The sequence below is a fragment of the Chanos chanos genome, chromosome 5 (assembly GCF_902362185.1).
Source record: "Chanos chanos chromosome 5, fChaCha1.1, whole genome shotgun sequence".
Classification (NCBI taxonomy): Eukaryota; Metazoa; Chordata; class Actinopteri; order Gonorynchiformes; family Chanidae; genus Chanos; species Chanos chanos.
In genome coordinates, this window is record NC_044499.1 from 14,637,888 (window position 1) to 14,692,500 (window position 54,613).

At 41.7% G+C, this 54,613-nt stretch overlaps 4 protein-coding genes across 5 annotated transcripts; 2 read left to right on the forward strand and 2 right to left on the reverse strand.

Moving 5' to 3' along the window:
• Positions 1-2,265: 2,265 nt before the first annotated feature.
• On the forward strand, positions 2,266-11,417 carry cbarpa (CACN subunit beta associated regulatory protein a). Its single transcript, XM_030775928.1, has 9 exons — positions 2,266-2,313; positions 5,132-5,277; positions 6,398-6,459; positions 6,794-6,959; positions 7,182-7,353; positions 7,534-7,686; positions 8,103-8,328; positions 9,372-9,585; positions 9,779-11,417. The coding sequence occupies exons 1-9, from the start codon at positions 2,266-2,268 to the stop codon at positions 11,415-11,417; spliced, it is 2,826 nt and encodes a 941-aa protein (XP_030631788.1).
• A 5,184-nt stretch (positions 11,418-16,601) lies between these two features.
• Positions 16,602-30,873, reverse strand: stk11 (serine/threonine kinase 11). The gene is made up of 10 exons (XM_030775522.1): positions 30,435-30,873; positions 25,707-25,790; positions 24,674-24,763; positions 24,124-24,256; positions 23,586-23,722; positions 23,075-23,202; positions 22,015-22,072; positions 19,691-19,887; positions 18,827-19,062; positions 16,602-16,722 (listed from the first exon to the last, which is right to left on the reverse strand). Exons 1-9 carry the CDS (start codon positions 30,716-30,718, stop codon positions 18,857-18,859), a joined length of 1,317 nt encoding a protein of 438 aa, XP_030631382.1. The 5' UTR covers positions 30,719-30,873; the 3' UTR covers positions 16,602-16,722; positions 18,827-18,856.
• A 3,973-nt stretch (positions 30,874-34,846) lies between these two features.
• Positions 34,847-43,293, reverse strand: sugp1 (SURP and G patch domain containing 1). The gene is made up of 14 exons (XM_030775567.1): positions 43,226-43,293; positions 42,379-42,544; positions 42,193-42,293; positions 41,794-42,036; positions 41,187-41,310; positions 40,846-40,949; positions 40,349-40,472; positions 38,811-39,160; positions 38,042-38,148; positions 37,455-37,632; positions 36,793-36,899; positions 36,430-36,575; positions 35,282-35,411; positions 34,847-34,970 (listed from the first exon to the last, which is right to left on the reverse strand). Exons 1-14 carry the CDS (start codon positions 43,242-43,244, stop codon positions 34,944-34,946), a joined length of 1,926 nt encoding a protein of 641 aa, XP_030631427.1. The 5' UTR covers positions 43,245-43,293; the 3' UTR covers positions 34,847-34,943.
• Positions 43,294-47,006: 3,713 nt separating this feature from the next.
• Positions 47,007-51,523, forward strand: rnf126 (ring finger protein 126). 2 transcript variants are annotated; one of them, XM_030775794.1, is made up of 9 exons: positions 47,007-47,081; positions 48,679-48,737; positions 49,166-49,226; positions 49,360-49,595; positions 50,025-50,093; positions 50,219-50,288; positions 50,471-50,564; positions 50,803-50,918; positions 51,229-51,523. In XM_030775794.1, exons 1-9 carry the CDS (start codon positions 47,007-47,009, stop codon positions 51,379-51,381), a joined length of 933 nt encoding a protein of 310 aa, XP_030631654.1. In that variant the 3' UTR covers positions 51,382-51,523. The 2 variants fall into 2 exon arrangements, with proteins under 2 accessions (XP_030631654.1, XP_030631655.1); XM_030775795.1 differs by having other exon boundaries at positions 49,360-49,514.
• The last annotated feature ends 3,090 nt before the right edge of the window (positions 51,524-54,613 follow it).

A 54,613-nucleotide genomic window follows, 5' to 3' on the forward strand; every position in this document is an offset into this window, starting at 1 on the left:
ACATTCAATTCCAGGTCAAAGCAGACAATGTGGAGCAGACTCCTCACTAAATTACGTAATTGTTTTTTTCTTTGGTAGGAAGGGGGTGGCTACAATCAACTTGATTAAAAAAAGATCTGTTAGAATCTGAAGGACTGTACTTTTAGATAGAAGTCTGATATTACAAAGGATCAAACATTACAATTTTAGCCATGGGGATTAATTCAGAATGCTTTTTTAGATTTCCGAGGAATTTTTTAAAGTAGCTTAGCCTTGTTTTGTGCTGTCATGTAGCAGGGGATTGAACACAGTTGAAGTGGAGAATGAAAGAGCTGTTGCTATAAGTGTACTTAATATGGACTATGGAATTATTTCCTAGTTGAATGTACATATGAATGTAATCATTCAATGATTATTGTGGCATGTATGTTGAATAACATAAATTTTGCAGTTGCGTTAGAAAATCTAAGATTCTTACAGCCTCTGCAAAAAATGAGTTTGTGAAAAAAAATAATAGTGTACCACTATCTATAGTCAGTTTCATTCACCATTAGTTTTGGTATTAATTACCTTTAGGATTTCTTACATCGGGTATTTTCCAATAATATCTGAATAACAGCTAATAGTGCTTTTTTTTAGGGAGGATTAACATTTTCACACTGACGCAGTTATACATATAAAACAATGATATGTGTGAGGTGAAGAGAAAAAGAGAGGGAGAAGTGAGTGTCAGTGCTGTGAAGTGTGTTGTTGTGCATGCAGTGAGTGTCAGTGCTGTGAAGTGTGTTGCTGTGTATGCAGTGAGTGTCAGTGCTGTGAAGTGTGTTGTTGTGCATGCAGTGAGTGAGTGTCAGTGCTGTGAAGTGTGTTGCTGTGCATGCAGTGAGTGTCAGTGTTGTGTAGTGTGTTGTTGTGCATGCAGTGAGTGTCAGTGCTGTGAAGTGTGTTGTTGTGCATGCAGTGAGCGTCAGTGCTGTGAAGTGTGTTGTTGTGCATGCAGTGAGTGTCAGTGCTGTGAAGTGTGTTGTTGTGTATGCAGTGAGCGTCAGTGCTGTGAAGTGTGTTGTTGTGTATGCAGTGAGCATCAGTGCTGTGAAGTGTGTTGTTGTGCATGCAGTGAGCGTCAGTGCTGTGAAGTGTGTTGTTGTGCATGCAGTGAGTGTCAGTGCTGTGAAGTGTGTTGTTGTGCATGCAGTGAGTGAGTGTCAGTGCTGTGAAGTGTGTTGTTGTGTATGCAGTGAGTGTCAGTGCTGTGAAGTGTGTTGTTGTGCATGCAGTGAGTGTCAGTGCTGTGAAGTGTGTTGCTGTGTATGCAGTGAGTGTCAGTGCTGTGAAGTGTGTTGCTGTGCATGCAGTGAGTGTCAGTGCTGTGAAGTGTGTTGCTGTGCATGCAGTGAGTGTCAGTGCTGTGAAGTGTGTTGTTGTGCATGCAGTGAGCGTCAGTGCTGTGAAGTGTGTTGTTGTGCATGCAGTGAGTGTCAGTGCTGTGAAGTGTGTTGCTGTGCATGCAGTGAGTGAGTGTCAGTGCTGTGAAGTGTGTTGCTGTGCATGCAGTGAGTGTCAGTGCTGTGAAGTGTGTTGTTGTGCATGCAGTGAGTGAGTGTCAGTGCTGTGAAGTGTGTTGTTGTGCATGCAGTGAGTGTCAGTGCTGTGGAGTGTGTTGTTGTGCATGCAGTGAGTGTCAGTGCTGTGAAGTGTGTTGCTGTGCATGCAGTGAGTGTCAGTGCTGTGAAGTGTGTTGCTGTGTATGCAGTGAGCGCCAGTGCTGTGAAGTGTGTTGCTGTGTATGCAGTGCTGAGTTAAAAGCCCTGTGGCGGCTCATGCTGTAGCTCACGGTGGAAAAGTCCAGAGCAAGTGCCATGAAAATCCTGAATAATCTCATGCGTTTCTCTCTCTCTCTCTTACACACATACACGCACACACACAGTCACACTCTCAAATTTAAGTGGATAAATGCATTCCATTTTGTTTATTTTATACCTTAGTGCTTACTGAGATGCCATTGCCAAAAAGCAACAAAAACAGTAAGACATTTTAACTGTGAATCTTTAGGCTGAATTATGACAAATGGTGTAGAATGAAGGCCTGAATAAGGCAAACTGAGTCTAAAGGAAAGCTTTAAGTTTGGGGGGGGCGGGGGGGGGGGGGGTAAGAAACCATCAAGGCTGAGTGATTCCATCACGGTTGGCCAGAGATGAGGTGAGTCAGCACGTCATTGGCCAACTGTTTCACTGCTTTGTTATAATGTACTCTCCTTTCCAGGAGTCCCACACGCTGAGCTGGACCATGAGCAATGAGCCGCCATTACTGAGAGGCATTACAGAGAACGCCACTGTGAGTAGAGATTTTTATCTCAATGCCTCCATGTGTCTGCACATACCAGCACTAGCATATCGGTTTCAGTTGTGTAAACTGATTTCTGTAATGAACATCCCAGTAATAAGGAGCTGATGAGGAGTTGGAGCATTGTGCTGTGGCTTCGGAGGCTCAAGTTGAGTTCTGAGTTCTGGCATTTCTTTATAACGAATTACTTTTATAATGCGAACAAAGCAATAAGCGTTTATACTGAAATAGAACGTGTAAAGCTCAGAGGGATTTTTGGCAGTATTTTGAATGAAACGTGTCAACCGTTTAGAGCCTCTTCTTTTTGGATGCCATGTACATCAATTCTTTCCGGACATTTTACATTGATGAAATTATATACTCATGAGAAATGAACGTTTTGCCATGGGCTCCTACAGGAAAAATATTAGTATAGCAGAAATGGTGGAAACAGCTTCACAGTCTCAGAGAAAAAAATCTCAGTAGGCATTTTTTTTGTCTACTCCAGATTTCAAAGCAATGGTGTTCCAGTACAGTGAAGCTAAAAATACTGGAGCGTCTGTCTGGGAAATTTACAATTAACTGAACTCTCTCACAAAGACAGAGAACGGCTTTGCAACACAAAGCACTATGTTCTACTTCAGTCTAAGTCCATTTTGCCGAAGACCATGAGGGTCGGGCTAAAACGATTTTACAACATAGTGATCGCGATACATAAAACATAATCGCAAATGACCTAAATACTTTGAGGAAAAAGACCATTGATATTTAATTGTCATAACACATGAATGTTTCCTGGAAAAAAAAAAACCTCTTCTAAAGAGTCATGAATACAGGCTCTGGGGGCTCCAGTGGCACCATACTCAATCTAAGAGCAAAGTATTTACAGAATTAAGTTTTTCACTCTTGCCAGAAGTGGCATGTGTGATAAAGGTAGATGTTGTAGGGGACACCTAAGGATGCTGATTGTTCAGAGATTTCTTTGCGATTCAGCGGATCCAGTAGAAAATGTGCGGATTGCATTACACTAACTGCCAGTGCTGATGACCCCAGCTGGCACTGCTTCATGTAATGATATTGAGAAGTCCAGAGGGAGCCACAGTTGCTTGGAGACCCTCACAGGGTGATTAATGTGAAGCATGAGTGAGGAACGCATGCTTCCCAATACTCCGCTGCTCCTCCTATCCTCACATGCTCGGTGCTGTCTCTTTAAGCACTGCGCAGGTTCTTCAACCAAGACTGATGTCAGTATGTGATGTTGTAGCACTGTCCGTCTGCTGTTGTGAAAATGTGATGGTGTACTGTTTGAACATGAATGGTTAATGGCAGAAGTCAATCGTTTGAATGCATGACTTTGGGTTATTGAATGAGATTTACTGCACAGACTCAGGTACACTCAGGTGACATTACATTGCCGTGAGCAAACTGGTCACTGAACAGTTTTGAGGGATATCAGGAGAGCAGTGTGTATTGAAATGCAGAAGACAAAGCCTGTTGGATTAAGTTACACATTTGATGTTATGAAGGATAATTATAAGTACTGAGCCAAACTAGAGTCTGTATTACTATTGCTCTGCATCCACTTGGATAGCAACAAGCTGTCAGATACTTGGATAAGCACATTAATACTCATGGCATTTGTACCTTTTTGACCTTTGCATCTTTTGATCTTGCTGAATATGAAGAGGCGGGTTTATTTATTCGAGACAACCACTATGTGTTACAGAAATAAATTTGTATTTGAAGCTGTGAATAGCGGCTTTCAGGGCCGTAGATACAGCTCTGCTAGTTGGCTCGGCTTAAGACAACTGCCTCTGAATGACATGTCTCATCCTGATTTCTAATTATAGACTAGTGTGGCCTCATTCTCCATTCAAATGAACTGGGAAATTGAATTAAGGATCTCATTGCCGTTTTGATCATGGACCAGAAGCTCAGTTTATAAGCCAACGCGAATTAATCAACCATCTCAGAGAAAGTTAATTGTATTATTCAGCAATGTCAAGATATGTTGGCTCTAAATTACTAAACTACGTCCATACAGTTTCTGATCCCGTGTGGAGAAAGAGTTCTATAAAATCATTCTGTATTTGTTTATAGACTGCCAGAGATGAAAGAAATGTCAGCAAACAAACATATTTATTTACAGCACATCACTGCACAGTGCACAGGCAATATTTCATTCCCTTAATGAGACTTCATTATCTGAGGAGATTTTTTTATCTTTGTTCTCTCCAGCAATATGCTGCAGTAAGCTCCCAGTTAAACAGGCTTAGTGTGTTTCATTCAGTGGCCTTTCTCTGACTGTATGCAGAGTGAACCAAACAGCACAGGCCCTGTGAGCTGCAGCTGGGTCTTCACTACATATTTGTGCCAGTAACTCTTGGTCAAACGCCCATTTCCTCCTGACCTTCAAACCATACTTTGACCAGGGTAACATGTGTTTCCCTCACTCTTACTGCACTCCTCCAAACCTGGCATATGTTGCATTGACAGGAGAGGCGGTTCAGACAGCTTAATAAGGAGAATGGTATTTTAAAAGTAAACATCACAGACGTTTTAGTCAAGAGCACTCAGTGCTGATGAAGATTCCAGTGGAACACTACTTAGTGCATAATGATAAAATGAATATTATTTTTTTTTAGTAATGTCTTATGTACATACATATAGGTAAGGTAGTGTACTCTACCATCAACTCCCAATGCATTCATGAAATTGACACTGTAATCAGAAACACAGGTGAACAGACCTGAAAACCGATAGATGTATACTGTGTAAATGCTCTTTGAGTAGCTGTGGATGATGTGTTTTTCTCCCTGCGGCATGGCAGGATGTGCCTGTAGCACCAGGGAAGCCGGATAACTATATCCTGCTGCTGGTTCTGCTGTGTCTGTTTGCTGGAGGGACAATCATCCTGCTGTCTGTCCTACTGATCTTCTGCCATCGTTGCTGCCAGAGGGGACGACGCCATTCCAGGTCACTTGAAGTTAATCTTAATCTTCGCCTTGATTTCACTTCTAATTTTATCTTTAACTTGAATCTTTTTCCTAATTGAGACACCAACACTAATCAGAAGGAAAAGAATACCCTTTAAACCATCCATAAACTTAAAATCCATCTTAATCCATAGCTCTTACTTTGACATTATTCCCAATACATGTTATAGGGAATGGGATATGGAAAAATCAATCATTACAAAGAGGGATTTCTCACAGTTCAAAAAGGATGCGAGGTGAATTCGCAAAAGTAGCGTTCAATCGATAGGAAAAAGTGATATAGCATAACTAATTATAAACTGCATTTCAAAACAAATATGCAGCCATTTTCAAAGTGTTAAAATAGACAGAGATCACGTATCTCTTCCTGTTTCAAACCACAACAGAGTTCACATCTCGTCATGTCTGTACCGCTAACTTTTGAGCTGCTGTGTAGGACGTTCTCAGGGCCAGTCTAGTCAGGTCTTCCACTTACATGGTAAAAATAGAGTGAAGTGTGGATCTATGTAGAGGAATCATAGGAGTATGTTTGAGAGAAGACTTGAGAGGGAAGAGTGCGGTCACCTGAAAGAAATCATCAGATCTATTTAATTACAGGTTGTACACAGAATGCCTGTGTGCTGCTGTTTTCTGAGAGTGTAAACTGCCTTTGTGGCTTGTCTTTTCTCTTTATGAACACAGCGTGATACTATGTTTACGAGGTTTACTAACCTAAGCAGAGCAAGGAGCAGGATGTCAGACATTTTAGATAGTGAGATTATGTGATGAGTGTGAATGTAATTAAGAGCATGTGGATTACTGTATTGGAGTCTAATAAGAGTGCGCATTAATCCCATTCCTGAAGATAACCACTATTTTTGAGCACATTTTTATATAAAACTGCTTCCGACTAATCTAATCTCGCAAATACACACAAACCTTTGTTTTAAGTATGTATTATCATTATAGTTCTGGATTAAAAAAAAAAAAATTCGCTTGCGCCCCATTTCGACAATTACGCAATGAATCTAGAGCCAGGCTGTGCAATGCTTTGTTTTGCTAGCAGAGCAAAATTATCTGACCTGCTGAGAAACCTCTTGTTGCTATGATCCCCTACACAGGGCCAGTGATGACCTGGAGAAAACCAACACTACATATGTGGAGGAGAGCCAGGCAGCTCAGGGTGAGTATGAGAGCAAAGGATTCAATCCAAAGCAGGATTCACGGTGGATAAATGAGTCATTTTAACTATTTAAATGACTGCTGGCTAAGTTAACCATTTCAGTGTGGATGTTGACAACTTCACTAGAACAACTACAATTAGTTGTTGAAATTGAACAGTGTCAGGTGATGTCGGGGCTTCACAAGACTTTCCACAGTTATTCTTATTAGAACAGTTTAAGTTCAAGTTCACATTCAAGGTCAAGTTCCAATACTTGACTGGAGCTTCTGTGTTGGAGATCTTGGCCCTATAGATTTTCGTGCATGTGAGTAAGATGGCAGTCCATCCTCCACAGAGATCACTATCAGACTGGAGGGGACAGACGTGCTCTCTGCAACCAGCTGCCATGGTGAAACAGAGGCAGAGCATTTTCCATCGACGGCTTACACAGGCCGAAGAGTCTCCTTCAACGAGACAGCCATCTATGAGCAGAGCAAGAAAGGCCAGGAGAAAGGTCGAAGGTTAGTGGCCTCAGAGAGGATGGAACGGATGTCCTGGGCCTGTGGGCTACCCGGTGTTTCTGAGAAATTTGTGCAAATCACATTGTTTATGCAGCTTTGCATGGGTTAGAGATCTTTTTCATGTATTTCTTTATTATATTGTTCTGTCAGATTTTAAATAAAAATTTAGCATTTTCCATTTAACTTATTTCAATTTCAATGCTACTTCCGTCTCATTCTCAGGTACACTCTGACAGAGGGCGACTTCCATCATCTTAAGAGAGCCCGACTCACACATCTTCATATTCCTCCTCCGGCACTGAAGATTCTCACCATCATGGAGTGTGAATCACCTGAGAGCAGTATCAATCTCACTGAGCAGCCTGCATCAAAACCCTCCCTCTCCATCTTCCAGGTGATGCCCAAGACACTGAACCTAAAACGAATTGGGAAACTTGGGTTTGCTTGCGTGGTTAATTTTAGGTGTTGGATAGGCAGATGTTATTGATCCAGATGTTATTGAACTGCGCCTTTTGACTCATCTCAACTCTGTTATTCTCTCTTGTGTAAAACTGTGCTCTGTGTCTGTGTGTAGCCCAGCGATGGTGCTCTTCCTGAGTCTCCAGTGTCCTGGGCCAGCCAAAGCCCCAGCTCTGCACTGCCTGGAGACACATTCAATTCTGTTCTAGACACAAGCTTCAACCAGAGCCAACCAGAATCCAGCACTGAACTGATCCGTTCACGAACAGTGAGTGACTGGGTAGTTGGCGCGGGGGTGGGGGCTGGTACAGGATAAATGCAGTGTGTCTGTCTCTGTATTAGCTCGCTGATTATTGGTTTGTTCTGAGATGAAGATGGCAGCATAGTCTTTCAAGCCACCCTGTATTTTGAGAAACTTAACTGGAGGGAAAAAAACCCCAAAAAAACAAAGCAGCTGATGTTGTCAGTGTAACAGCAGAAAGACCAGGAAAGTACCCAGTGCACAGGGAAAGGGTTGTGAAAGGACAAGTAATCTCATGTCTCCAGGCTCCAACTGCCATGGTTCCTTTATGACATCAGTCTGTCCTCCATGAAATGACAAGCTCTTACTGCACAGTGCCTGCAGCAGAGCTGTCACATCTAATAGGAAGGTTTAACACTGAAAACTCTTTATTCTCTGGTCAGTTGGAGGTGATGGGGGAGCGTGCCTGGAGTGGGGGTGGACTAAAGATGGATGGAGAACAGGGGACATGTCTGGGCGGAAGTCCTGGCCAGGGGCAACAAGGCTCTGTGCTACAGTTCCTCTCCAAACTGAGACGTCATACCAGTCTGGAGGGGGCCAGTCCTTACTTCAAGATCAAGAAATGGAAGTTTGACAGCAGCCAACGAGCTGCCAGCCTGGACCTCAGAGGTATGGAGAAAATCTGGAAAAACAAGCAATTCTTTTTCACTAACATCATGCTTTATTAACATATACTCATTAATGTCAGTGAATTGTGAACGCAGGATTCACAATCAGTTTTACTATTTGTTATGCTTTGAGTACTGGTTAGTATTTGCTGTGTTTTGTTCCACAATAGTGAACAACTGAGTTATAACTGAGTATTACCACTACAAACTGTTTCTGTCTTTTCATCAATGTGCAGCAATAAAAAGACCATTCTGAAAAACCTGATTTGGTCTCTTTCAGAAGGTTCATCTGAAGCTTACTACAGTGTCCTATGGACATTATTAGTGTACAGAGCTACACCATTCAAAAGTCATTTTGATGGATTGTGCAACAAGAATGGCATATAAAGACAGGAAGCCGAGGGTGAGATCAGGCAGCCATAAAAACGCATCTTTAGCACTGGCAAGGTCCTCATAAAAGACATTTGGAGACCGAGCCATAATGGATCAATAGCTGAGGAGTATAATTGTGTTGATAATATTCCATATGTGATGCCCAGCGATTGAAAAAGGGAAGTCATCATGCACTTGGTGTGCAGCAAACAAAGCGACTGAGACAAAAGAATCCTTCCTGTTAAAATAATCATGTAATAATTGCATTATCCTTCATCTCACCAGAAAGGTCAGTTTGTGCAGCATGGTTGTTTCCTCCCAATGAGCCATAGATCACATTACATCCTGTCATTATATCAGGAGACGGACACTGGGAAAGGCGTTGATGTGTGACGCCCTTCTTTTTTCTCTTTCTTTTTCCTCCACTTTTTCCCCCCATCCGATACATCTTCTTTACCATTGTTGTTCCTCTCACATATTCCCATTTGACATTCTCTCTTGTGCAAAGTATTGCCAAAACCTGATAAATTCAAACCTCAGTGGTTCTTAATGTGATTAAATGTTACAGTGCCCGTGCAAATAACAGCAAAGTGTTATCACTATCAGTCAAATACGCTAATCTCTTACAAGACGTGAAATACATTTTTTTAAACCCTTATCCTCTGTCTTTAGGCTCCCCCAGGAGACGGGCATTTCAGAGGCAGCGCGCAGCGAGTGAGACTCTTGATCAGGTGGAGGGAGAGGAGACCCAGCTGGTCGGCGACTTCTTATGGACTGCTCCACGTCCCCAATCTCAGAGTGATGGACCCAGACGCCTGTCTGCTGGCTCTCTGAGCGCTTCTGTTGGACCCTCCCCATCACCTTCTCTTTCACCTTCTCTGAGCAGGTAGAGCTGTCAGCATCACCATTAACTACAATGATCAGAGGTGATGACAATTAATATATGATGATGATCAGTGCTGAATCTCCTGACCTTGGAACTGCTGTATTCTCTTTCACCCATGTCCACACAGTTATATGATGACTTTTCCCAACTCTTATCGTTGCTTTCTCACTAGCTGTGTCTCATCTGTCTCCAGGCTAAAGGTTGAGGCAGTTTTGGAGGTCGACCATACCACAGAGAAAATTCCCACAGACATCTCACACAAGCTCCCAGAATCTAGTGGTGCACAAGAGGAGGAAGTGATGGAGCAGGATGTGGATGGAGAGTTGCTGGAAGGAGCAACAGGAGGAGGAGGAGCAGAAGGAGGCTTTGGAAGACTAGACAGCAGGCAGGAGAATGTGGAGCATCCAAGCCTATACCGTGACATTTGGAGCTTGAGGGCTTCTTTGGAGCAATATGCTTCCTCTGATCTTAGCAGCAATGATCGGGACTCTACTCGCAGTGATGCTGACAGCGTTTGTTCCCTAGGGGGTGCGGGTGCTTCCAGAATGGGCACGTCCTGCTACCAGTCCCAGGACCTGGATGATGAGGTCTATGGAGATGGTGAGCTGCCCTTTGAGGAGCTAGGGAAGGAAGAGCGAAATGCACGTGACAGCATGGACTCAGAGCGAGGAAGTGATGGAGAGGTGGGGAGCCGGAAACTCTTGCAGATGGACAGTGGCTATGCCTCTATTGAGGCCCCCTGCAGGGCTCCAGAGGAACTGCGTCTGTTTGGCAGTGCTTCGGGCAAGACGGCTTCAGAGCGCAGGCGCTTTTTCACCAATGCAGGCAGGAAGGGAACGGTGTGTGAGAGCTTTGAGGCCCGGCTCTTCAAGGAGGAGCTAGAGGACGAAGTGTCTGTGACTGAGGTTACAGCAGAAAAAGAGAGTCCTTTCAGCCTATCCCATGGCGCTCCATCCCTCTCACCCCGGGAGATACCACAGCCACAGGTACACACATCCCCAACTCCCAAACCCAGATCGCGCTTCCGCCGGAGAGATTACAGCATCGACGAGAAGACAGAGGCGCTCTTTAACGAATTCTTACGTCACGACCCCCAGTTTGACCAGCAGGGCTCGCCCTCTGTCCGACCCAGACACCGCTCACGTATACACCTGCGCAAACAGTGGCAGCGCACCAAGCAGTACAGCGACCCTGGAGGTGCCCGCTATTCACCCTCTCTGGAAAGGCAACGTTTCCCACTACGTAGAGGTGACAGCGCCAGCTATCCTTTAGATACACGTTACCATAGCACCCTGCCACGTATAGCCAGTGCTGCCGATGAGGAAGGCAGTGAGGGTGGAGCAAGTGCAGCTGAGACTCCTGTGGTGGGAGAGAGCGGTCTAAATGCAGAAGAGAACTCAAACAACAGCAGCAACAACAGCAGCCCTGTCGTAAAGACGGAGGCGGACAAGGATCGGCCTTTCCCACCAACTTCATCACCAACACATCGCAGCACAGTTGACGACCCTGAGACACTGGAAGACTGTGGCCCAACAGACACACATTCACGTGCTGTGGACAGAGACACGGATCCTTGTGAGACAGGACATGTCAAATATCACGTGCATGCTGACAAAGGTTTCTCCAGTACAGAAAACATTCAACGTCAATCCAATACCGAGACCCTTGGCACAAGCTATAGCCACCATACTGACACCATAGAGACCAGCACAGCAGACAAGCTAGCAGTTTCTCTGGACGACAGACTCTACACCAGCCTGCGCAGGACTCAGGGCAGTAAGGAATGTGTGGTAGCCATGAGCCGGACCTTTCCTGACCACACCCAGGAGTGACCCAGGCTTCAGGCTTCTAGTAGCCCTGAGATTAAATGACATGTATATTATGTATAGATGATATAGTTGCAACTGTGATGAGCAGGTTTTAGTTTCCTCTGTTTCTTTCACACATCACTGTTTAATCCACCGAAACAATGCCTATTTGCAATACTGGTAGCCCCCCCGCCCAACACCTTTGCCTGTCCCCAACATCCCCATCTGACATACATCGTTTCTCCCCAAAGAAATAGAGAAAGGACAAAGTTCCATGTCCTACATAAATCCTGTATCGTCTGACTGTCTAACCGAGTTCAAATGGTCTGGGTAAATGACTTTCACAAAGTGTCACTATGAAACAGTGTGCACCACAGTGTTCCAAATTGTTCAAATGGCCATTGTTCCACATTCAGTCAACAGTGTTGAGACTTAGGATTATATCAGCAGTGTTCCATGCTCTACTTCTTTACTTATCACATTTGTCAGTTTGTCAGGCAGGCGTACTCTCTTCTTTCTCAGAAAGTCATAGTTAAGTTAGGCATTTTTCCTTTCTAATGACCTGGCTGAGTAAGATCAGAAGAGTACACTTTGAATACTTTGAGCGCCCCTTAGATCCCCTGAATCTCCCCTGTAGTTCAGAGAGATTTGTGCTCTGGAACCCTGCTCAGCCCCGAGGTTTGATTTTCCTCTCTCAGTGGTCATAATCTCCCTCTCTTTGCAGATATGAGGCATTTTCTCATCTGAATATTAGCTGGTTCTTCTAATTCTTCTGAGTCTAATTTTAGGCTAATTTGCAAGCATCTTCACACCCTCATTTGACTCTTTTCTCCTGTGTAGAAGTGATAGATGTTATCATGGCATGCTGTGTGTGCAAATGCCAACAACATGTAAATGTGAGTACTGTACAGAATACTGAAGGTAAAAAAAGTGACAAAAATAAACTGCACTTTGACAAAGGGAAGTCAACTTTGGCTTGCTCCTCATAGTTCATTCATGATTTTATCTCACCTCTGAAGTGCCCTTGTATGTACAAATGGAGCTTGTGCAGACATCATTTCATATAGGCATTGGTATTACATATCAGTTCTGTGTTATCGGTCTCCTGTGCAGACATGATATGGACAAAGTTTTTGTGACTTTCATCTTTTTTTTTTTTTCGTTATTGTATTATTTCTTTTTTGTATTTATTTATGACTGTGTGAATTTGTGCATTTTTCAATCCATTTCTGACATTAATATTAATGTATCATCATCATCCCTTTTCTACTAGATCTGAAAGAGCATACCACTGTATTTCTCTATTAAACCAACAGGAACGTGACTTTTGCATGTCTAAACAGAGGAGGACTGTCTTTTCTTCTTAAGAGCCCTTATGAATGGTACCAATATTGATTGCTTTGTTCATTATTTACATGCCAGACAGACAGAAATATACATATGGTGTATTTAGGAAATGCTGTAGCTGTACAGTGTTTTGGATACTCTCTCTTTCTCACTTACACACTCACACACACACACACTATCAGACTGATGGTATCATTCCATATGACAGCATTAAAATTACTCTCTTAGTCACCAACAATATGAGAGCTTCCTAAGGAGCTAGCGCTAAACTGGCGACACACCCCAAAAAAGAAGGATTTGTGCTCCTTATAGTCAGTAAATTCATATTTGTAAAAAGTATTAAGCCAAGTGTTTGAGAGGCGTACGTGGGTACAACAATAAATCAGGCAAGTGGGGGGTTTGTGAGATGTACCTCTACACTCGTCTACTCCTTAGAACAATGAACAATGGCATTAAATCCAACTGCTTCCAATATTGCTTAATATAGCTGTGCTTTGGTCCATGAAATCAAACATTACTGAATGGATGCCTCGAGGCATTCAAATACACAGCTTACCCGTCAGAAGTGCATAAGCAGGTGTATTAAATCCTTTTAAGTATATCTGAGGCAGTCCACAGAGCATTAGTGTATATGGACATTAATCTGTTGGTTTGAGATCGATCACCCCTCATCTCTCTCTCTCTCTCTCTCCAGTTCTCACATTACATATTGATTGAAAAGTGAAAATGGTGGTCCTGTCCTGAACAGTATACAATGGCAAGACATTTAAGACAGACGTTGAAATATGATGTAAAGACTGGTCATTCTGTGCATTAAGTACTAAAAACACACAGCGTTTATCAAGGGCATGTGTATAGTACGTGTGTAACTCACACATTATGTTTTCCTGTTAAATATTAATTTGGCACCGTTAACAGGTTTTTGACACGCTAATTGAAGCCTTTTGTGTTGAACATAGTCATAAATCAGACCACATGCTGCTATAAAAGCTATTAGACCTTTTTTGTCTACAGCAAGTTTGCTGCACCGCATTGTTTCTGAACATGCATGTGTAAACACCTCTGTCACTGACAAACTGTTGATTTGTTGATTTATAGTTGGTCTTTTGTAGTCCATTGGTGGCAACTGCCGCACTGTTTTGCCTCTTCTTCTTTTTAACTTATATGAGAGAAAAAACAAACACATATGCATGAAGCTGATGATGCCAATTTGACATTAGTCTTGAGAGAACATCTCAGGTTAAACCTGTTTAAAATCTGACTCTTGGAATTTAAAACATTAAACTTAGGTCTGGCTCTGGCCTTCTCTCTGAAGGTTCATTTTTGTAGTATTGGCTGACACACACATCTTTCATCGCATGTGTAATTATAATTTTACCACTAATTTTTATTGCTAGTCCCAAGTTAGAGTTCGACTGTGGGAGTCCAACAGTTGACTGAAAACATTACAAAGCTATTGAGTATCATTTCAATTCATGTAAGAGTGAAAATGTTATACTTTCAATTTGATAAGATCAGAAAGGGCAGCTCATTATGCAAACAACAGATCTCTATGTACAAAGCCAATGGGGTGAAGTGAATATGCTTCTGTGGCTGATCCTCTTCCATCATGTATATTCTAGCACACACTGTGCAGAGAGACTGGTCATAGCCCTGTGTACTACAGAATATATATATATATATTTTTACCCTTTCACTTCTGCATGCAATTTGATTATAGAATCATCACAGGTTTCAGCATTAGTTTTAACCCTTTTCAAATCAATGAAAACTGGTTGTGTGTTTGCACGTGCACCACTTAATTTGGTTAGACTGTATGTTGTTCTTTGAATTTTCATCTGAAGCATTTTTCATTTAAAAACAAAAATCCATATTTCTGTAATTTTCTCTATATGATAGTGAGAGACACTGAGTGGTGTAATATTGTCCATTAGTGCGATTCAAAGGAAGTGTGTGAGGTTTTTTCTTTCCCCCGAAATGAATAAAAGAGTTGCATCAAAAACATCTTGGGCCTAGTGCTCACTAAGAAAAACATGAGCTGGATGGACCAAAAGCTAAATCATTGACTCACGAAAGTGTAATGACATAAAAATGAGTTCACTAAACTCAGTGAAAAGAATCATTCAAAGAGTACTTAAAAGTTAAAACTTCTTTTGTGCATTAACAGAACTGCATTCCAAAATATCCATATGATTGGCTCTCAACTCATGAATGAAGGTTCTCTCCGTATGTTTCTCTTTACACTGATCTGTGGTCATAACCCATAACTGGATGATTATCTGATACATGTTGAGATTAAGACTGAGACATTATCTGGCCTACGCTCACCATCGTACGGTCTGTGATGATTCATTGTAAGTGAACATGGCTACTGCACAGCCTTAGGTTTTACCTTTGGAGCAGCACTGAATTATTTTGTTCACTTCTAGATTATGTTGGTAACGGAAACATGACTCCCAGCATTTGAACCATGTGGGGGTGCCTGATCAAAGTGCTCCTGCGCTGCCACCTCACAACAGTCTCAAACATAGTGCAGATTAGAGACAAGATGAGTCAACGTAAGGGAGCTAACAAGATCCCATGCAGTCACTCGGACTGAAATAGAGGAGGAAGAGATGAAACCCACGTCAGAAGCGCAGATGTGTTAAGATGTTGCTTGGGATGACTTCATTGGCGAACACAGGAAGAAATACGGGGAAAGCTTGGCTGAGTCGTACCCCACTCAGAAATCCCAGAGGAAATCTGGGCAACGCTGATACATTTTTTCGAATTTAGATTGAAGAGGTGAAGATTGTTTGACGCATAATATGTCTGTCATCTTTCGTAGCTGGACAGAACTGTGTTATATTAGATTTGAGGTTTAAGTTTTACCTCTCAACATCCAGTCTTGTGCAATATGTCTCTTTCGTTCAAAACACACACACTCACACACTCACACACACTCACACACACTCACACACACTCACACACACTCACACACACTCACACACACTCACACACACTCACACACACTCACACACACTCACACACACTCACACACACTCACACACTTGTTTTCCCCAAAACCTTTTCACAATTCTTCCAGAAATCCCTGTCAGTTTATTTGTAGAAAAAGCAAAATTTTTCCCTCCATCAGGAAATCTAGTGTTCTAGGATCATAAAAACACCATACAACCAAATTGGTTTGGTTGGGATGTGTTTTATATAAATAATAATTAAAAAATATTTATTGGAAAAGGAAAAAGAAACCTAATGGAAAATAAAACAAAATAAACCAAAACATCCTGGGTTGTACAGTCCATTTGCTCCACACATCCCTTCCCTTTCTCCAAGCTGTTTACAGCATGCAGTTTCTTTAACTGGTATAATTATTATCATCGTCATTATTATCATTCGCGCCATTGGTTCTATATTATAACTGATATATTCATATCATTATTAATATCGTTCTTTACATAACACAATGTGCATCTTAAACTGCAATTAACTTCAGTAAAAATACAAGGTCACCTAAGAACTAAAACAGTAAGGTCCAATTGGATGTGACAGCCCAGTTCAAAGAAAATTTCCTCATGTCTTTGGGTGGTCATCAGTGTTGACAGAGAGAGAGTAAGTGAGAGAGGGAGAGAGAGAGAGAGAGAGAGGGAGAGAGAGAGAGAGAGAGAGAGAGAGAGACCAATGAAGAGAGTGAAGAGAGAGAGGCCGGGGGGAAAAAAAAAAAAAAGAACTGAAGAATAAACGTTAGTCTCACAGAGAGGAGAAAAACAGGGTATTCACCTCTTCAGCATTCCCAACACAGTTCAGTCTTTTTTTTTTTTTTTTTTTTGTTGAGAGGGGGGAAGAAAAGAAGAAAAACAAATCCACACTTCCTGGCACTGTATCCGTTTCAGTTCATAGTTAATGGCAAATGTGTGTCAGGAACTGTTTTTTCGAATTCTCTGCTGGAAACCCAGAACGATCGGACGGGAAAAAGAAGATCAACCTGGAAAAAGAGCGGAAAAGAAAAAAAAAAAAGAAAAAGAAAAAAAAAGATATATTTAGATACAAGACAGTTCATATGGAAATGATTGAAAATCATAACCGTTGTCGGAGAAATCCCCTCTATTATCCCCCTATGTAACCATTTTCCAGCCTTCAATCGTACATCATAATCTAGAAATACATAAACATTTACAACATCCATACCCAAGGATATTTCCACCAAGATGCTGCATTTCTTTCACATGGCGAAGCAGGCTTTTTGATTTTATATTTAGACTGATGGACTGAACAAAGCCCTGCCTGCCAGGCTGCTCCACTTTATCTGGACATGAAGGGTCTGAGTCATCAGCAGCAGCGGCGGCAGTGGCAGTGAGCGTAGCGCATTAAAACGCTGGGCACTCCTCCTGCACGCCACAGAGCACCTCTCTTCAACGCACACATGTGTGAGCTGAATCCAAATGCCGCTTCACACAGCCTCAAAAACACCCCGTTTCCCGGCGGAGGAAGCCCGAGGGGGAGGGAAAGGAGGGGGAGGAGGCTAGAGAGGAGGTGGAGGGAGGTTAAAAAGTGTTGGAGAGAGAGTGTGAGTCATCGAGAATGACCGACGCTGAATCTCATCGACTTGTGAGCGGGCCGCGCTCGGTGCCTTGTTTCCCCGTGCCAGAGTGGCAGGCGTGGATTCATTTGTTAGCATGGGCCACCGTGCAGGAGCGTTGGCCTTCGAGTATGATTAGAGTGTCAGAGAGGATGCAGTTATTATGAAAAAGCACTCAACAAGACCCTTAAGGTTTGTACTGAAACACAGCAGGATCCAGATGAGAAGGTCATATATTAATATCAGAGTCAATGTAAAAGAGGCCATACATCAAGAGAGTTTTATAAGAGTTACTCCCAAACAGAGGAAACACCAACACACAAGTGGATTCTTAGGTTGGTTACGCCAGCATGAACAAGCAGAGTGGCCAAAGGGCACCTCGGTATCGATCCCGATTGGATCTGGAACGTGTGGAAAGATGTGATGAGATTCTTCCAGAAATAATGCAATCATTTGGCATTTTGCTGACTGTGGTGGAAAAAGCTTAAGGATCTAAACTAGATCAGAGCTGAAAGAACCCTTCACTGAAGGAAACAAGAAGAAGTCAGACATTTTCTTTTGGCATGCTCCACACACACACACGCAGTCATCTGTTTGCCGAGAACACGGTGAGGGATGACTCATCCGACCACAGCACTTCTTTCCCTGATCAGTGGACCACTGTGTTTTTTTTTTTTTTTTTTTTTGCAATGCCTTACTCATAAACACGCATTTTTAGGTGCAATACAGGCTTTATGTAGGACAACCTGAAATTAGGCTTCTTCTCTGTGAAGTTCTTGGCTAACTGTTCTTGCTCATGCCGAAGACTGTCAATCAGTTGTTTTTTTTATCTGCAACTTGAACCAATGAATAGACACCATAGTCAGATAACATGTCCTGTCCACCAACAGTTGACTGCTGTCCATCATGTCTTTCCCTCAGGCCTCCACACCAACATCACCCTAGACACCGTTGCTCACGAAACATCAACACACTAGATGAGCGGACTTCCACTGAAGCTCCTTCCCAACCATGCAGTTTCAGTGCCAGCCCTCATCCCTCTTTCAGTGTCGCTGACAGCTCTTCCTCTTCCTCTCTCCAGAATAATGGGTGACTGGGTTTGCCTAGCAGTTTTTGTGCACGGTTCTAAGCATGGTGGGAAGGCAACTAGCCTAATTAACTCAGGAACCACACTTGAGTTAATGCATCTTTTTTATATCCCTCAATTATTACCTTCACATAAAAACTTATATTTTATTTCCTTAACTCATATTAAGCCAAAAAGACTGACCTACTCATTCACATATAGTATATATGAATATTTACACATAAAAAGTAGATGAGACAATATTACTGTTATTTGCTGCAATGTTTTTTGCTTTGGTAGGAATGGTGGTACTTTAGATTAATGCAAGCCCTGTCATTTCATTCATTCACTCATTCATTCATTCACTCAAGTATTTCTTAAAATGCCAACAGAACAATCATTATCTGTTAAAAGTACCCATGATGGCTCTCAGACTCTACCCACCTGTACAGTCGGACAGCCGGGGTAGAAGGGTCATTGCTGTTTACAGGTGGAGAGCTTGCGAATCTTACTGGCGGTGGACACGCCCTTCCGTGAGGGATTGGATGAGGAGCTAGAGCGACGTTCTGATTTAGGCTTCAGTGTTCCTGCCTCCGTTCCATTCACACACACCGGCTTTGCCATAGTGCGGCTCCGCTCTGGGCCAACTTCTTCCTCATCTTCATCCTCTGGAACCTGGCCTAATGAGACATGCGAAAAAATCATACACATATTACAAATGGTTTATAACAGTACATCGACGGGTCATTCTTCAACTATTCAGCAAGTACAGCAATTATAATCTCATTATCCCTACAAAAATGTCAGTGTACAAGAACAATCATGGATTGTTTTCGAAGCAAACAAGCTAAACTTAAGGTACTTTTTGTTGTCCAATGATTTATTAAGGAGTGAAAACTTCGGGCCAAAGACAGACAGAGACGACTTTTGTGCACCCTGGCCAACTATTTGAAACCAGCAGAATGTTTTATACATTAAGGTGTGGGCTAAAAAACTCCACACAAATAGATAATACAAATCATTTGAGTTGGTGTTTTACACAAAGTGGCAAACTGCCAAACAGAACCACGCTAACCGTTAGCATTAGAAATAAATCCTCATCGTAACATCAAAATACTCAAAATACTCTCTCACTGTATCTATAAAAATCAATCAGGACTGTACTGAAAACTGCCAAGTTTAGCCAAAAACTGACTAGTTTGCATTCCCTAACGAAACTAATATCCTCTTGGAGAGGCTGAGAAGTTTTATTCTAAACCTAGCCCATCACATCTGATTCTCTTTTATAAAGAATGCATGCCTCTTTACCTGGTACTGTGAAGTCCTGAGTATAGATGATGTCATCCTCACCATCAAACAACTCATCCTCCTCATCCTCCTCTGTATAACCATGTAGATCTTCCAGGTAGGGGACCACAGTCATGCTCCGCCACTGGTCCCTGGTTTCCGGGCTGGGAGGGATGGGTACTGGTGGCTCAGAAGGGGGATGTTTCTTCCGTACCCAGCTGGATGGAGAGAACAAGAGGAAAAAAAAGAGGGATCAAAGGATATATCAAGACATTAAGAGGCAGTTCAGGTGCCTTTTGATATAGATCAAAGAGAGGGAATATGTGCTGACAAGTTAGCATGTGCATTATCTGTTACTGTCTCTTTCATATAGAACTCCATCGTAACAAAAGAAAAGCAGGTAAATGTTGACATTATAAACACATGTAACACGATGATCTGTGGAACAGTACTGACACTGATCTCACATCCTGGAATTCCTTATTTATCATTCTAACTGAATACATATTACAGATCAGCTGCTGGATCGCGCCTAGAGAGGATCAAATGAGCACGTTTCCTAAACGCCATTCGCTACCTACTGGACCCATTCCTATCTGTGCACAGGAGGACTGGTCAGGGTACAGATTATGCTGCTCTGCTCTTGTTAAACACTATCCAGCAGAACTGGGCATGACTTAAGTCTCATAATCGCGTGCTGTATGGCAGTTTCCGACTGTGCTTTAACACTAATCAGCCCCACCTCCCCAAGCGCAAACTCAAGGAGCTGGGTGCAAACAACACCATCATCTAGTGGGTGGAGGCCATCATGACAAACAGGATATAAAAAATTCTCAAAGTCAACACCACCATATCCACAGTCCTCACTACCAAGACAAGCGCTCCACAGCGCGCACTGATATCCTGTGACCGTAACCCTTTACACCAAAGCTTTCTTGAGAAACACCGCAGGAAGCATGACCATACAATTTACTGACAACACTGCTGAAAAACCTCTAGACCAATGATGGAGAGAGAGAGAGAGAGAGAGAGAGAAAGTTGCAGAACAACAAATGGAGAACACAACGGAGACGCCAACTCAGAAGCAAAGGGAGCCTTTTACTGAAAGCATCTGGCCCATCTAACTGCTTCAAATCTCCACAACCAATATCATTGAAATAATGAACAAAAACTGCCTCCACCGCAAGTAAAACCAGTGAAATCTGTCTCAACACCATCTCTTTTCACCTGTAACACACAAACATCTCTAGCGAAAGGATATCAACAAATTTCATTCACACTCAATTCAACAACAGAGACGCAATGAAGAAATTCACAATATTCAAATCTTTTTTTTTTTTAGGTCTGTGGGAAATAAATTGATTGTTACTCTCTGAAGTGCACACAAACATTTTCATACCAATTGGAGAATAAGCTCAGATAAGGCTCAATCTAAGATTTCATTTTTTGAATTTTGTTAATACTAAATCAAATCAGAAAAGATGCTGAATACAAATGATCGTACTTCTAACTTGACCGAACAGATTTAAAATGCTGTTTTGACTGCTTTCCTCTGAGATAGGAAGGGAGACGTTCGTTCCGAACCAGAGCAGCTCCCGGGAGAATGCGATCGAGAAAATCAGCGGTTTGATAATTCTCTCCTTCCTGTTCAGCAATCGCTGCAGAGGTCAAACAGCACTCCAGCACGTGGAGGCTGCTGCCTCATTAGTAACCACGGAAACGGCAGCCTAGCCAACTCATCAGAGCTGATTTGGTGGAGGGCGTTAAGTAGCTGAGAGCAATTTCCCAAAAACAGGGAGGACACTTCTATTTTCAGCCTTTCCCTCTTCTCTCTCTCTCTCTCTCTCTCTCTCCATCTCCCACTCTCCTGTCACACTCATTTCCTACAGTTTTCCTCTCTCATTTTTCACTCAGTCTCTTCTCCCACTCTTTCTCAGCCTCCTCTTTTTCACCCACTATTCCCCTTTCTCTCTCTCCATTCCTTTCTCTTCCTCCATTGTCTCTCCACAGGGCCTCCCTTCATTCCTCTCCTCTGCCTTTACATCACTTCTCTTTCAAACTTTTTTCCCCTACCCCACTGATATTCTTTTTTCTTATTATTAATAAGCAATTAAACTTTGACTACAGAGAGATCAAAGGTAAAAACTGACCTCTCTCTCTCTCTCAATGTGCCTTCAGTTACGTTACAAGCCCACGGGGTCTGGCGGGGTAGTTCATTTAGAAAGCTCAATCAAAAGATTTTCATTCAGCACTACTCAAAACCAGAGTATTTCAGCAGGATTACCATTCAAACAAAGAGTGTTCAGAGGAAAACCAATCAGAGCAGACACAGGGCGTTGACTTACCTATGCTGTCTTATATGCTGTATTGAGAACCTCTTCTCAGGGTCATATTCAAGCATTCCTAAAAAACAAACAAAACAAAACAAAACAAAAAACAACATATAAGTATCACCACAGCCACTGCTCCACCTAAAACGTCTGCTTTTAGTTCAGCTGCACTATCAGTGATCGACCGCTGAAAATATTTATGACGAGCACATCGTGGGATGCAGTAGTAACCTCCAAAGGGAACAATAACGAGGCCCATTGTAACTGCCTGAGTGAACAGACTTCTGTGGCCCTAAGTCTCCAGGACCGCTCCGTCGACACATACGGCGCATTGTCGGTGCGGTACTGATGACAGAAGGTGCTGAAAGTGTAAGTGTGCATGTGACATTACAAAAAAAACAAAGAGAGTGAGGGGGTGTATTTCAGTTCAAGGCCATGTAAGGCTAGGACACGGAATGACTAATGACGTTTGACGTGACATGTTAGGCCCAGTTCACAATGTGTGTTGGGGGGGCGCACTTTAAGCTTTGCTCTTATTTTAGACCTTCCCATGGAAGTGTTTTTAAAACAGGCACTGAGTCACCGTGCAGTCGTCAGAGAGAGAGAGAATGAAAAAAAGGAGGGGGGCTGTTATTATTACTTTTTTTTTATCAAAGCTGTCTGTGAGTGAGTGATAACAAAAGGGTCTGTTTAAATGTTACTGAAAAAGGTTTTAAACTCTGAATCAACAGACTGAATTAGATCAGCCCAATTCCCATGGCTCCTACTGCTCTACCTTAAGGTCTTTTGTGTGGTCAGTGTCAAAACCCTAACGCTGAGGATGGGAAACCCTCGTTTGATTATGATGTCACAGTGCCATCTACTGCACGAGCCTATGAAACACAGTCTATGTGAGAAGGCTATCACATGCCTTGAAACATCAATAAAGACGAGGCTTACAACACACACAACATGAATATACCAGAGGGTGCTGACTGATCCTTTAGATTTAACTTATGCGACATATGTGGCGAGTTATATTTAACAGTGGGTCAGACAGAATGAAGCCGTCGATGCATCGTTACAGTTTGCATACCTCTCAGAAGGTCAGACAGTAGGGGTCCACACTCCTCTGGTATGGTGTAGTCTCCTTTGCCAATGTTCTCAAATAGCTTATAGATGTTATCCCCCTCAAACGGATAGAGACTGGTTGTGATGTTGTATCTATAGAATAATATATTGGTTTTGATTATGCACTGTAAAGTGACTACTGGATGTGAGTGAAATTTTACTATTTTCATTTCTGTTTCCTAATTTTCTCTTACGAAATGAACGTTGTTTGAGGATGAATAAATACAGTTAGTTAAATAAACAGCATTTCGTAATTCATTGCAGGGAATGATCAACAATTGAGGCAGGATTTACAAATGTATACAAATCGCGACACGTGACAAATATGTTGTGCTATCTTAAGCTTGAACATAACGTACACAACAGTAATGTAAGAACAGTAATTAGTTTACACCAAGTAATTGCTCATTTTGTGACAGTTAGTGATTTGTTGTTTTAGCTTCAGATTTGTGTGTGTGCGCAAAGCTGTCACTCACAGTGTGACTCCTGCTGACCAGATGTCCACTTTGAACCCTGAAAACGTGTCCAGACCGTTGGCGATCTCCGGTGGTTGGAACGCAGGGGAGCCCTGACTCGTTCGACACGTGTCGTCCGCCGCAAAAGGGTGAAGAGCCTGGGATTAAAGGGGTCAGGGGTCAAGTAAGAGCAATGTGAGACATGGTAGACTTGAGACTGGGACAAAGAGAGCATGTCTAAAACCAGTATAAGAGTAAGGAAAATTCAGTTCAGCACTTTTTTTGTCAGTCTACCCTCTAATTAACATTCTCTGGATCCCACACATTTAGTAAAATGTCAAGTTCTGGGGCTGCTGACTAAACAACCAGGATTTACCTTCTTGTCAGTGAGGGTAATGCGGACTCATGGAAGTCATAAAGGTCATGGAGATATGTACACTAAAACAAGCTACTGAATACTGGGAGGTCAGCTGCCGAGAGACTAGCTGCGTCTGAACGGATGAGGGTGATATGGCGATAGACAGAGCGACAGTGAAAGAAAGACAGTCATCTCTCTTACCTCTGCGACACCTAAGTCTGAGATTTTGAGCGCCCCATCTGTGGTCAGCAGCAAATTCCCTGGTTTAATGTCTTTGTGAACTATTCCCTGGCTGTGCAAATATTCAAGGCCATCTAAAAGCTGGCAAAAGTACCTGTGAAAGAGAACAATTAAAAAGTGACTGCATGTTAATCTCAGAAGCTCATAGACATCTACAAGGTTTGTGACAGATTCTGCGATACTTAGGCTAAAGGGCCAACACATTCAGGATGAAACTAGAGCTGTCCTGAGCATCTATAGAGGCTGAACATTTATAACATTACAGTTCAACTGTGAACTCATGATATATATTTATTGAACAATGAGAAATACAATTTATAACTTTACATTTATAAGTTTAGTTCAATTATTATGTACTCAAAAGTGTATTTCCCCACTGTTTTAGTCAGCACTGACTTCCATATTCATACATCTATCAAGTATATCTTAAAGACCGACAGGCCTTAATTAATTCCTTAATTTGTTCATTCATTCATGTTATTAATGAGTGTATTGAGTGAGTGAGTTCTACCCGTGAGCTTGAAATACTGGAAATCTTTTCTCTGGAACACTGTCCAACATTTCCTGCATCCCACAGACGCAATACTCCATCACCATATACGTAAGAGGAGTCAAAGATCATCGCAGCACCACAAACATGACACACAGTCAATTTTCATACATCACCAAACTTTGGATAAGAGGCAAAGCATATGAATTAGGTGAAATTGTAGGTAATGTTAAGTAAGAAGGTGATTATTCTATTTTGCAAGATGCAATTCAAAACTATTTAAATAAATGTACAGAAGTAAACAGTGTTAGGAAGTCCAACACCGTCAGAGAGATGTCCTTTAGTAAACACTCTCTATGTCTATGTAAACAGATGTCTTTGTCAACATTTATACACAAAACAGACAAAAAAGACCAGTGGTTTCACCTTCTTCACTTGACACCAAACAGTCAGTATGTCAACACAATGACATAATTACACAAATTCTTTCAACAAATGATTGGGGGTATGCTAAAGAAAAAAAAAAGAAAAAAAGATTCTCTGTGTGCTGGCAGTCTGTGTAGGATAAAAGCGTGGATTCTACAGTGAGGAATAAGGAAGGCTGATGCAGTGTATGAAGAGTGGAGTGGACGGACTAAAGGCATTGTATGTGAACAGTGATGACGCAGTCCTGCATGCTTAGTCATATCTGCGTCAGTCAGACTCCCACTGCAGAGATACTAGGGTGGAGGGTGAGATGCAAAAAAAAAAAAAAAAAAAACACACACACACAGTAAATCATATGATAAAGCCACAACCTGAAACAGAGCAAAACTCATTTGGCTATGTCGTGTTATCAGAAAATGAGATGGAACACGTGACATGCGTTGACTAAATTTGGTAGTGTGAAAATGATAGCACAGAAGCCGTTACAAGGGTACCTCACATGGTGTGTTTTTTTTTTTTTTTAACGTGTATACGTGTGAACAGACTGCTAATGCAGCTGTACACACACACACACACACACACACACACACACACACACACACACACACACAAAGCAAGACAAGGATATATTTTCTGCTTCTCCTCATTGTACAACACATCCACCAACTGGATCACATTTTTGTGCTGTAGTCTCCGTAGCAGCTGAATCTCCCTGTTAAAGAAAAAAAAAAAGGCATGAATGTCAGTTAACTACTAAAACACGCTGTAAATAATACAGAAAAATAAACAAGAAAAGGGCTTTGAGCATGACGATTCTCTCTCTTACACGCAGATACACACAGTGCTTTACACGAACGGTTTTAAAAACAAAACAAAACCAAAAACAAAACCAAAAACAGATCCTTTCTGTTTGCATGGTAATGATCTGTGGTCTACTACATGCCCACCATTTACACTGCAATGTACCTCTCTCAGCAGGACACCACACTGACATCACAGCACGATTTTACAAAAGAGCTAAGGTTGTGTTCACTATGCTGACAGACCGGGCTAAGACTCCACACATAAATGAATAATAAGCGAGTAAAGAAAGACAAACGCATCCCCTTTGAGGGAGAAATTCTCATTATCAGCCAGTTTGCTGCAGCCTGATGTCGGGAGCATTTTGGCGCTGTGAGCAGCAAACGTCAGTGCAGATTCACAAACACACACGTTAGACTGTCATCTTTTCTCACAGGGATTACTTGCAATGAGCACACAGTCCTCTGCCTCATTTACGACAAACACTTCACTACCTCAGACACACACACACACACACAAAAGACAAGCCTGCTACAGCCACACAGAGAGAGGAATACATCTTGTTTGTCAACGTTAGTGAATGTACCATGCCTCAGGACAGACCGTGTTGGAAACATCAGTTAACAATGCCCTCTATTTTCTATTTCATATTTTCTATTGCACTTCTATTAATAGGGAAAGCCACAGCTAGGGAAAGCCAACGTCGTCTCCTGCAGACAGAGTCTCTCTCAGCCCGTTTGAACTCTCTGTCACAACCCCAATACATACACAGGCCTCCACAAAAGTTTTGCAGTTACTATACTCACAGGAGAAAAACACACCCAGGTTTAACTTCACTTCTACTTTGAACAGAAGGACACAAACGTCTCCATGGGAACCTAACGTGTGGGGAGCTGACCAATTGACCCGCCAAGAACACACCAAACTGTGTTTGCAACACCAGAGATTCAAATTAGAGCCTCCTGCAATGACCCATAGTATAACATGCTGCTATGCCACCAATTATGAAATTATTATATTAATGATAAATTAGCCTTTCTAAACAAACTGTAATCGTGTGCCAGCAGATAACAGTGGCTGTAAGAGTTGTGGTTTTAGCTCTATGTCAATGTTTAATCACGGCATAACACCGATAGTGAGTGTTGGTTATTCCAGAAGAGGTTCACGGTTCACAACTGGAGTAGAAGACCAAAAACTGCCAATCAAACTGAGGAGTGTGAACTATTTTTAGATCTCTATAACGACCGGTAAAAACCAACAAAAGAAGTGGGAGCCTTCTATCTCCTGGAATGCAAACATCATGTAGGCCAGAGTTCAACCCTCACTTTATTTAAACAGGCTTCACAACTGTCCCATAACTTTGTCAGCCTGGAAATACCTTTCCCAGGTCACCAGGTTTTGCGGAAACTCACCGAATGCAGAAGTGATATGGAACTTTTATTGCCAGATAATTTGAAACTACTGCCACATAAACTGAATCTTTTTTTTTTTTTTTTGGACTGGTGGCACTGGACTGAACGGGGCTGTATTTGGCAGGGGTCTGAAAAGGCCAATGTTGGAGAGCACTGTCTGTAAACCGTGAAAAGCGACGTGTATTTCTGTCAAGAGATTATGCCACAAACCCTCAGAATGCCTGATAATGCCCTGTGAAAGTGTCTGTTGACACTTTAATTCACCATGAAAGCCACTCTAAGTATCATATGTGACACAGGATGTCATAAAAATCATACTCACATGGCTCTTATTTTGTATTAGCCAGGTCTGTGCCACGAGAAACAGATACACATTTGGCTTGACCGTGTCTAAGATTCATACTCGCTATGGTAAATAAACTATTACCATCACATGAAAAGGAAAAAGTGTTTTTCAGCGCAAGGGAGCCAGGGAGACGGAGTTGGCTGAGCTTTCTGGCCGTTTCATAAAGGACTAGACACGAGAATCAGCTCTTCTGTGGCATTCAGATGAATTCCCTCTCCAGAGCCTGACTGCTTTTCCTCAGGCCAAAAATAGCCAAGGGGCACAGGACAAGACACAGGCACAGATACTCACACAGAGACACGCACGCAGATGCAGACGCAGACACACACACCTGGCATTAGATTCGTCTATATTAACACCATTCTGTCCCACACAATCACAACCAATCTGAGCAGGGTGGAGCCAGAGGAATTTGGCAGGCTACTTAAGACTACAGCAAGAGTTTGAAGTAATTCTTATAAATCTGAACATTTGGATCTAGGCTATGTAAGAAAAAGTCTGAGAAAATCATGTGAACTTCACCGCCCAGCACAAGACAAAGAAAATGATCTATTCTCATAGTGACCTTAATCAAAGTGACTGCTCCTACAAGACAGCCACGCTGAGTCACTGTAAGATCTTCATACAGGTCCTTACTTTGAGACACACGGCACATTAGTCTGCCATAAACCGATGATTATAATCACTTCTATAACACACAAGAACATAGTCTAAGCAGCTTTTGGCCACTAAAAATGAAAGTTATGTTTATTTATCACTTATTTGTCACTTGTGAGGTGTATCTGACTGTACATGTGATTGTTTCAAAAAGATCAGCTGAGACCTGGTGGGGGCTGGCAACAACATTATCGCCTTTTATGAGACACAGGTCACAGAACTTCTCCAACTAAACACGCTGCTCACTAAAAAAAAAAAAAAAGTCTTGTCTCTCCTAAATCTCTCATCTCTTACAGGGTCAAAAAAAAAGGAGGCTATAATTCTTTTAACGCAGATAATTCTCCTTTTAGGCTCGTCATGCCGGATTTTCTAAGGAGTTTGCAGAAGTTCCCCTCCATTCCCAGTCACCAGAGAGTCAGTTCTTAAACATTCCTATAGAGAAAGCCACTGAATTCCTCAGTATCAGCCCATGTGGCGTTGAGGCTATGCCCCAGGGGGTGAGACTACTGAACTCCTCACCGTGGTCAAGGAGAGAGAGAGGGGTTTCTCTGACATTCCACCACCCTGGTCACAGGAACAGGAGTGGCTTTACGCACGGTCAGTCTCTTGTGTGTGTGTGTGTGTGTGTGTATACGTACATGTGCAGCCAGTTAAGGCATGCCGCCTTTGTAAAACAGGAATGCTAATTGATGCTGTGAATGAAGACACTACTATGGCATCTCCACAAAGACCTTATAAGGATAGAGAAATGTCTCTCATTTTGACCGTGTAACGCACTGTCGTACGTCAAACCTTGTACGCCTAGCTGGCTTTCATAAACAATCTTTCAGTGATCAAACTAACATGCTTGTACACACCCAGATTACTTCTTTAAAGGACAAGCTAACAAAAAATGGGCAAAAAAAAAAAAAAGACCTACAGTACATGCAATGTTTTTGGCCACTGCTCATCAGAACCAAACTCAAACCTTCCCTCAAGCTTTCCCTGAATTCAGGACATTTCCCCACTCTTGAGTAGTTAAAGTAATTAGCCTAACGATCGTTGCATCACACTATGACACAACAGTTCCAAGCATTCAAACTGATGGTGAAAACAAAACAAGCACGTAAAACAATTCACAGAAACCGTCCTTCTTAAGACCAGGAACGTTTATGTGGCCAGTTCCTGGAACTGCCAATGAAGAAATACACACAAATATACACACACACCTCTGTGTGAGATGATCTGATATCTTGTCAAGCTCATTTCTCCATTTAGAGTGTTAGCCTGAGGCCTCACAGAAAACCATGGTAATTAAATCGCACAGTGTGATTAAAAATCCTACCAAGCTTCTCTCTGTAGGGACTAAAAAAACAAAAGAGTCTTCCAACTTTGGAACGACACAGCCGTCTAAAATAAATAGACCACAGAGAGTCTTAATACACAAAGAATGATGACATACAAGGAAAGATAAGGAGAGTGGTTAAGGTCAGAAAAATTCAATGAAGCACTAAAATCCCTTTCTACAAGCATCAGAGCAACAACATTAAATTAATGAGATGAATTAATCATAAAAGAAGAAAGATGACCTGTGTAACACATATAATGATGCTTTCCCTCTGATCTATTCTCATGGGAGGCCTGTTTCCATCTATGGCATCTTCAGAACACAGCCTCTCTAACTACTGGAACTATATATAATTCTAAAGGAAGGTGCATTACCCAGTCCATTTACTGTGGGGTTGGCTAGTATTAAGTGCTGTCCATGATATTCACAACATTCCTCAAACCAAGAGCACACATGAGACAACTCAACAAGCTGCGCTGCTGAGGTCTGACAAACAGCGAGCAACGTTCATCTGCTGGATGGACCTTGGAAAACTGCTCTCTGTTCCTCAACCATGACAGAAATGTTGGTTTGATAAGATTTTTCTGCTGAATGGTGGATTTCCCATAGCGCAGTCATCAAGAAAGTTACTGCAGTAACATGAGCCAGACAACAGGAAAGATGCACACTCACAAACAAATACTGTGTGTATATATATATCCCTGAAAACACACACTGACACAGAGACGAGAGAGAGAGAGAGGACAGCAAGAGTGTAGCACTTAAAAAAAGACAGTACCAAAAAAAAAAAAAGGATCAATGGGCATCCCTTACTTTTTCACATTAGCTTCTCCATTGGGGATCCTTCTCAGCTTCTTTTTCTTGAGGATCTTGACAGCTCTCCTGCATAGTGTCTCTGAGTCCAGCATCTCCTTCACCTTCCCGTACGAGCCCTCCCCCAGCAGGTCCCCCATCAGATACTTGCCAATGAGCTTAGCCCTCTTGCGGCGTGGCTGGTAGATCACCTCCGTGGAGTCGATCCGATGGATGAACGTGTCCATCCCCATCAGCTCGTTCTCCGTCAGATAGTCCAGATGTTGAAGCTCACCGATGCTCATTTTTGACCCCCTGTCTTTGTTTGCCCACTGCAGTGCTACTCAACTGCAACCTCTGGGCCAACTAATTTATTTGTGTCCTGGACTGACAGGAGTACAGTTCAATTGGAAAAGGGGGAAAGATGCATCAGATGAGATCAATGGTCTAGCACTGAAAAGAGTCTCATTGCTTTTTGCTGGGCTCAAACGAAGGGAACTTGTAAACATGAGAGACCACAGTTGGGAAACTGTGAGTAGATAGTAATAGTAGTTTAGGACCAATATCCAATTACTTAAAAAAAAAAAAAAAAAGGCCCTGGCGTATCCTATTTAAAAGTTGATCTTTGTATGTAATGTGGTTTGTGGCTGAGATTAGCCTTCATTCTCTGTGACTGAACATTTGCTCATCTCTGGCGATGTTCCAGTTCAACACTGTGGCAAACTGACTGATTATTACTCGACCGCCAAGCGAAGCATCCAGCTTTGGCTATGAGGTCCTTGTTGCACTCCAAAATATCATTCAGGGTATCAGGTCCATTGAGTTATCGCACATCTTGCCAGTCCAAAATACTGCACGGAGACAAGGGTTGGGGAGTGAAACAAACACTTTTCTCTTTGGTGTGGTAAGCTACAAACGTTAGGATCTCTGTTCTCTACTCAGCATGACAGCGAGTCCACTCTGCTGCCCCTATGCTTATCCAAACATCCAGCATACCTGAAATAAGAAATAAGTATTACAGCAGACGAAAAGAAAGACAACAAAACACTCCTTACATTGTTAGCTGGGCTACACAGAGCTGAATAACTAAAAAGGACGGACAAGAAAAATCTGAGAGGGTATAAATGTTAAAAACGAACAGGAAGTAATCACGACAGAGATTGTCAGAGAAACCAATTTAAAGTTAGCCGGCTTCATCAGCTATTCATAAAACGCATTTATGGTAGCGCAGTTGATTTGTTTACGAGCAGCAGCGCGATCTGACAGAGGTAAATCAATCGGCTAATTAATTTATACTTTTACTCTACTCAAGGGAGCATTTCATACAGATTATGATTATATGTCAGTTCTGATAAGTATTCCTCCGGATGTTATTATGGAACAACTATCTACATCGCAGGCATTTAACAAGGAAGAAACTACAGTAATTAGCATGCTAAGAGATTCCTCACACAGTGAAGTTAGCGTTAGCTGTACATGAGTTAACTAACTACCGCCGTGTATTTAGCCGGTTAGCAAGCTAGAAGTGTCGCACATTGCTTTGACCAATATTTTGGACAAGGCGGCATGGAATATAAAGGAACAACTCGATAACTGTGCTGACAATTAGTATTTAGTAAAGCTGTTTCATTTACATATGCAAACTACGGCAGTCATAAAGAGATAGCAGGCACAGACCGGAGCTAATCATAAGTTAGCCTGTTTGGTTGCTAGGATAATTCTCTAATGGTTGAGCACTAACCGCTTGCTAGAATGAGAAGCCGAACAGCCCAACTAAGTGAGCGAGCTAGCTAAAGTAGCCTAAACACTACACAGGACAGCTTACCGCTGGCGAACAAGCTAAAGACAGGCACGCTTCCCAGACTTTATTTACATTTTAACTCTTTGTGCTCCAGGCGCTAGATCACATTTGCCGACAAATGAGCCGTGTTTATTCGGCACTCCTCTCAAGAAACATCCACTCACATTTCTCTATATCAGACCTTAAAAAGTGCGACCGGTCCAACAAACTAGTCAACAGTTCCACCAATCTTGTGTTGTCAAGCCGCAGCGATAGCTAGCTAACTGCAACAAGCTAACTGCTAGTCAAAAATGACTGCAAAGGATAGCTTGCAAAATGTTAGCCAAATTGTTACCAAATATCTTACCTTCACATAGCGACATTCAGAATCCATAGGTTTAGATGTAATTTGCTCTATCTTGTTATCAAATTATGTACTGTCACCGCATGCATTTATTTTGGAGGTCTGCTCTCACTGATGCAGTTGCTCCACGGCTGCCGCCATCTTGTTTACCTCCCCCCTCGCACTGATAGAGCTAAATGCCAACCTTTCACGTCAGTGCGTCAACACTCCTATTGCATTCTTTACCTTGCACATTACACTAGGGCCTGAGCGGCAACTCCTAATGGCGAGAAAAGAATCCTATCCTTTATGACACATTCACATTATTTGATTAATCAAACAAATACCACAAATTTGACTAAAAATGAAAAAAAAAGAGAAAGGTTAACAACTATCTACTCTGACCTTTTATTTTTAAAAAGGTTTAGGTACAGTTCAGTGAAGCTGCGCTATTCTGGTGCTCTGCCAGTTGTAACGGACAGTATATGCTTTCTCCGTGATTTGACTCAGATTTTGGGTTGTCATAGTCTCTCAGAGGGAAGCTGCATAACCATACAGGGTTACCAAGAAACACATCTACTTTGACTGCATGGTGCATCTTTAAGTCAGATGTGAATATTATACCGCTCGGGTTGGCCTTTCACTATATCTACATCCAACAAAGGTAGTGTGGCCTTGAGTGGCCATGCTCACCATATAATGATCACTCTTATAAAAATTTCATAGAACATTTTTTCATGAATTCATAGGGGCATGGTCTTTTGCATTAAGTAAGCTGGTTTAGGTGCAAAACAAGGTGACTACACACATTGTCACCACAAACAGTCATTTAAACATGCTGTTGTCTTGTGCACAAGCGGATAGTCACCTGTTGCACCTCTGATTAGCAGCTGACGTGTAAAGGAGCAACAATGCTATTAGCAACCTCAGTAGTGGCTACAAAGCTATGTAGTATGAAGCCGAAAAATGTGCTGGTCCTGTTGAATTATCAAAGTACGCCATATGGTCAGAGGTCATTACCTACAAAAATGAAGGTATTTTGAAAGTCAGAGATAAGGACGTGTTGAAGTCACACTGGCCAAGTCACAACAAACTGCCATTTTGGGTCAAATTCTCTCAAATAGTTCATGAGTACCTGGTTCCAGCAGCACAGAGCAATTCATCACAGTGCTGCTGACTTCTTTTGCTTAGCTGGGCAATGTGGGTTATATTTAACAAGTGTAAACCCTGGGGAATGGAAAACTGAAGCTCTGATTACAGGGCTATGTTCATGCTCCTTACTACAGCACTGACTCAGTCGAGTCACACTCTGTCCTTTGCCACTGCGCTTGGGCTAGTCAGTATGCTCAGAGAACTGTGGTCGTTCACAGTCACACTCCCTAATTTCAGATCAGTTATTTCAGAAAGTGTAGTTTAATGTTTTGGACAGATGATCGTACAGTCAGAGTACTATTCGTATTATACAGTAAAAAGTTGTGAAAAACGTGTCAATACCATGTAATGATACAACTCATCTGTATCAGTCATGTAAAGCAACAATATATTAAAACCTTGACTTTTTTTTTTTTAGTGCCTTTCACTACTAGCGAGGGTGTTTATTACCCCCCCCCCCCCCTCCCCCCACCCCAACAATATAACCCATTAAACTTGTAAATACTGACAATTAGGATGTGACATTTACAGAAAGAGACCCAAAATAAGAGAGGTGTCACTCTGTGAGGGAAAGAATATATTAAATTTAAATCATTAACTTCAGTTCTCTTGATGCATGGTATAATGGTTAATAACAGACACATCCCGAGCGATTGGAGACCACTGAAATTTTAATAGAGGATGGCAGAGCATACTACATTCATTACCTGTGGGTATGACGATGCACCAGTATAATATTAGATTGTTCTCTGTTAAAACCTTCACAAACTGATAAAACAACTGATACACTTCCTAGTCCTCCTAAGAATCCGTTTCATGTGGCTATGAGAAATTAAGAAAAGTAGATTAAGTTTCCAGAGAGCAGGAGATAAGTAAAATAAATGGCAAGAAATAACCTGTGAAACTCTGTTTTAGCAGATATGCTAACTGATGTACAGAGTGTAAAAAAAATCTAAGTACAGTTTGTCTGATTTATGGTGAAACAAAACACAAATGTGAAAAAGTCAGACAAAAACAGTGCTTGCATTCAGAGAAACGGTATTTGACAGGTGGTGTTTCCACTAAAAAAAAAAAAAAAAAGAAAAGAAAAAGAAAAAAAATGAAAAAAAAAAGTGGAAAAAAGTACAACACAAGACTCAAATCACTCTTGCAATTTTTTCAACGAAAAGTTCCAAGAACGTGTCATTGTAACGCTTTGAAAGGCCAAAGGTAAAACGGGTCAGACGATGTAGCTGTGGCATATCTGTTGACACCATCAGTAGTATGGTCTCCTTGGATTGTTCTGATGGATCAAAGAAAGAAAGAACAGTTAACAGTTTAAACCAGTAATCTCAGAACAGCTTCACTCAAACAAGTGAGCCCTGTTAAAATATTAGCTTAGTGATGAGTCGTTAAAACTATGAAAAGCATGCCAAACTAAGCCAGAACCACAACTTAACTGACACATACACCTCCAGTTCGGACATACTGAAGGATAAGGAAGAACTGGATCAGGAGATACACAAATACACATTCTGCTACTAATAATACAGGAGTAAAACATGGTGTCATATGTAAGAGAATTGTAAACTGTGAAAACTGAACGGTAGTCACCAGAGGGTTGGGTCGGAAACGGTAAGCCAGCATCATTCTTTTACGGAAAGCATCATATTCATCATCATTTTTTGAGAGTTCCGCTGGTCTGTCAACTCCGAACCCCGCGCCATCCACTGCTGTTGTACCCCTGTGTCACACCAACAATCATTATTTGTACACCGTCATTTACTGATGAAAAAAAAAAACAGTTTAACATAATTAACATAATTATAGCTAATGGCTGTATTATACTATCACTTCAGCGTAAGATCTACCTTTTGACAGTAGGTATGTCAAACACAATCAGCATTTAAACCTTCATCAAACTGGTAGAGTGGGGGAGGGAAACATAGTGCATAATTTGAGATAAAAGTGTGCATTCAAATGAATAAAGACAGTTTGGGTTTAGTCTCACCACCTTTGTACATGGACAGGGACATACATAGTGAGAAATATCTGAATACCACTGTAATTTTACAAGACCACAGGAGAGCACGATACATTCATTCATTTTCTGCGAGTCTGACAAATGCAAGTCTTCTAAGAAGTGTGGGTGTCACGACAATTATGCCTATTTCATACGAGTGCAAAAAAACTCTGATCCCAAAACTCAGAATATAGACCAGTCACAAGCACCAAAAACAGCGGGCCATCTTAAAATTTCAGCTCGCTTGTCATTTCAAAATGTTGTACAAGCCTACTGATAACGAAGATTTTCCTGTTTATGTTGCAATGTGTGGTGACGTGTCCCGGATGATGAAAAACAGCTTAACCCTATTTTTCTGCAGGTTTTGTTTTTTATTAAACTGGCAGGACAAAAAGCCCAGTGATCATGGTTAAGCTCAGTGTTTGTGTATCCCTCTTGTGGATGCACAACACACAACAATTACTTCCAGGGCAGAAAATGCACTACATTATTACATATGTACATATAAATTTCATGTAAAATCTGAACACATCTAAATATTTGAAAAATGCAAATAGATAAAATGAAACAATGTCTTCCCAGCTGATACCCATAGTTAAGAAGGTTCTTCAAAAGCAATGATATGCAAATGTATACGAGTGATTATAGAGGGTGATGAAGCTCTCCTTTGACAGGGTTTCAGAGATTAGGTATCATTATATCTTTTATATTAATGAATGCGATTTGTGAAAATGCGTACTTGTTGACTGGATTCTTAATACCCTGTCCTTCAGAGCCCAGGCCTTCTCCCTCTTTCCAACCCATCTTCATCAACATCTGGAAACCAATGTTCTCCACTGTCAGTTTAAACTCCTTATACTCAGAGTAGTCTGGATCACGACCTTCCTGCAATTCACACAGAGTGAGAGAAAGAGATATAGTTAGATACAGCCTTTATCCAAGGTGGAGCCATTACTGTTGAAGCAGTGATTTGTGCTTGTCACTTGGGCTTCCTAAAAAACTAACCTCAGTGAGCAGATTTTGATGTTTACTTAATAGAACAGGGATTTGTCAGTTCCTGCTTTAACACTGGTATTGTCAGCACTACAAACAACAGACTGACCTTTAGTGCCTTGAAGGTCTCCATGAACTTTTCCAGTTCATCAGGGGGCAGGAAGTCACCGATGAAATGCTTCCCTTTACCCATCTCAGTCAACTGCTCCGCCCATTCTAAGGGGAGGGGGGAAAAAAAAAAACCAGCTCATAACCAGACACTCACCAATCACAGTGCCCCTGTCCCAGAGCCCCAGTGTTCAGACAGCCCTGAATATGTTATAACCTCAACAGCTAAAACATTAAACCCTCTAATATTTTAAAAACCAAAAAAACAAATTCCTGTAAATTCACTCTGCTTATAAAAATGTAATCATATACAATGAACAAGAGTCATTTTGTCAGTAATTAGCCTCCTGTCAATATGTGTCAAAGACAGGCAAACGTACTCTGTAATATTTTTCAATGTAGCTGTGTATTTGTTCAGCAAAATCCATCACGAGCACAAAAAAAAAATGAGCGTCCACTTCATAGCTATTCCAACAGCAGTAGCAGGACAAAAGATGATATGAAGGAGCTCAAACAACAGAGTTCAGTGAAACAACATGCAGGATGCACGTGCCATCCAAATGTGAACACACACACACACACGGGTATTACAGACCCCCTACTGAAAAGCTGGAGCGTGAAGTGTGGTGTGTGAAAGGGAGAGGACGTCCAGACAGAGCTCACCTCGCGTCTTCTCCATCTCCATTCTCCTGAGTCTGTGTTCCCAGGTCCCCGCCTGGGAGTCCACTTCCTCGTCACTGTCGTACTCATGCTGGTGGTCCCTGATGGCTTTCTCCCACATAAGCTGCATCTCCTGCATGGCCTTCTTATGCTTCATGATCATATCAAACATCTCCTGCATCTGCAATACACACACAGCGCACGATTCTATCAAACCAAATCGATCTCCCTTAAGGCCGCACAAAAGGCCGACATTCAAAAGGTTACCGTGCCGACAGCTCGAGCACAGGCCTGCGGGGCCGAATAACATAGTATGTCTTTGAAGTGGTAATCATCTACTTGAGTCTCAGGGAAAGGCAAATACAGTCAGAACCAGGACAAACATACAGGTCATGCAACATGAAGGAAAAAAAAAAAAAAAACTATGGGAGTATAACTATGACTTATTATTCAGTGTAACAGAGAGACTAGCGCCCAGTGTCCAGGCTTTTTGTGTGTAAGAAATGATTTGTGTGGTTGTGCAGCGTGTCCTGTCCTGAATAAACATGAGGCATTGAGCCACTGAGTTGAGTTCAGGTTGGGGTTCGTACTTCCTGCTGCTCCTTCAGCTGCTTCTTTTGATCCTCTGACAGCTCTGTCACTCCGACCAAACCCACGGGCTTGCCCTTCTTATAGCCCAGACCCCTCAGCTCCTGAGCTAAAACACACACACACACAACCACAATGAATGGACCACGGCAATGCTTTCCAGATCCAAAGATATATGTTTCAAAAATCCTGAAGGAACGCTACATGTGATCTTGCCCATTCTAATACAATCACATTTTCATGTGACACCATGCCATGGAATTGGTAATGTGATATGGGTCCTACCGTCAGCTCTAATGAATCACATCTGTCTAAGCACAGACTCACATCTCAGGTTCAGTTTAGTGGGCAAATTGCAGCTGTATTTGATCCAAAGTGCTGAATGAGATAGAATAGCTGTTTGTGTGGTGTTTACTTACAAGGTTACACATTGCCTGAGAGAGGCTGTGTCAGGCTTAGGTCTGTGTGTGAGTTTAGAAGTATTTGCTCTATAACTTTAAGTTATCTGTAATAGTTCTATGCATTGGAGTTGAACTGGTTCTGGAGTACCAGAGAGAGAGGGCACGTCAGGCTAAGGTGTGTGTGTGAGTTTAGTAGTATCTGTTCTATAAGTTATCTGTAATAGTTCTATGCATTGGAGTTGAACTGGTTCTGGAGTACCAGAGAGAGAGGGCACGTCAGGCTCAGGTGTGTGTGTGAGTTTAGCAGTATCTGTTCTATAAGTTATCTGTAATAGTTCTATGCACTGGAGTTGAACTGGTTCTGGAGTACCAGAGAGAGAGGGCACGTCAGGCTCAGCTGTCGGTGACTGGGGGGCGACAATCGGTGGAACGGGTATCTCCACTCTGTCGTCCTCTGCCCCCCACCGACTCTTCCTCTTTTTCTTGGCAGAGGTGGCGGTTGCTTCCTGTGACTGAGAGACTGGGGAGTCTGTAAAGTGGGGGTGCTGTGTGGGGGTTGAGGAAGCGTGTAGGGTCAGAGGTGATGTAGCCGGGCGTTTGGACGCCAGTCCCGGCTGGCTGCCTGGAGAAGAGGAGCTCTGGCCGTTTTTGGCTCTGCGAAATTCTTCCAATTTGTCCTTGTAGAAGAAGTGACCTGGGCTTTGCTGATCATACAAAAAGCTGCCATTCAAAAATAAATGCATAAATAAATAAGTAAGACCCAAATTTATTTTTCCAGATCGGAATTAAAACAAACTGACAACTGAACATGAACTGAACAATTGACTACAAATCTACCATTACACATGGGACTTCTGTGACTCACATTATTTCTGGAACAATCAGAGCCGTATTTAATCATAATAATGAAACCACTAAAGACTGAGCTGGACTGCTGCAGTTGCTGAGGCAGTCTTCCTGACTATAGTACAAACAACAGACCTTAATTTGACTGCTGTAAACCTTATTCTTCAGTGCAAAATACTCTTGCCCAATAAGGTGAAATGTGGTCATTTCACAAGCCGAAAAGCGCCAGTGATGCAAGCGCTAAGCGCCTGAGGGGGGTGGCTTACGGTGACTGGGTATTTTTGATATTGGTATGTGTGTTTTCAGCTTGACCAGAAAGCATAACTCTGCTTCCTTGTTAAAGGTGGAGGCTGATATCCTGATCTAGGAGGGAACATGGGAGCTTATTTGGAGATAAATAAAGTAAGTTGAAATCAGAAAATCGCATACTCTACACGCCTTATTGGCTTATTCTTCTGTTTTTCCCACCGTCAAACTAGAGAGCGGAACTCTACTTGTTTGTTTGTTTTTTTTCCCAGAACTGGGGCTAACGGTTCTGATGCCAGTACTGCTGGCGGCAGTAATATCATGTAGCTCTGAAGTAGCACACTTGCACGGGCAACAGCTTGAGCCAAATGCCCTTTATCTTACCTGAACCCTGGCTATTAGCTTTGGTTTCATGGTTAGGGATGCTGTCTCACTCTTGTCTGTGCCTGTGGCTTCAGAGATTAGGAGTGTCTCGCCTGATGGCTGATAATTATCTCTGGTTTAAGCAGCGCGAGTGCTCTTTCACCTAAAGGCTCAATGCAGTTTCAAAAGTATGTGCTCTGTTTCACCTGAAGACTGTGTTTTAGATGGGGTTGTCATGGCTCAGAGGGTCATGGCTGCAAGGCAGTCTGTGAGCACAGATTTGTGGTTTATGGAACAGGGGCTCTGTTCTTACCTGATGGTTGCTTAGTACCGCTAGTTTTAAGGACAAGGGTGCGCTCTCAGAAGTGTCCCACCTGAATACTGAAGTTTAGCACTGGTTTAAAAGGTAGGGGATAACCCTGGATATTAGACATATTTTAGAGGTGGTCTTACCTGAACATGGGGTTGTCACGATTGTTCTGGGCAGCGATGGCCTCCACCTCCGGGCCGCCATCAGCCACAAATCGGGCCAGCTTCTCTGCCACTTTCCTGGTTTCCTCGTCCACTGGGGAGGAGACTTTAAGCAGCCTATCAGTACTGGGTCTCAACTCACACTACTACTCAACAGCCAATATGACTCTACAGCATGTGGAGGATGAGAAAGGGAGGAGCAAGGGGGCAGTGGGAGGGATTGGGAACAGGAAGGTAATTTTTCTGCTAGGAACAGTCACCAACAGCAACAGCCTCAGTAATGGAATCAGACCATTATCACTCAATAATTTTGTTAAAGTGATAAGTTTTAGGAGGCACGCAGAAATTTTGAATGGTATTCTTTTTAGCCCAGACACATCCAAATTTAACCACCAAGACTCTTTCTTTGAGTCCTTCTATAGATCCACTAAAGAAAGGTGTGAAATATAAGTGAATGAAATAAACAGAGTTCATCTTACCATTATCCTGTGTAGCTGTATCAGATTTCAGGTTCTCTTTTCTTATTTCAGCCACTCTCTTCCGATAGAACAGATATTCCCGGCTGTTCTTTTCAAACAAGAACCTGTAGAAAATGAGTACGAAAGGAAAATGTTATTAAAATACACAAAAGGCATGCAAATCAACGAACAAAGTCTTGATCTGACCGACAAAAAAAAAAAAAAAAGAAATAATCCCCAATTTTTCCGCACCAATTTGGAATATTCCATCACTCGTGATCTTATGCAAGTCGCACACTGTAAAGATTAAATTCAACCTGAAGACGAAATATAATGGGGCGAAAGCACAAACAGGAACTTACGAGAAGACTGGGTTGTCTTTGTACTCCTCCATAGCTTTCCTCTCCAGCTCAGGTCCCCCTTCCGCTACAAAAGCAGCCAACTTGTCCAAAATGAGTCGCAATTCTTCGTCCTCTGGGGGGGAAACTTTAAGCAGGCTATGAGTACCCCGGCATAACTCACATACTCACTAGAGTCCACTGATAAGACATGACATAGGAGCAGGGGCCGGGATGAAAAGAGTAATATTCCACCAGCACTCCAACTGCCATCTTTAACAACGGCTTTCCGTTATTAAATACCATCACACCTCCCAAATGTGCTATTCTGCATCTGACAGGAAGAACTTTTGGAGTAATGAGACTGTGGCATTGCGTCATTTCAAAATGCTAGTGAGTACATTCATATGAGGTTATTTCTTTGAAGCACACTCAAACCTTCCAGCTTCATTATATCTATGTGTGGATACATGTAAATACGAGCCACTGATCTTGTTATTTGTTGGTAATTCTCATTATGAACTGACCAAACGTCAGCACAGACGAACCAAATTTCTTTCTGTCAGGCAGACACCGACGGCTACTTTGTAATTAGCGGGGGAAAAAAAAAAAAAAAAGGACAGCGAGGTACCTTTAACCTCCAGAAAGTGTGAGTCCTCGCTCTCTTCCTCTTCATCATCAGGGGAACAGAAGATACTGGGTCTAGAAGATTGAACAGGTGTTTTCTTGGTTTGGGAGTAATTCTTAAATTGACTGATCATGCTGCTGATGCCCAGGCCTGGCCGTTTGCCAATGAGAATACTCTTCTTCTGAGGGGCACTGGAGGGTGGAGTCTGCGTGGAAGGAGCGCCGCTTTGGGCATCGCTGTTGGGGGCTGAATAAAAGATTTATGATCATAAATTTGGAGGACACTTTTAGGAATATGGTTTATCAGAAATGCGCATGGAAATTTCAGAAATGCTCTTCTTGAATAATGATCAAAACGACATTCACTTTGCTTTGGGCTGTTTTAGTAGATCAGTTAGCTGACCTGAGTTTGTGCTTGATTTCTCCTTCTGCATTTTCAGGAACTGTTGGAGGAAGCTGCCGTCATTCACAAATTTGTTTGATGTTGATCCTTGCGGGCTTGGGCTACAAGAAAACAGCCATGAATCTAAAGTTAGCTCTCTGAGATGGTGCAGGCAAGTGTTTACAGTAATTACAGGAAATGGGCTACCTTTCTGGCAACGGCTTGCTAGGGGTAGCAAGGTTCTTCTTGGCCTGTTCTGCCATCTTTGCTTCAATTTCCCGTTTCTTCTGTGCTATTAACTCCTCTTGACGTAGAATGTTGACATTGGTCTTGCTCTTTTGGGCGGACTTGAACTTCCAACCTCCTCGCCCTGCTGAGAAGGGCAGAAAGTATTTGTACAGCAGCAGTACAACTGCACCACGAAGATGACTGCTAGTAATTCATGGAAAGCTAATACATGGTGACGCGCTACAATTTACCCTCAGAAAGAGGTAACGATTTCATAAACAAAAATGCACTTGGACAGAGAGGCTCCTAATCTTGCCCCCTCATGGATATGTTTAATTATTTGCATTTCTTTCGCCAGTACATTGGAAACAGTCTTTCTTTTGTTGGACATGACTCGTCGCGGACAATTCAAGAGTCCAGTACATGTTTAGCAGACTGGGATACTAAGCTGACACAATACTACTACTACTAATATACTATCAGTGCTTTACTCTGTAGATGGTGCAGCTGATTAGTTTGTAACGTCCAGCATAGGGCCAGTAGCTAAAAACTATTGACTTCCGTTTTAACATTATCCAACTGAAACACATAAAAATAATTATTATTAAATAATTGTCGTTGGTTTGTTTGGCTACAGTGTGATGTTCCAACAGTTTAACAATGCTGTTGATTTAGCCTACGCCAGCGGATTTGCTAAACGTAGGGTTAGCTAACCTGTTATCACTGCAAAAGAACATTGTGAGCGATGCAGTTAAGCCCACTGCTTTTATATACACAAATAAATAAAGACTCTATATTCTATTTTACAAATATAACACAATTTTACCTCCATCAGCTGACTCCATATTAGACTGTTTGTGCTTTCTGGTCACAATTAGCAAACATCCAGATACGTTCTTTTCCTCCTACTTCGTCTTACTTTGCATTAGCAACCGGCTTCCAACGAAATATGCGCATTACTGCCGCCTATTGTTCTGGCATATGAACAGCATTTCGACTTCAACAGTCCTCCACTGTGCTGTGTGTTCAGGATTTTCCAGATAACATTATTTCTTCCCCTTGATCCTACCTTCGAAACGTGATTCAGAATTTGATTTAAACAAACCATGACACCACCTGTTTTTATCCCACCTCTGCTGATACTTCTGAATCCCCTCTTCTCTTGTAATGGACTGTAATGGCTTTTCCTTTACCTAACAGGACCACAAAACTCCTTTCTCTCCAGCACTTCTTTAGCTGTTACACCATACACCAAATACCATACACATAAAACTTGATCTATACCAAATTAAACACACCTCCATCATTAAATCATGCTTACATGACAGACAAAATATTACAGCTCTTGACTGTGTCACATCTGATTTCTTGGGACTTGTTTTATCTGCTGCCCCTTTAATCATACATCCATGATCAGTGGTGGATCTTATGCATGCTATAACAATATTATAGAGAATCTCTATTTGCAACCCAGTTGTAGCCATCTACTGATCTCACTACATAAGTCTAAGATAGAGGAAGACTTTATACATAGTATGTTTTTAACTTTCTACTATCTTTTTATTGGTAAGGATGAGTAATTAGCATTAGTAACAGAGAACCCTGTACCTCAAACTTCAGTGACTTAAGCCTCTATCTGTTCATCATAACACACCAAACACTGTGTCCACTGTCCATAAGGCTCCAGCATAGAGACCCGACTCCATTCTGAATCCAGTTTATCAAATATATCATTGATCATTATATAAATATCACTGATAATTACTCTGGTGTTGTACCATTATCATTAACAAAAAATGCTCTGTTTTTGTGTGTGTGTGTGGTTGGCATTTAAAGTGCATTACTGCTACCCACTGGACTGCTGCAGTGTGGTCTAGAGATTCAGAGCACCTAAATTCTACTCACGAATCCTGTGTCCCATAAAAAACTGAAATAAAAGTTTAATGGTGGCGTCCCCCTGATGATTTATTAATGAGCGCTGGTAAGAGTGAGTCTGCGTCTCCTTGTTCCCCTCACTTCTATCTCTTCTGCATTCTTAAAACGGCATAACAATAAGTGCACTGCTGATTCTGTCACTTCACAGTACTCATGCCTCCCAGCTGGCTGATTTCCCACACTGTGTCATATGCTATTCAAAACCTATGTGTCCTAGTCTAAGTGTAGTGAGCATTGTCTTGTCCTCACATCCCCATCCTAAAAAAGGCCTCTTTGAGCTCAGCCTGCGCTGTATACAGTATAGGTCATGACCCTTGGTCTCCCCTGATTCACATCCACAGCCACTCCCTGACTGCTGCTGCTGCTGCTGTAAGCCGCTTGGCCCCCGGCCCATGGGTATCTCAGTCTCAGCTCTGTCCCCACACATGAGTTATTTGTCCAACATGACAAGCTCTTCATGTCCTTCAAGGCCAACACTGGCCAGTGCCCAGAGGTACTTGACTTTCTGAATTCTGAATATCAACATAAGGTTTCAATAAGCAAATCTTGCCAGAAAGGTAGGACGGACTGGAGGCTCAACAGTGCAGAGCCACAATTAGTGTTGCACTCAGCTCTCTCACATCACACATCTTCTGCCCACTACACAGCAAGGGACAGCATTGGTGTTTCTATATTATACTTTGCCAAGTGATCAGATTCCCTTTTTTTAACTCTCACACACCAGTTTGGGCACAAGAAAAGTTGCCCCAGCTTTCGCTGTCTGAGTGTGTATTGGTGCCATCACTGTGAATAAGGGGAAAAAACAGAATACAAGGTCTGTAAATTCTTTATAGCTGGCACTGCTGTTGCCATCTGCTCTCTCCGTATGTTGATCCTCTTTTGAAGGCTACAGTCCACCTGCACACTGCAGGAGAGGGTATAGTCAATGAAACATCTAAAGTGTAATAACCAGATGAACCATGGTGGGGCAATACAGGGATCTTTTAATGTCAGAGCTTATCAGTCAGTACATATGAATAATAATAATGGAAACAGCAAGGCACCTGTTTTCATTTCCATGAGGAATCCCTCCTCCATATGATTATCAGAGGCTACTGGGTTTTTACCCCAAGTTACCATTTAAAAAGAAACCTACCTAAGAGGAAAACCTTAACCCAGTAATAGGCCCTACCACTACTGCCCGACATATCCGGTTTATCATAACCCTCCTTCTGGTTGTACACTCTCTGCATTTGGAAAAAAACAACAACACAGCTGCCTCTCACTTTCTATTCCCCTGCTCTATCTTCATCTCCAACTCCAGAATGAGGTCAAAGTATGCTTCTGTGAGCTGAGAAACACTAAAGAATTTCCAGGATGACAACCAAAGCAAAAGTTTTCCATATGAAGATTACAGCAGAGTAAGAGTGTGTGTGGAACATGAGGAGACCTAAAAGCTGTTCGAATAATACGCTGAAATCACAATAAAATGCTCTTAGAATATACATATGCCAATAGATGAATTCAACAAACAAACAAACAAGTAAATAGAACAAAATTATCATTGTTGTTGTTAGAGTTGTTGTTAATAATGATAACATCAGCAATTCAACAACAACAGCAGTAAAAGAGAACTGGAGAAATAGCTAATAACTGGAGTGGACTAATAATTGTTTCTCCAGTTATTAGACCACTAGAATCCCTGTATAAACAAACCTTAAAAATTTTGGATAAAAAGCCATTTCAGTATCATCACTGTAGAATATTAGAGAAACATCATCTTCTGAGAACAACAACATCTTCTGAGAATTTTAGACTCTTCTCAGATTTGTGTCTAGTGTATAACATTTTAAATGGTTTGGCCCCTGCTTCTGCATGTGACTTTGTATACTTTCGCTTGGAAAACTCCGTAAAATCATCAGGAATAGCTTCCATAAGAGATTATATTATATCCTTCCGCCGCACTGCCTTTGGGTGGTCAGCTTTCTCTGTGAAAGCCACTGCTCAGTGGGATGCCCTACCAGACATAAAGTCTTGTAGTTCTGTCAACAGCTTTGAAAAACTGAAAATTGAAATTGAAAATTCTGTTAAAAGCTTCTCAACTTTGCAATCACTGACTCTATTTTCTATGTATTTTGCTTGATTTTGGATTATTTTCATTTTGCCTGGTACTCAATTACCCTTGTTTTTATGTTGTTTAACATACTCATGGTCCTGACAAGGTGTGTGTGTGTGATACATCATTGTTTGCGATTTGTATTTTGTGCTCTGTTTTGTTCGTCAAGTTTGCTTAATGTTGTTCTGTTACTGAGTGGAAGTTTTAATTGTGACCTGCCAGAGGACTGCAGATGAAAATTAGCCTTGGCTAACTGTGGTACAATGGATTAAATGGTAACATTTATGTTTAATATTGTACATGGTCGCTTACAAATAAAAAAAAACTAGTGCTATTACTACTACTACAACTACTACCACTGATAATAATAACAGTAATAATGATAAAACATTTACATTGAATGATATTATATTCACATGAAAATACGTATTCATATGTTCACCCATTCTTTTATTCTTATGTTCTTTGGCTCCGATCACATTAGGAGGTACAGAACATTCGTCCAGCGCTAGATTTTGTCCCTTCCCCTGACCCGTATTCGCTGCCTCTCGGTTAGAGTCCCATAGTGAATCAGAAGATGGCGGAAGCTCCCCCACGGCCCTGCCGGTTTTTCTGTCACCGATGTTCAGAGGAGATTAGTCCCCAACTCCCGGTAAGCAAGAATATAAGGCTTCGACTCTGGGATTGTTCATTCGTATGTCCATTATTTCTATCATAGGTGCTGTTTCTGTTTCACGTGCCCTTGGTTGCTCATCAGCTAGCCAACGTTAGCCTATCACATAGCACCAACAGTAGCTTAATTGCTAGCTAACTGTACACCCGATGGAGCCGATAGGGTTTCTCAGTAAATTGTAGCTTGTTTGGATAACAAGGGTATCTGGATGGTCGTATTGCATCTGCAAGAACTTCAGAGGATATGGAAATGTCAGTTTGCTAATTTTGTTAAATTCGTGGCTGTCTTAATTGGCACCTGCATGGATAGTCCCCCGCAAACCTGTAAGGATGAACTGAAAGTGTCAGATATCCCTGCTGGTTTGGTTGTTTCATCTAAATGAGCTTTTGTGAGATTAAGAGATAACACAGCAGCTGTCAGATACCGTAACAGTTAGCACCTTCTCCACCCCAAATCATGGAACTATCATATTTGAAGGGCAGTGGCAGTAAAATTTTGCATTTTTTTTTACTGGCTGTCGTATTTTTAGACAGATTACTGATGGATTTCTAATTGCTGCAGTACTGAGTAGCCTCCTCGTTTTTACAAGGCAGTTGTCAGAATCACCATTCTTGTATATTTTGTGTTATTTGGTGCTCTAGAATTTTTATCGGGCATTGTGAAATATCTTTTGCCATGTGAGATGTCGTGCTCTACCTTTGCATCATTTATTAGTTTGGCGATTTATGTGAAGTACTAAATATGTTCCCACATTTTTCATTTTCCGTCGGATGATCTGTTAATTGTTAGGCAGCAGACACGTGTGTCTATGACAGATCCGTCCTGTCACAGATACTTAGCATATGAGCGTTTGCAGTGCAGAGATATATTTTGATTTCTCTACTTGCTATTAAATTCACTTGTCTTTCAAAAGACTATAACCGAAAATTTTAGTTACAGGTTACAGGTTGCTTTTGTCTCACTGTTTTTGTGCTTACATGTCCTGCATTTCTCAGAGTTCATTTAGATTTAGTTTCTGTCAGAAAGAAAATGTTTTGGAATGTCAGGTCAGCAAAGCAATGAGCATGCCGTCACATGTTTTTCACCTTATCTGGTGCTGTGAAATACTGTCTAGGTGTAGAAACTCGTCAATGGTGTTAGAAAAGTGCTGTGGTGTACACTTCAAAATCCCGTTTAGCTGTTATTTTGCCACCTCATTGTACGAGCCTCTGGAATGAACTGCGTAGAGTTACAGTCAAAGGTCTTTGGCTCAGCCAAAGGTAACGATGCACAGCTTTGTTTGGTTAGTTTGGTTACAGATGTCAAACATGCTGTGTTGCACGTTTCCTTAACAACCTCTATGCATACTAACTTTTGTTGTAGTTTGAATTCTTCTGGTGTTTATACTGACGTCTTGTGAAACAATAGATAGTATCAAAAGAAAATAGCCTTGACATGTTTAGAACAGGCAGGTACTTCTCAGTGGTCCTAGTTTCATTTAGTTTAGTAAACCAAACATTTGACTGGATCTCAGAGGTAATATGACTTAGCCTGACAATATGTGATGCTGAAGGATGATTTGACTTTTCTCTTGCAGGACTACACCTGCCCACGGTGTGAGTCTGGCTTCATTGAGGAGTTACCTGAGGAGACAAGGTATTAGCTCGCTTTTGTCTAATTCAGAGGATAAAGTTGGATTAATGTAGGGGGACATTGACAAATGTGTTGCTTCAGTAGTATTGTATTGGGGATACAGTAATATAGTTGATTCCTGGTTCAGAGACCTGCCAAGCCTTGGCTGTTTGGCTGAGGGACCGTCAGAAAAAGAATGCAAAACATGTTTTATACACAGTGCATTATATAGGTTTAAGGTCTGACCTTCAGTGCCACCAGTATTATACTGTTTTGCAATGAATCCATAACTGCATTTAATTGTTGTCTTTTGTATGCAGTTACTAGTGTATTACTTCCAGTTCACAGTTTGGACCCATTTGACTTAATCATTTCAATGATGTTATCTGCTGTGGTGACAGGAATGTGTTAATAACTTCATATGAAATTGCATGCTCTTTTTTTTTCTCCAGTTCAGAGAATGGGTCCACATCCACAGCCTCTTCCAGTGATCAGAACCATCCCTCTATAGAGGTGATTCCCTCATATGCCCATTGTGCCAGTCACAGTCTGTCATGTAGAATGATACCGGACTAAACCCTGCTTGTGAAGATATTTAAAATGCTTTGGTTATCATTATGAAATTCTCCTCTCTTTTTTTTTTCAGAACGTGGACCAACATTTATTTACTTTTCCCCACGGTTATGGTCAGTTTGCTCTGGGTATTTTTGACGAGGGCTTTGACCTCAGAGCAGGGTTGCCCACAGAGGATAACCGCGATGCAGAAAACCGGCGAGAACGGGAGATGGCATCTCGGCAGCGGTACGGCGCACGGCAACCGCGAGGGCGCCATGTGCCCCGGAGACAAGGAACACGGCATGAGGGCGTGCCAACGTTAGAGGGGTGAGGGGCCAAACTGTGCCATCTGGCGACAGACGGATGACTGCCTGATAGGGTTGCAGAAATTTGATGTTATGCAGGTGGAATCAGTTTTTGGCTGGGATAAAACACACCCATACCTCACTGTTAAACATTTAACAGTCTCTGTTCTGTGGTTGAATTCTTTATTGTAGAGGTATTTCTGTCCTTAAAGCCTTACCTGAAATCTGGAGAGGGGAAGTAAACTTATCGGATTACTCAGTTAGTGGAGACTTAGTGTGAAAACACTGCAGTATTAACTGAATACCACCATGAGTATCTGCAGCTTTTTTTCAGTTGTGGTATTTTCAGTGATTACTTGAAGTATAAGACTGAACTGCAGTCACCTCAGGAGCGCTATAATGAACAATCTGATTTTGGCATGGCTTTAAGCTTTTGCTCTTTCATTCACAGGATCATTCAGCAGTTAGTAAATGGAATTATTGCACCAACAGCTATGCCAAACATGGGCATGGGGCCTTGGTATGTCTTTGCTTTCCCAGCAAATTTATGTTATTAAATCTGTTTTGGATTCATATCAGTTTCTGTCATTTGTTGTGATCTACTGTGTTTTTGTGATCATGACATTTCAAACTGATGTACCATAGGGGAATGCTTCACTCTAATCCAATGGATTACGCATGGGGTGCCAACGGACTAGATGCAATTATCACACAGGTACAGTATTTTTCACAATATACTTTTCATATCTGGATAATTCCTCACTTTATGTAATATTGTCCTTCTCATTAAAAACTCAAGGATCTTTTTGCATGAATACACATGCTAGACATTTGTTACATATTTCAAATGTTTGTTATGCTGCTCCAATAATTTGTCCCCATGTTTTCCTCCCCCAGTTATTAAATCAGTTTGAAAATACAGGTCCCCCACCAGCAGACAGGGAGAAAATTAAGAGCCTCCCTACAGTTCAGATCACAGAGGAGCATGTGGGTGAGTGCCTGCACCCTCACCCCCATATATCATCAGCCTTTCTCAACTTAACTGTGCTCTTTCTCACACAAACACTGGTCACCTGACAGTGAGGTGCTGTGGTTCACCGAAAACCGTGTCACTGCCTCTCTCACGACCTGCTTTTTATAGCCTCGGTGAGAGACATTTAGCAGCATTTGGAGTTATGACGTCATGTCATGACATGACGTCTGTCTGTGTGTATTTTTCTTCTGTCTAGGTGCCGGTTTAGAGTGTCCTGTGTGTAAAGAAGACTATAGCGAAGGGGAGAGTGTTAGGCAACTTCCGTGCAATCATCTCTTTCATAATGACTGTATAGTACCCTGGCTAGAACAGGTAAACAATTCAACAATTTTTGTGATTCTCCTGCTGATATTAATAGTAATTAAGAGAACATTTGTATTATTAAGGCACTGGAACAACAGAGATGGCTGGTGTAAGATCTACACTGTGTATGAGAATATGCTGTGTATGAGACCTTTTGAACTGAATTCCATAAATACAATAAAATTCTTGAAGCTATATTAGTCAGAGAAGAGACAAATGTTCTTATATTTTTTAAGCTGTAGTTTTGATTAGATCTTGTTGATGGGTAAAGCAGAACTGAGATGTGTTTTTTTTTTTTTTTGGTCTGTCCGTCCCTCAGCATGACACATGTCCCGTGTGTAGGAAAAGCCTGAGTGGTCAGAACACAGCCACAGACCCTCCTGGCCTGTCAGGAATGAACTTCTCCCCTTCTTCCTCCTCCTCTTCCTCCTCCAGCTCCCCCAGTAACGAGAACGCGGCCAACAACTCATAAACAACAACAACAAAAAAAAAGTCAACTCAATTGTTTCCCATCATTTTCTTAATCTGCTCAATCAGCGAGAATGTTGCAAACTGCTCTTAACGGACCCACGTCGGGGCCTCTGGCCCACACACTCCTAATCTCCATATTAAATTCCAGCAATGCATCCAACTGCACTAACAGCACTGAAGAACGGAGGAATCTGGGAAATGCAGTTTTTTTTTTCCATGTTCAGCAATTCAAGGACAGATTTCCTCACTCTATTACCGAACTGAAATTGGGTTGCCATGAACTCCAGCCTAGAGGGTTCATCCGAGACCTTCATCTGAATCAACACTTCGGCCCATACCGCAAGCCCAGCGGTGGAAAGTGGCATGGCCACACAACATGGGCACGAAAATCAAGGGGAGAAGATAACAACCACAACCAACCCAAACTCCACCGACATTAACACAGACGACCTCATTTGATTATCTCTCACTACCAAATCCCTTTTCTTCGAACTTGAGTATCATCATTCCTCGCGATTTCAATGCACAGAACCTAGCACCTCACCGAGGGCGGTGGTAGTGACTGAGAGCGAAAGAAAATGTGAGAGAGAGTAAAACATTTCATAACAGGGCTGAACTTCTGTAACAGGAGCTCTCAGAAAGCCGTTTGAGGACTGCATTCACAAACCACATTATTAAAAGAGAGACTTTGAGGCTTGGGGTCTTGCCATCCAAAGAGGAGAATGCACATTTTTAGGAAACCTTTTTTTTTTTTTTTCTTTCTTTCTTTTTTTTTTCTGTATCGGCTGATGTAGTCTTTTCACAGACTGATGTCAAAGAGGAGATATATGTGAGGAAGCATATATTCATATTTATTGGGAGGATTCAGCCAGTTGATACAAGTATATCTCATGGAGGAAAGTACTGAGTGTATGTTTTGTTTTTTTTTTTAATTTTCAGTATTTATTTGCACAATATTGTTTCTGATTTTTTTTTTAGAACAATAAACAAAGAAAAGTTAGAATGCCACTTTAAATTCACGTCATTGTATGGCCGATAGATCAATCACACCCCCCCCCCCCCCCACAAAAAACCCCCTCAGAGAATATCATCACACACATTTTTACCTGTCTATCCCTTCCACATACTCAGAGACGTTGTCCATGTGAGGTCTCACATCATCAAACAGGCTTTCACATGTTTAATTATCCTTTTTTTCCCCCCCCAGAAACATACTCAGTTTCAGTTTAATGCAACTTTTTTTAAAAAACTTATTTTAAGTTAATGATTTTTTTGTAAATCATAATAAAGTGAATTAAGAATGTATTGTTGCCTTTGAAATATTTATTTATTTAAGACAGCTGACAGTTGAATGATGATTACGTTCAAAAATGTATCCGTACAAAACGAGTCCTCTGTCAGAATAAAAAGGAAAGGGTGTTTTTGTCTGTTGGTAGCTCAGGGGCTTTTTTGCTTTTTATGATTGTGTTGAATGTGGATTGTTTTTGTATTAGAAAGAAGTAGTTTATTACGTTAGGTTGAGAATACTCTTATAGTAGAAAAAGTACAGTCACTGTTCTCTTTTCTGTGCTTCCTGGACAAAGATTAGTCCTAGACTTTGACTAACACATTTCAAATGGAGCTGTGTGTTCAGAACTTTGTTTATCACTAGACTAGGCTTAACGTAATTCTTGGTGGTGGCCCAAAGTATTTCAACTAACTCAGCTTCACACACAACTTCACATGAATATGTTTTTTAACCTTCGCCTTCTCACACAGCCAAGCTGTTATCATCACGCTGTGTTATAACTGCGTGTGTGTGTGTGTACTCTCCTGAATCGTTGTGTCAACTGGGTACGTGAATGTTTCCTCGAAAATCGTGTCAACTGCTGCTTATTGTGACCCATTTAGACCTCTCTTATCTGTGAGACAGCGCCTGACCTCCTTAACATCACCACACACACACATAGACCAGAGACAACATCTGATCATCACACCCAACAAGAGTAATTCTATACTTGTGGTGTCCTAAACAGTTCTCCCATATTGATTTGAGAGAGTCAGTCCTTCTGACTGTCTCACAATGGAACCTTTTAAAAGAGTTCTAGAATCGTCCTCAGAATGTGTTTTCCTTTCAATAACTGCTAGTCTTCCGTCGTGTTTAGATACTTTGAATTTGGAGTTTAATTCAGCATGTTTCCTCTTTAATTATTTCAGAACATCTTTAATTCTTGCTGTACAAACATTGTTTGTTTAACACAAATGTTCCAGATGGAGTGGCTGACAGCTCCTCCTGGTCTCCATTTCCAGCTGATCCAATATTTGAATGTGCATGCGAATATATGACAGTTGCAGTTAATCCAGTGAAGTCCCAGTGAGGATGTATTCCACAGTAATGTGTCATTTATTTTCACTGGAGGATGAAAGTGTTCAATGGAGAAATGTCTGGCTCTAAATTTCCAGTTTGTTTTGTGAGTAATCAATCACTCTGGTGAGAGTGTCTCTTAAGATAGTGCCTGGATTCTTTTTTTAACTGACAAGTGTTCAAGATAAGGAAGAACCTGCTGTCTTGAAACTCTGCCTTTTATGCAAATGATCATCAAGGCATCATACTTGTATGTGTCATGACAGGAAGTAAGTTTAGGCTAGTACTGCAGAGAGAGGGAGGGAGAGAGAGAGAGAGAGAGAATGACTGTGCTTGAAACTGTACTGCTCAGGTATTGCATATCCTGAGTGCGGAGACATTAAGGTAGGAAGCATAGCACAAAGGCATGTGGCACATCCAGTGACAGCCTGCGCTCATCTGAAAAGCACCAGAGTGCAATACCTCTTCATTGATGAGCCAAACTGGCTCACTGAGCTTCAACAACCTTTCAGTGTCATTGAGACAGGCTGTCTCTCTGTAGGAATGTAAACCTACTGCAGCACCCCGTCCATACTCAGCGTATTAGGGTAAATCATGCATCAGTGCCACTCTATAATCGCTATAGCAGTGGTGTGACTGGTTGTATGGGAAACCAGGTAAGGGTTTCACATGGGTTAGTTGTCACAGAGTCAAGGGACCTCTTGAAGTAAAAGGCCCTGTGACGGAATTCTACAAAAATGTGCACACTCTTCACCCGTGACCACCCATTTTGGTCCTAGAAGTTCAAGTTTCAGTAGTGAGAACTGAGCACTGATTTTTAACCCCTAAAAAAGATTCATTTATCTTTTTTTGTTAACTGTACAATTTTTCTTTATTACATAAGGACAAC

Coding starts and splice junctions, on each gene's coding strand:
- cbarpa (XM_030775928.1), top strand. CDS start 2,266: ATGAGCAATGAGCCGCCATTACTGAGAGGCATTACAGAGAACGCCACT. Junction 2,314..5,131: donor GCATTACAGAGAACGCCACT/GTGAGTAGAGAT, acceptor GCGGCATGGCAG/GATGTGCCTGTAGCACCAGG. Junction 6,960..7,181: donor GGCCAGGAGAAAGGTCGAAG/GTTAGTGGCCTC, acceptor TCTCATTCTCAG/GTACACTCTGACAGAGGGCG.
- stk11 (XM_030775522.1), bottom strand. CDS start 30,718: ATGAGCATCGGTGAGCTTCAACATCTGGACTATCTGACGGAGAACGAG. Junction 25,791..30,434: donor GGAGAAGCTAATGTGAAAAA/GTAAGGGATGCC, acceptor TTTCTTTAACAG/GGAGATTCAGCTGCTACGGA. Junction 22,073..23,074: donor ACTGTCTGACCTTCTGAGAG/GTATGCAAACTG, acceptor TTTGTTTTTTAG/GAATGCTTGAATATGACCCT.
- sugp1 (XM_030775567.1), bottom strand. Junction 37,633..38,041: donor AGCTGAAGGAGCAGCAGGAA/GTACGAACCCCA, acceptor TGTGTATTGCAG/ATGCAGGAGATGTTTGATAT. Junction 35,412..36,429: donor ATTAAGAATCCAGTCAACAA/GTACGCATTTTC, acceptor GGTGTGACACAG/GGGTACAACAGCAGTGGATG.
- rnf126 (XM_030775794.1), top strand. CDS start 47,007: ATGGCGGAAGCTCCCCCACGGCCCTGCCGGTTTTTCTGTCACCGATGT. Junction 48,738..49,165: donor GAGTTACCTGAGGAGACAAG/GTATTAGCTCGC, acceptor TTTTTTCTCCAG/TTCAGAGAATGGGTCCACAT. Junction 50,565..50,802: donor GATCACAGAGGAGCATGTGG/GTGAGTGCCTGC, acceptor TCTTCTGTCTAG/GTGCCGGTTTAGAGTGTCCT.